The following is a 71,673-nucleotide window of genomic DNA, read 5'->3' as shown; positions in this document are numbered from 1 at the left end:
GTTAATTGGTTATTTATTTTTGTTAGCTTAGCTTAGTTGATTAGCATATAACAAAAAATTTTGTTTTCTGTTTCTGTCACAGAATTCACGACGTGAGTTTTAATAAACTCACAACGTGAAAGCTGAGATTTCAGTTTTTAGTATTTTCTTATTTTAGTTTAGTTTTACGTTTTGTTTTTAGTTTAGCAAGTTGCAGGAGTTCATGACCAGAGGCTTAAACACACCCTTGGTGCCACCACTTGAAGATCCCGAGTCTGCAATTCACAAGAAAAAGACGCCCTTACAAGAATTGAAGTCAGCTTTTTCAAGGAAGTCGGGAAAGAAGATAGGAGAGTCAAGTTCATCCGAGAGGCACAAGAGCAATTTTGAGCACTTGGATCAAACACCAGTCCAAACCGAGTCCGAATACGATACCGAGCCGGAATTTGAAGAACACACGAGCGAACCCGAGAACGAGCCAAGGAACGAGATGCCAGCAATTGAAGAGATGTCCATGGGAGCTTACAAGAAGCGGATCCGAGAAGATATGGGTCCCGGTTTAGTCCAACCCGCGATACCTGCCACTGCCACATTCGAGTTGAAGGGGCACATATTGACTGCACTGAAAGATATCCCATTTTTTGGGAAAGATCATGAGGATGCTTTTAAGCATCTAAATGAAGTCAACGACATTGCGGATTACTTCAATGTTCCAAATGTCAACAGAAACACAGTCTTGCTTAGGATGCTTCCCATCACCTTCAAAGGAGTTGCTAAGGAGTGGTTAAAGTCACTTCCACCGGGTACAATTACCACTTGGGCTCAAATGCGTGAGCAATTCCTGGACCAGTTTTGCCCGCCATCCAAGATAGCCAAACTCAAGAAGGCAATAGCCAACTTTGAGCAACAGCCGGGGGAGTCATTATACGAAGCATGGGAGCGGTACAAGGGCTTGCTCAGAAATTGCCCTCAGCATGACCTAAATGTGCAACAAGAGATGTCGATCTTCTATGATGGGGTCAACGTTATGACGAGACAACTCCTTGATTCTAAAGGACCTTTGACAAAGAAAAATCCAAGGGAGGTTAAGGAGATGATTGAAGAATTCGCGAAGCACTCTCGCGAATACCACAACCCTAGGCAAGATGGAATCAAAAGCAGTGGAGGGTCCCAAACTGAAGAAATAGCAGTTGTGATGGCTATGCTGAATAATTTGGATCGAAGGATAACACAAATGGACCAGTCAATACATGCCATAAGAGTGGGTTGCGAGAGATGTAGTGGTCCACATTTGACCAAAGATTGCAATTTAGATGAGTTTGGGAACAAAAAAGCTCAAGTGTGCTACTCAAGCGGGGATAAGTTTGATGAGGACTGGAGGAAACCGAAGAAGGAGTGGTTGCCATATGAAGAGTATAAAAAGCAAAAAGAAGAGAAGTATAGGCAGACAAGTCGATACTTTTATCAAAAGGAGCAGACACCAGCTGAGAAGAAACCCGATCTAGAGACTATGTTGATGAAGTTTATGGAAGCTTCGGAAAAGAGACATGATGCCACTGATTCTGCTATTAATGAACAACAAAATTTAATTAAGAATCAGCAAGCCTCCATCCATAACCTTGAAGTTCAAGTTGGTCAACTAGCCACTCTAGTTCATGAGAAGTTATCCCCGAAAAATACCGAAACAAAGACCCAATCTCATGTAATGGCCATAGACACCGAAGAAGAAGCCATCTCTGAGTTCCTGGAGGCATTGGAAGAAGAACCACAGCAGCCCGATCCAAAGATGAAGAAGACCAAGCTCGAAAATCATGAAGCTGCTGAGTTCCAAAATTCACGACGTGGGCCCGTCATGAACAGAAAAATTCTGTAGTTGGTTCGGTTTATCAGCCGCCTTTGTCTTTTCCTTCCCAAGCTACCCTTAGTCCACTGGAGAGAGAGCATAGAGAGTTTGTCAAGCATGTGAAGGGGATCCCGATTAATACTCCCTTTGTCGAGTCCTTATCCAAAACTCCCGAGCATCAAAAATTACTGCAAGATTTGATAGACACTCGCAAGCAATTAAAGAAGCAGTCTAAGGTAGTTCTAAGTGAACAAAGCTCAAAAGTTGTGTTGGGAGAGACACCAGAGAAGATGGGGGATCCTGGACGCCTCACTCTTCCATGTGAGTTTGGTAATAAATTGAAGGTTAATGCTTTAGCCGATTCTGGGGCTAGCATTAATTTGATGCCTTTTTCATTTTATAAAAAATTGGAAATTCAGAAGATGAAGGCTACAAAAATGACGATTCACATGGCAAACCGTTCAGTGACACAACCCCGGGGCATAGTGGAGGATATTTTGGTAAAAATTGGAAAATTTGTTTTTCCAATAGATTTTGTAGTAATGGATATGAAGGAAGATCCCGATGTTCCAATTATCCTTGGTCGTCCATTGCTTAACACTGCTGGAGCTCTTGTTGATATCCGCGAGTCTAAGCTCACCTTGAGAGTTGGAGATGAAAAAGAAGTTTTTGGGATACAAGATGACTTCCAAGAGGATCATGTTCAAGAAGAGGTGTTCACAACTAACAAAGACAATGAACTAGAAGAACTGGAAAAGCTTATGGAAGAAGAGATCAAGGCAGTTCATCAAGTCAAAAGAACAAAACCTAGAGCATCTGTTCCATTTTTGGTTGAAGTCATAGCTTACAAGAGTCCACCTTCTTGGGTGAGCAAAGAGGAGGAGGAGATGACAAGTGATGAAGAGGAGGTCACTTCAAGAGTGACAAAGCCGGTGGTGAAAGAGGAGGAGGATGCGATGAAGTGCAAGGAAGAAACTAATGGCACAAAACGCAAGCTTGAAGAAGAGGTGGAAGTTAAAAAAGAAAATTCAAAGAAGGCATACAAAAGACGAGTTCAAGCTTACAAGAGGCGATTCAAGAAACAAAAGATCCTAGTGGTGGATTCTTCTGAGGACTCAACGTAGGAGGCACGGAGTCCAGCTCAAGACTCCAAGAAAAAGAAGCGCTTCTCGGGAGGAAACCCGAGTTTGGTTTGCAAATTTTTTTTCTTTTTCTTTTTGCATTTTGGTTTTAAAAACTTAGATCAAGTCATCCAACTCTATTAGAACATAATGTAGGGACCTTAAAATGGAAGTAGTGATAATTGAGAACTTAGTTTAAAGTCAAAAATTGATTTTTCTCTTCCAGACTTAATTCATGACGTGAATTTTTAGCAATTCACGACATAAATTGTGAATGAACCGGACACATAATCCATGATATGGCTTAGCCCATTAGACTAGCAAGCCCAAGATCAGTCCGTGAGTACATGGCCCAAACTTAAGCCCAGACACTATTCACGACGTGAATTTTCAAAAGTACGGGACCACAGAATAAACCCCTAGAAACCAGTTAACCCTTCAATTGTTTATTCTTCACGAAGTGGAAGCAGAAATTGGTCCCCCCCTTGGTCCCCATTGCTGCGATTTTAGCCGACAACTCCACTAATCTTCCTTGTGCTTACGTAATACTTCCAACAAAGGTAATAATTATTGGTTATTAAGTTTAATTTTTGCCCTAGTAGATGAACTTAGGGTTAGGGTTTGTTAATTGAGTGAAATGACGAAACTAATTCGTTAAAGTTCGTAATAATCTTTGAATGTTCATGCTAAGTGTTTGGAAGTAGTATAGGAGTAAAACCCATAGATATTTTGACTGGAATTTTCCCCGATTGTTACGATTCTGCCTTCTGGGATTGCGAATTCACGACGTGAATCTTACAGGATTCACGACGTGAATTCTGGGGCTGAACATAATTCATTTTCCTCTATGTTTAATTTGTGGACTATTGTTTTGGCTGTGGTTTTTCTTTGTTTTTGCAGGAATGGCTCCAAGAAGAGAGGTTCCAGCTGGGGTTGCGGGTTTGCACCCGTTTTACAATTTTCCAGCGACAATGCCCCGCGATGTTTTGACTCATTGGAACAACAGATTGGGATGACTTTACAACAGGGAAATTGCAGTTGCTCCAACAGTCAATTGGACAAGATTGAGGGAAGTAGGGCTCGTAGACCAGGTGGGCCCGTTTTTGAAAAAGATATTCATTGGAGGTGGGTATTCATTTACCTGTTCTGGTTGGCAGAATCTGTTCCGGGTGCAAGAGCGGGTCTACAAGGAGTTTTGTGTCGAGTTTTTCGCAACGGTGACATTTCAGGAAACGGTTCAAGATCCACATTGGCCACAGGTGTTGGTATTTAGATTGGGGGTGAGTACCGGGAGTGCAGCTTGGTTGAGTTTTCTTGGAGAGTAGGACTGTATGATCGACAGGAGGCTATGACTCCCGAGTTTGGCATGTTTTTGAGTGGGGCTGCTAGAGAATATGCGGAGGGTGTCACGTGGTATTCTTTTTGGCATAACATTGCCTCTGAGATGTTTAATTCCGGAGTATCTCCCGAGAGCAGTATTCGGTCCCCGATCCATCGTTTACTCCACCGGTTCATCACCTTTTCCATTAACCATAAGAGGCATGGAGACAAAGTGACTAAGCAGAACTTATTTTTCTTATGGTGCATCTTATAGCCTGGTGTCTGTTGCAACATCCCGTATTTTCTAGCCCGTTTTCTGGTCGGGTCTGCCGCGAGTTCGCGCCCTGGGAGCCCCATTTGTGGTGGGCATTTTGTTACTCGTTTGTCCCGTTTTTATCATTTGGATGTTCCCGATATTAATAGATCCATGACGTGTGTGGACGAGCATGACTTTGGTATGGGATATTTGGAAACTATGCGGGTGGTCAGAAATTTTGGATCGCATTGGGGCATAGTTCCATCAGATGTTGAGGGTGATGATGAGGATTATCAGCCAGCCGACCAACCTGCGCCAGAGCCGAGACCGAGGCGCAGGAACATGAGAGGAAGGGGAGACCGCGGGCAGCCGATACACCCACCTGCTTCCATGGTTGGTGCGCCTTTTGGGAGTGATATGGCTGGTTACTTTGACCAATTATCGTTGAGTGTGAATTGGATAGGCGGCACTATGGAGAATGTTGTCCAGCATCTTGGGGTGGAGCAGCCGCCTCATTTAGGGTATCATTACCCGATTTGCCCATGATGGTCGGAGTATGGTGGACGCGGAGATGATGGAGCTGGACCCAGTGGAGCACATGACGAAGAGGAGGATGATTGATCGTTATTTATCGTTAATTTGTTTGATTTGTTTTTGGTTTGTTTTTAGTTTGTTTTTATGGGATTGTAAGAACTACTTTGAATATTATGTTACTTTTATTCTCCGTTGTTGGTTGTTTCTCAGAAATTGCTAGGAGCGCCTTGAGAGGATAGCCAGTTATGAATGCGTACGTTTTTATCCGGGAGTGTTTAACGCTGAGAGTCGAGACCCATATTTTCAAAATAAGTGTGGGGTGAGTCAAGGGAGTGGAGAGTCAGCGAAAGAGTCATAACCTGATGAATTTAGAAGAGTCTTAATACATTGAGACATTAGAAGAAGAATTGGCAATGTTTTTCTGACTGCCCGGTTTTCACGACGTGAACTTTTATTATTCACGTCGTGAGTCAGTTATCAGGAGGTTCTCAGAATACGCTTAGTTTCGATCTCACGTCGTGAATTGTTTCACACTCACGTCGTGAATATGAGATTTTTACAATTTCAAGGCCCTTGACATTTTAGTCTTTTATGGGTTGATGCTATTCTTCTTGTCAATATATTCAAGATTATTTTGGCTCATTTTTATCACCATACAATGTGGCGTATGCTTTCCCACATTGGTCATTCTACTTTTGGAGATTTACACCACATTAGAAGACGATTGAAGGCTCGATTTCCTATTTTGCCGGTATACTCCTTATTTCGCGAGTTCAAGATCCAAGTTTCTATTTTTGGAGTCCATATTCAAGATGCACGTTTTCCACACTGTAACGCCTGTGTTTCCGGGCTTGCCATTTTTAGCGATGTAATAGTCTAGGTTAACCTTTGTAACCCGTTTTGAAATAATAAGATTGTATTATTTGAGTATTATGTGTTTTGTGCTTAATTGCTTAATTATGTGGTTTGATTAATTAAGAATAAAAATAAGCGTCAAAATTTAAGTGTAAAATAAACTTGATATCTTTGGTTAATGTTGTAGTAGTTGAAACGAGGTTTCCGAATATATATGGAACGCCCAAATCTGACTTCGTATGAGGAAGTTATGATTTATTGAAGTTTCGACTTAGCGATGTGTAGCCTGTTTTACTCGATTTGAGATCGAGGGGTTTTTAGCCGAAGCAATCTAAACGAGGATCGAAAGTCTCGTTGTTGGTATCGAAGCGATGAAAAGTTAGGCGAGAGCGGACGTCAAACGAAGAAGTTATGAATTTATAACGAAGTTTTTTTGTCCCGTCCTATTAAAAATAAATAATAAAAATAAAGTTAAAATTAGCTGACGGATTCTAAACAAAAGTTGCAGAGCGTAGTCTCACCTTCGCGTGGATATAAAGAATGTCGAAAACGGAGTTCGTATGAAGAAGTTATGAATTTCCGAAGTTTATTAAATATTTTGTATTTAAATTTAATCTTTAATTCGGATGATTATCCGAAGGAGTCACCGATCTGATCCGAAGTACGCCCCGCGTACAGCGAAGCATGACGCACCTCGCACTCGAGTTCTTCGGATGACGAACGCCATGACGTTTCGGAGCAGTACGCCCCGCGTACTTCGAGGCTCCAGCCTCCTATAAATAGGATGCGAGGGCAGCCGAGTTCTTTTGCTATTTTCTCTCTTCTCTCTCCCGTTTTGCATCGATTTGCATGCCAGAATTACCCCGAAGCCCCGGTAATATTCTCGAGCCCCGAGGCAAGTCCCGAGATCCCGAGAAGTGTGGTTCCCGAGCCGAAGCTCTGCCCGCGAGAAGTTCGATTTTTGTGAAGATCTTCCAGATCTGCTGAGGATTACTACTTCTGCAAGTCGTAGTGTTGTCCGATCATCTTCTGATCAAGTGAGTGTATACTACCTTTCATAAACACGATAATAATACAAGTATGGTTTGAGTGTATTAAGTATATTGTTGTTTATATGTGTGAATGTGTAATCACTTTCCTCTATCTCATAGATATGATTTATTCTCTATGAAATACGTGTTATGTGTGTGTGCCTCATCTGTTATGTGGAATATGTATTGATTAAAGCATGCTATACAGGTTTTTAAACTATGTATAAAAATGTATATTTTTATCTACTAATATGTTGGGTAGAACATGGGTAGATAGTTGGTGTGTAATAAACAGATGAGAGGCCTCGTTGTTGTTTGATTTAGTCATCTAGCGGAGTTTAGATGACGACCACGGACTTTTCTAGACAGTCTTGTGGAAACATTAGCAGGTTCGCCACCTGTAGGTGTTAATGAACTTGGGTGTTCATTCGCTGTACTCCATCCCCCTCATGGTTGCCTTATTTGACTTATATTGCTGAGGAACCCCCGAAGCATGTGTTGTCGCCCCGATGAAATATTCTTAGACTAGGTCCCTTATGCTAGTTGTTTTAGGGACATAAAGTGAGAATAACGGGAATGGGTAATTGGGTTATTGTTGGTTGGTGGAAATTAAATATGATTATTTATTGTGGGTTGAAAACCCTATATGCTCACCAGGCTCCCAAGCCTGACCCACTCAGTTTTAATTTGTATTACAGGAAGTGGCGCGAGGGCATAAGATAGATGAACCATCAAGTTGTTTTGTTTACAAGTCTGTATATGTATATATTTGTTGAATGACTTGTAATGTTATCGTTTATGCTTATTGGTCTGTATCGGAACATGACACCCCGAGTTTTGATAATATAATGAAAATACATTTCTTTTATGAAATGCTTTGGTAAACATTGTTTTATCATGTTTTGTTTTGGGGAACAAATTCCGCAACTCTTTCAAATCAAAAGGATTTACTCTGAAATTATTTTAAAAGCATAAATGAAAATCGGTCTTTCCTGGCCGAGATTTTGGGGATGTCACAGTTGGTATCAGAGCATTAGTTTAAGCGAACTAGGAATTTGTATGATTTCTAGACTTAAACTTAGAATGCTAAGTGAAGTTTTGAGATGTGTGTCTGTTATGTTTTAGACACGAGCACTGGTTTATTTTAGGAAAGTTGCCTAAAATGCTTTTATGTGCTAAATGTTATATGTTGCCATATATGATATTATTTGTTCGGATCTATGGTCTGTTGCCGACCGGATCTAGAAACCTTATGTGTGTAGGATTCTAAGCGTACGTCTACGATATTAGAACTAGCATGTAAACGTTTCGGAGTGATAAGGATGATTTGAATATCTATCGTGATTGAGGATCTAATTTCACCTTATTCGGTGTGTAGATCAAAATGGTGAGAACAAGAAGTGGAGTTGGAAATGCTGATGAAAACAGGAATCAACCACCAGTGATTGAACAAATACCTGTCGTAGCAGCAGCACCTGAGCCAATAACCATGGCTGGTGTGCAAATGATGATTCAGACGATGTTGGATCGTCAGATGGATGAAACAAGACGGTTGCTTCGACAAAATCCTGAAGAACTGTCAATTCGTGTGGAGGAGCCTGAATTAAATGAAGGGCACTCGGAAGGTGGAAACTTCAGTGGGTCTGTTGGTCAAGCCAACCCACCGATAGTTAGGCAAAACAACCATGATGGAAGGAATGATGGAATGGGATGCAAGTACAAGGACTTTCTAACTTGCAAACCATCGACCTTCAATGGAAAGGAGGATCCGATTGGAGTTATGGATTGGATCTCCGAAATGGAGTTAGCCTTCATGACTTGTGGCTGCAGAGGCAAGTTGCAGACTATCTATGCAGTGCGTCAATTCCGAGGCGGAGCCGTTCGTTGGTGGAACACTCTAGGGAAGACTTTAAGCCCTAATGAGCCACTGCAATTGACATGGGCAGAATTCTTGGTGCAGTTCAAGCGCTAGTTCTGCTCGGCTCAAAATCTGTTGGAACTAGAGAACAAGTTTCTGACATTGACGAAAGGCAGCATGTCAGTTGATGAATACACCAATAACTTCACCGATAAGATGGAGTTTGCCTTGCGTATCGTCCCAGACGAGTTGACAAAGGTGGACCGGTATGCGAAGGGACTCCCATGGGAGTACGAGGTGCCAGTACGTCAGGCACATACTCTAGAGGCAACTATCTGGGCTGCCAAGTCTGTTGAGAACATGATAAAGGGGAGAACCACCGACAAGGTTGAGGTTGGTGAGAAAAGAAAGTTTGAGGGAACATCTGGTTCCGGCAAGAAAGGCAAATTTTCGAAATCTGATTCGAAAAAGTTTGGTGGAGGAAAAGGAGGAGAAGCGAAGTGGTGTGATAAGTGTAAGAAGAAGCACTTTGGGAAATGTAGCGAGGATGTAACCTGCTACAAGTGTGGAAAGGTTGGACATTTTGCCAATGAGTGTCCGAACAACAAAAGGATGTGTTTTGGTTGTAATGAAGAGGGGCATATTTTGAAAGACTGTCCGAAGAAGAAGGAGGCAGCTAGGCCCAACATTCCACCAAAGTCGAAGGCGAGAGCCTTCCAGATGACACTTGAGGCTGCGAAAGATGAAGTTGATGTCGCTTCAGGTACCTTTCTTGTTAACGAACTACCTACTCAAATTTTGTTTGATTATGGAGCCAACTACTCCTTTATTTCGCATGAGTTTGGTAGAAAGCTAGCTTTGCCTGTTGATAGACTAGATAATGCTTTATTAGTTGAAGTTGTTAGTGGCAAGTTTGTACCTGTTAGCCATCGTATGAAAAACATCTTAATCGACCTTAATGGGAATAAGTTTCACGAGGAATTATTGCCTATCGAACTTAATGGTTTCGACATCATGTTGGGAATGGATTGGCTTAGCACCAATGATGCCGAAATATTGTGCAAGAAGAAGTTAGTTAAAGTAAACCCGCCTGGGAAGGATTCATTTATGGTGTACGGGGACAAATGGCGAGTAAATTATGGAATCATTTCCCTAATGAAAGCCAGAAAGTGTTTGACCAAGGGATGTACATCATATTTAGCATTCGTGATTGATGCTAAGAAGGAAAAGAAGGTGATGCAGAGTATTCCAGTGGTGTGTGATTATCCGAAAGTATTTCCCGAAGATCTTCCTGGATTACCACCTGATAGACAAGTGGAGTTCAGAATAGACTTGTTACCAGGGACCACGCCAATAGCAAAAGCACCTTATCGATTAGCACCGACGGAGATGAAGGAGCTGATGATGCAACTTCAGGAGTTGTTGGACAAAGGTTTCATTAGACCTATTTCATCACCCTGGGGAGCTCCGGTGTTATTTGTGAAGAAGAAAGATGGAAGTATGAGAATGTGCATCGATTACAGAGAGCTGAACAAGGCAACAATAAAGAATAGATATCCGTTGCCGAGGATTGATGACCTATTTGATCAATTGCAAGGTTTGAGCTATTTCTCGAAGATCGATCTTAGGTCAGGATATCATCAGCTAAAAGTAAGAGAGCAAGATATAGAGAAGACTGCATTCAAAACTAGATATGGACACTACGAGTTCTTGGTTATGTCGTTTGGACTAATCAATGCTCCAGCAACGTTCATGGATTTGATGAATAGGGTTTGTAATCCGTTCCTTGATAAATCCGTGATAGTGTTCATAGACGACATTCTGATTTATTCGAAAAGCCAAGAGGAGCATGGCAGACACTTGCGAGAAGTGTTGGAAGTTTTGAAGAAGGAGAAGCTGTATGCGAAGTTCTCCAAATGTGATTTTTGGATTCGTGAAGTCCAATTCTTGGGTCACGTGGTCAACCAAGAAGGGATAATGGTTGATCCAGCGAAGATCGAAGCTGTAATGAAGTGAGAACAACCGAAAAGTCCCACGGAGATTCGAAGCTTTTTAGGATTAGCCGGATATTACCGAAGGTTTATCCAAGGCTTTCTTCGATTGCTACTCCATTGACATCTTTGACCCAAAAAGGAGCTACTTATGCTTGGAGTGATAAGCATAAAGAGGCATTCGAGAAGCTAAAGAAGAAGCTATGCGAGGCACCGATACTTTCTCTACCCGATGGAGTTGAAGGCTTCGCTGTTTATAGCGATGCGTCTGGGGTTGGATTGGGTTGTGTTTTAACCCAAAGAGAAAAGGTGATAGCATATGCGTCTCGACAGCTGAAAGAGCATGAAAAGAATTACCCGACTCATGATTTGGAGTTGGCAGCGGTAGTTTTCGCTCTGAAAATATGGAGGCATTACCTCTATGGCACGAAGTCCAAACTTTTCACTGATCATAAGAGTCTCCAATATCTCTTTAATCAGAAAGAATTGAATATGAGGCAACGACGCTGGCTAGAATTACTTAAAGACTACGACTGCGAGATACTTTACCACCCCGGTAAAGCTAATGTTGTTGCTGATGCTCTCCGTCAGAAAGTCAATCTTGAAAGGAAAAGGCCAAGAGCGTTGAGAATTGAAGTTGTCTCGACTATTTTGGAAAGTATAAAGAAAGCTCAAAGCGAAGCTTCTGAAAAGAATGACCGAAAGGAGGAACGTTTGGGTAAAACGTTTGGGTAAAACGTTAGTGTTCGATATAAACAGTCATGGACTGAAGGTGTTCCAAGATCGGATTTGGATACCTAAGACAGGAGGAATTAGGGATCTTTTGATGAAAGAAGCTCACAAAACCATGTACTCGATTCATCCTGGTAGCACTAAAATGTATAGGGACCTGAAACCCTACTACTGGTGGCCGACGATGAAGCTTGATGTTGCAAAGTATGTGGCTGAGTGTGTGACTTGTGCGAGAGTAAATACACAACATCAGAAACCGTACGGGAGTTTAGAACCATTGCCTGTGCCTATGGGTAAGTGGGAAGACATTGTTATGGATTTTGTCACTAAACTGCCCCGAACAAAGAATGGTCACGACATGATTTGGGTGGTCGTTGATCGATTCACTAAGAGTGCACATTTCATAGAAGCCAAGGAGAAATGGTCTATGGAAAAGCTTGCGAATTCTTACGTGAAGGAAATTGTGAGGCTTCACGGTGTTCCGTTGACGATTGTATCGGATCGTGATAGTCGTTTCACCTCAAGGTTTTGGAAAAGTCTACAAGAGGAAATGGGTACCAAGTTATGTTTAAGCACAGCTTACCATCCGTAGACTGATGGTCAGAGTGAAAGAACAATAAAAACACTTGAAGATATGCTGAGAGCATGTACCCTGGAATTCCTAGGTAACTGGGATGAACATTTACCATTGGTAGAATTTTCCTATAATAATAGTTTTCACACGAGCATTAAGATGGCACCTCATCAAGCTTTGTATGGACAGAAGTGTCGTACGCCGTCTTGTTGGCTTGAGGCTGGGGAAAAGCAGTTTATGGGACCGGAGATGGTTCATCAAACTGCTGAAAAGTTAAAAATAATTAGGGAAAGAATGTTAGCAGCTCAGGATCGTCAAAAGAGCCATGCTGACAAGAAGCGAAGACCGATGACTTTCGAAGTTGGAGATTCGGTTTTGCTTAAAGTCTTGCCGTGGAAGGGACTTATAAGATTTGGTAAAAGGGGAAAGTTGAGTCCAAGGTTTATTGGACCGTTTAAAGTTCTTCAGAGGGTTGGGAACCAAGCTTACAAGCTAGAATTACCCGAAGAACTGAATGGAATTCACAACACTTTTCATGTGTGTTATTTAAGGAAGTTCACGGGAGAAGTTCCCGATATAATTCCAATTTCTGAATTGAGAATTGATGAGAACAAAAGGTTGATTGAAGAACCAGAGGCAATTGTTGACCGAAAGACTAAGAAGTCGCGACGCAAAATGGTTGGGTTAGTGCTTGTCCGATGGAAACACACGAATGGGCCAAATCTCACCTGGGAGACGGAGAGTGACATGTTGAGTCGCTATCCGCATTTGTTTGTTGATGTGTGATTCCGGGGACGGAATCATTCTAAGGTGGAGAGAATTGTAACGCCTGTGTTTCCGGGCTTGCCATTTTTAGCAATGTAATAGTCTAGGTTAACCTTTGTAACCCGTTTTGAAATAATAAGATTGTATTATTTGAGTATTATGTGTTTTGTGCTTAATTGCTTAATTATGTGGTTTGATTAATTAAGAATAAAAATAAGCGTCAAAATTTAAGTGTAAAATAAACTTGATATCTTTGGTTAATGTTGTATTAGTTGAAACGAGGTTTCCGAATATATATGGAACGCCCAAATCTGACTTCGTATGAGGAAGTTATGATTTATTGAAGTTTCGACTTAGCGATGTGTAGCCTGTTTTACTCGATTTGAGATCGAGGGGTTTTTAGCCGAAGCAATCTAAACGAGGATCGAAAGTCTCGTTGTTGGTATCGAAGCGATGAAAAGTTAGGCGAGAGCGGACGTCAAACGAAGAAGTTATGAATTTATAACGAAGTTTTTTTGTCCCGTCCTATTAAAAATAAATAATAAAAATAAAGTTAAAATTAGCCGACGGAGTCTAAACGAAAGTTGTAGAGCGTAGTCTCACCTTCGCGTGGATATAAAGAATGTCGAAAACGGAGTTCGTATGAAGAAGTTATGAATTTCCGAAGTTTATTAAATATTTTGTATTTAAATTTAATCTTTAATTCGAATGATTATCCGAAGGAGTCACCGATCTTATCCGAAGTACGCCCCGCGTACAGCGAAGCATGACGCACCTCACACTCGAGTTCTTCGGATGACGAACACCATGACGTTTCGGAGCAGTACGCCCCGCATACTGCAGTACGCCTCGCGTACTCCGAGGCTCCAGCCTCCTATAAATAGGATGCGAGGGCAGCCGAGTTCTTTTGCTATTTTCTCTCTTCTCTCTCCCGTTTTGCATCGATTTGCATGCCAGAATTACCCCGAAGCCCCAGTAATATTCTCGAGCCCCGAGGCAAGTCCCGAGATCCCGAAGATCCCGAGAAGTGCGGTTCCCGAGCCGAAGCTCTGCCCGCGAGAAGTTCGATTTTTGTGAAGATCTTCCAGATCTGCTGAGGATTACTACTTCTGCAAGTCGTAGTGTTGTCCGATCATCTTCTGATCAAGTGAGTGTATACTACCTTTCATAAACACGATAATAATACAAGTATGGTTTGAGTGTATTAAGTATATTGTTGTTTATATGTGTGAATGTGTAATCACTTTCCTCTATCTCATAGATATGATTTATTCTCTATGAAATACGTGTTATGTGTGTGTGTGCCTCATCTGTTATGTGGAATATGTGTTGATTAAAGCATGCTATACAGGTTTTTAAACTATGTATAAAAATCTATATTTTTATCTACTAATATGTTGGGTAGAACATGGGTAGATAGTTGGTGTGTAATAAACAGATGAGAGGCCTCGTTGTTGTTTGATTTAGTCATCTAGCGGAGTTTAGATGACGACCACGGACTTTTCTAGACAGTCTTATGGAAACATTAGCAGGTTCGCCACCTGTAGGTGTTAATGAACTTGGGTGTTCATTCGTTGTACTCCATACCCCTCATGGTTGCCTTATTTGACTTATATTGCTGAGGAACCCCCGAAGCATGTGTTGTCGCCCGATGAAATATTCTTAGACTAGGTCCCTTATGCTGGTTGTTTTAGGGACATAAAGTGAGAATAACGGGAATGGGTAATTGGGTTATTGTTGGTTGGTGGAAATTAAATATGATTATTTATTGTGGGTTGAAAACCCTATATGCTCACCAGGCTCCCAAGCCTGACCCACTCAGTTTTAATTTGTATTACAGGAAGTGGCGCGAGGGCATAAGATGGATGAACCATCAAGTTGTTTTGTTTACAAGTCTGTATATGTATATATTTGTTGAATGACTTGTAATGTTATCGTTTATGCTTATTGGTCTGTATCGGAACATGACACCCCGAGTTTTGATAATATAATGAAAATACATTTCTTTTATGAAATGCTTTGGTAAACATTGTTTTATCATGTTTTGTTTTTGGGAACAAATTCCGCAACTCTTTCAAATCAAAAGGATTTACTCTGAAATTATTTTAAAAGCATAAATGAAAATCGGTCTTTCCTGGCCGAGATTTTGGGGATGTCACACACACTTTTGGAGATGTTCACGCCACTATCCCAGGGGAATCTGTTCCTTTTTCTCCCTTTTCTTTAATTTTGATGCATACAATGAGGGCATTGTATGAGATAAGTGTGGGGTAGGGGTAGAAAAAGTAAATTTCTAGATAATGATAGAATTTGATAGTAAAATTGAAAATTTTAAAATTGAAATTTTTAATAATTGAATCTAGTAATAATAATTTGAACTGTAGTTGCTAGTGTTATGTGGGATGATCCGATAAAAGTTCAAATGTTTAGTTGAGCCAATATACGTTATAGTGCATTTGTGGCCTCCCTTATTTTAGTGAAATCATGGAACAAAAACATAACCCCGCTTGGTTTGAGGGATGCAATATGTTTAGCAGCCTAAACCTGAAATGTATCTAGGAAAATTATTATCGTTAGCCAATAAAGGTTGAGGTTGAGCGCCTCTGCTTAAGCATGTAGGTTTTGAGTAAAAAAAGTGAGGTACATGTAAAAAAAAAAAGAAAAAAGAAGAGAGAATTGCAAGAAAAGTTTGAAGAATTTTGGGGAAAATAAAGTGAAGATCAAAAGATCAAAATTCCAAAAAGTTGAAGATACCAGAAATCAAAACAACAAAGGTGGTGAATTCAAAGAAATCAAAGATCAAATTATCAAGGAAGTGAAGAATTCCAAAAGAGCTCCATAGTGGTATCATAGATTGTAATTCTAGATTATGTATGCTTAGGTTGCTCAACTAAAAATACCTTGAGGATAAGGAGGTTTTCTGCGGATGGATTCGGAGGGTTGCATAAAATGAGCATTGTTCGGAAAAAGTGGGCGAGTGTTTATGAAGATTGTGAGTATTTAAAGTATGGGGGTACTTTAGGAAAATTTTAGACACAAATGCATGCGTTGAGGTCTTGGCATAATGGCTGAGCTGGAGTCGGATTGTTCTATGTGATGTTAGTAATCAAGGGTTAAGTTTACATTTAATTGAGGGCAAGCAAAGTCTAAGTGTGGGGTATTTTGATATTTCCATATTTATACTTAATTTTAGGCAATATTTAAGTACATTTTTATTAAAAAGTTGGTAATTTGTTTAGAATAATGGTACTTATGAGCTTAAATGTTATTTACAGCCAAAAAGAAGACATTTTGAAGAAAATGGACTAAAAGCGTTAAAGAAAGAAACTTTGGGAATTAAAAGAGTAAAAATGAAGAAAATTTGGAAAAAAGATTATTCACGACGTGAGACTTAAAGGATTCACGACGTGAATAGTTGGTTCTAGAAGATATGTACGCGGGTGAAAGAATCCTTGACGAGCACGGTTATTTACAACTCACGACATGAATTTCTTATTATTCACGACGTGAATTTATGGATATCAGCAATTATATAAATCCTTGACCATTACGAATAGAGGCAACTTTTGGCTGGAGAGAGGAGTTCCAGAAGGCGATTCTAAGGTGAGAAAAGTTCTGGGAAGAGGCTTTCAACACCAAAAAGAGTGAAGGTTCATAATTTAGTTTATTTTAGTTAATTAAGATCATGTTTCCAATTAATTCAACTTGTGTTATTTTGTTAGTTGCTATGATGAGCAGCTGAATCTAGCTACTCTTGTTTAGCTAGATGAAGCTTCCAACTTATGAATAGCTCAATTTTCATGGATTTATTTAGTTGGTAAAATTGCTTGTGTTTGATTTGTATTACCTAGCATGTTTATGTTTATTGCTCTAATTGCTTGATTGCATGTTCTGTGTAGCTTTGTGACCATTAACTGCATGAACTTGTTTACCTAATGATTTAGTGAACATTGAATTGTTAGAGCTAGGATTGACCAATCTTAGTTAGTAATTAGAATAAATAAGCTTAGCTGTGCTAGAGAGAGTGTATTGTGACCATAATTGCGTTTATATAAAATCTTACATAGCATATTTACATTCATAATTAGTTATGTGTTTAATTTTGTGTGAACATACATGGTTTGACATGAATTAGTTAATTATTGGTAAAGTTAGAACTAAATTACTAATATAATTAAAACCAACTAGATGATCCATAAACATTAGCTAGCCATAAGAAATAAGTGGATTCAAACTAAACAAGAGTGTGTTTTACTTATTGAATTTGATTTAAGTTCGTCTGATCTTGTAAAATCAGATAAAACCCCTTTTAAACTTGTTAATAATTAGGTTAATTTAATAGTAAGTAAATTAATTAGTAACACCGTTCCCTGTGATCGACACCCGACTTACCCAAACTATATTGTAATCTGACTAGGTACACTGCCTATAAGTGCATAGTTAGTTTAAGTTTGTTAGGTTATAAATATTAAAATTAGTGGGTACTTTCGTGCACATCAACTCACCAGACGAGAAATGTGCCGTGTAGGATGCTAAGTATCAGTTTAAGGCTTGAACACGCGTGAGGTTCCTATGTAACATAAGGAGATACATAATTGTATCTAATTAGACTTTGAACTACTAATTAAGTACGATAATACTTTATCTCAAGTGTTAGGAATGATCTGGGTTGTATCTAAGGGGGTGTAGGGCCTAGATATGGATTTTTCTCTTCAAGAGTATACTCTTAGAAGAAATTACGGCCCAATGACCATATCCCCATGAGTTTACGGCCGTAAACTCATGGGTGGTGTGTTCTTGGATGATTAAAGGTCTTACAACACTTGTGGAATTAGGCTAGGTTCAATTCTAGGTCATAGGAAGTGGCTAAGTCTTCAAATAGACCATTTACATGAGTTTACGACTGTAAACATAGAGTTTACGGCTGTAAACTCTTACTTGACCCTTCCTTTTGTGTTTTGATGGTTCTAGGTTAAGCACAAATGATTCTTGTCCAATATACAAGCCATGGAAGGAAGTTAGGGCACCATTTGACCTCCTTAGAGGAGTTTACGGCCAAGGGACCATTCCTTGGGGGGTTTACAGCCGTAATCTCCTAATTTCATGGTTTCCTTGATGTTTAGGGTCCCTACTTCAATGGTGGTTGGTTCTAGACATTATTCCAAGCCATAGGAGGTGTTTAAGGGGCAATTTAACACCTTAAATGGTGTTTATGACCTATGAAGGAGGGTTTACTATCCAAGAATGTTCTTGGGCCGTAAACTCATGTTTACTCCCCAAATGATAAGATTTTGGTGTTCTAAGTACATTCATGCAAGCCCCTAAGTCATAGCTAAGCACTAGAAGTGATTTAGGAGGGTTTTGGGGCTCCAAAACCCCATTTAAAGGTGTTTATGGTTTGGAGCTGTTCCTGGGCCGTAAACACTTGATTTCTACACTTTTGGATGATTTAAACACAGATTTGCATGCTAAACAAGCTAAACTATAAGCTAGGATAGATTACTTACCAAATTGGAGCTTGAAAGGGGGTGTTTTTGGATCAAATTTGAGTTATAGAGAGAGGGTGTTATGAGTGGGAAAAAGCTTCAAATGAAGTCCACTCACCCTTATATAGGGTTTGAGTTTGTGGCTTGGTGGAAATCTACCCTATACCGACGTTAAACGGAGCTTATGGTCTTACCCGATTAAGTTGTCGTAACCCGATGTGGTCGTGAATTAGAAACTTTTAAAAAGAAATATTGAGGGTGTTTCACGCGTTTCTAATGCGTTTGGAAACTCACAAAGACATAATAAAAGTCTCAATTTAAATAACCTATTCAAAATGTTAACGGAACAATTCGATAAAGACGAGTTTTATTGACAGAAACGGGTTACAGTGACGAAATAAATTTCAGGTTGTCACATTATCCCCCCGTTAGAGGGAATTTCGTCCCGAAATTTAGAATTAAGATACAAATCATGGATTTGGAAAGAGATGCGGATATTTCTGTTTCATCGAGTCTTTGCGCTCCCAAGTGAATTCGTGCCCCCGCTTGGCATTCCAGCAAACCTTCACTATCGGGATGCGGCTTTGTTTCATACGTTTGATTTCTCGATCCATGATTTCGATTGGTTCTTCCATAAAGTTCAGCCTTTCGTTGATCTCAATCTCATCAAGAGGGATCACAAGGGTTTCATCGGATATACACTTTTTAAGATTAGAGACGTGGAAGACAGGATGGATGTTGCTAAGTTCTTGAGGTAGTCGGAGTTTATAGGCTACGGGACCGATCCTAGTGAGGATCTCGAAAGGTCCTACGTACCTCGGGTTAAGTTTTCCGTGCTTTCCAATGCGTATCATGCCTTTCCAGGGCGAGACCTTCAACAGGACATGATCTCCAACCTGGAATTCCAAGGGTTTTCGTCGTTTATCGGCGTAACTCTTTTGTCTGTCTCGTGAAGCTTTCAATCGATATCGGATTTGAATGATCTTCTCGGTGGTTTCGTGAATGATTTCAGGACCAGTGAGAGCACTGTCGGGGACTCGACTCTTGGCTAGCTGCGTGTCCCCTACCTCGGCCCAGCACAGAGGGGGATCTGCACTTGCGACCGTAGAGGGCTTCGAACGGGGTAGCCTTGATGCTAGTGTGGCAACTGTTGTTATACGAGAACTTGGTCAAGGGTAAATGATTGTCCCACGACTTTCCGAAGTCAATGACACATGCTCTCAGCATGTCTTCCAAGGTCTGAATCGTTCTCTCACTCTGTCCATCAGTTTGAGGATGATAAGTTGTACTCATATCCAGCTTAGTTCCGAGAGTTTTCTGAAGGGACTGCCAAAATCTTGAGGTAAACCTGCTATCTTGATCGAGATAATGGACACAGGTACATCATGCAATCGGACTATCTCTTGAATGTAGATTCGCGTGAGTCTTTCCATCTTGAATGTTTCTTTAATCGGAAGGAAGTGAGCGGATTTTGTCAATCGGTCGACAATTACCCAAATGGTATCGTACCCACTCGGAGATTTGGGTAACTTGGTGATGGAATCCATAGTAATCATCTCCCATTTCCACTTAGGTATCTCAGGCTGCTGGAGCAGACCCGAGGGCTGCTGATATTCGGCCTTCACCTACGCACAAGTCATACACTTGCCCATGAAGGTAGCGATTTCGGCCTTCATGTTTGGCCACCAGTATAGCTTCTTGAGATCCAGGTACATCTTAATAGAACCTGGGTGAACGGAGTATCTGGTCTTGTGAGCTTCATTCATAACAACTTCCCTGAAACCTCCAAACTTTGGGGTCCATATTCGATCCATGAAACAGTAGACTCCGTCACCTCTGATCACAAGATTCTTATCCATTCCTCTCAAGGCTTCATTCAATACATTCTCTGGTTTCAAGGCTTCCAACTGGGCTTCTCGGATTTGTGCGGATAAGTGGGAATGGATGGTCATTGTCAATGTCTTCGCCTTGTTGCTTGAACTTTCCTTTCGGCTAAGGGCATCTGCTACCACATTGGCCTTGCCGGGATGGTAGCGGATTTCGCACTCATAATCACTGAGCAACTCTACCTATCACTGTTGCCTCATGTTTAAGTCTTTCTGATCGAAGATATGTTGTAAGCGTTTATGGTCGGTGAAGATCGTACACTTGGTTCCGTAAAGGTAATGTCTCCAAATCTTCAGTGCGAAGACCACTGCTCCTAACTCCAGGTCGTGAGTCGTGTAGTTAACTTCGTGTGCCTTCAGCTGTCTTGAGGCATAAGGAATAACTTTTCCCATTTGCATAAGCACACAGCCTAAGCCCTGATTGGATGCGTCGCAATAACGAAATCCTCTGTCCCTTCGGGCAGGGACAGGATAGGTGCGCTGCACAAGGCTTGCTTTAACGTTTGGAATGCAGTGTCCTGCTTTTCACTCCAACAAAAGGGTACACCTTTCTGTGTCAGAGTGGTTAGGGGTTTGGCGATTCTAGAAAAATTCTGGATGAATATGCGATAATAGCCGGCGAGACCCAAGAATTGACAAATTTTTGTGGGTGTCTTCGGTGCCGACCAATTCTCTATCGCCTTGATTTTGGACGGGTCCATATGTATACCCTCCTCACTTATCACGTGACCTAGGAAGGTTACCTTCCAAATCCAGAATTCACACTTGAAGAATTTCACGTATAGCTTCTCCGTTCTAAGTGTTTCCAACACTAACCTCAAGTGTTGTTTGTGATCTTCTTCGCTTCTGGAATAGACAAGTATGTCGTCAATGAACATGATGACGAACTTGTCTAGAAAGGGACAAAACACCCGGTTCATCAGGTCCATGAACACTGCCGGTGCTTTGGTTAGACCGAAGGGCATCACTACGAACTCGTAGTGACCATATCGAGTTCCGAATGTTGTCTTGGAAACATCACTCTCATGAACTCACAACTGACGATACCCAAATCTAAGGTCTATTTTCGAGAAGTAACTGGCTCCCTGAAGTTGATCGAAAAGGTCGTCTATTCGCGGAAGAGGATAACGGTTTTTGACGGTCAACTTATTCAGCTCACGGTAGTCTATACACATCCGAAAGGATCCATCTTTCTTCTTCTTAAATAAAACCGGGGCTCCCTAAGGTGAGGAACTCGGTCTGATGAACCCTTTACTAAGTAGCTCATTGAGCTGACTGGACAACTCCTGCATTTCTGCTGGCGCTAAGCGATATGGAGACTTGGCTATAGGATTCGCTCCGGGAATTAGGTCGATGCAAAACTCGACTTGACGTTCGGGAGGAATTCTCGGGAGCTCTTCGGGAAAGACATCAGGAAAGTTGCAGACTTCGGGGATGCTCTCGAGGTCTTTAACTTCCTTTTTCCCATTTATCACATGGGCTAGGAATGCATAACACTCCTTTCGCAGAAGCTTTTGAGCTTTGATGCACGAAATGATGCGAAGGTTGGAACTAATTTTATCGCCGTAGATCATGAGGGTCTGGCCAGAGGGGAGATTGAGACGGATGGCTTTCTCGTAACAAAGGATATCAGCATGATTAGGACTCAACCAATCCATGTCAATGATAACATCAAAGCTCTTTATGGAAACTGGCATTAGGTCAATGGGAAAGGAATGATCATTCAGGGTAAGGGTACAACCTATGAATATATCATTAGCGTTCTCTTTCTCACCGTTAGCCATCTCGACGGTAAACATTTCGGTTAATGGTTGAGGATTAGGTTTAAGAAGATGTTTGAATGAATCGCTAACAAAACTTCTTTCAGCACCAGAATCGAAAAGGATACAAGCGTAAGAGTTGTCGAGAAGGAACGTACCTGTGACGATGATGGCATTGGCGGCTGCCTCCTCCTGCTTTATAGTTAGAACTATCCCAGTGTTGTTGGTTGTTGTTGCTTTTGGGCAGTTTCGCTTGAATTGCCCGACTTCACCGCACCTGTAGCAGGCCTGATCGACACCCGCTCCGGAAGCTTGATTGGTTGGTTGGGCTGGTGTTTTGCAGTTTCGAGCAATGTAGCCCTTTTTGCCACAGTTGTTGCAAATCATCTCACGGCATGGGCCAGGGATACGATGATGGTAACTTCACCTGTTGCACCAAGGGAGGTCACCAGCATACATATTGGTAGGTGCTTGAGCTGTAGGAGCAGCGACAGGAGTAGTAGCAGCTTGGACTGCCACAGTTTTGTGCTTCTTGGAGGGCCCTTGCGAACTCTGAACCTTTTGCTTTTTCCAGAATATCTTCTTACTTTGACTACACTCATTCCGATGCCCCTGATCACCTTGATGATCTTGGGGATGGGTGTTACTTCCTGGTCCGCCAGACCCGCCGGGGTTCAAGTGTGACATTGCAGCCGTCACTACGACAGTAACAACTACCTGAAATATGATAGGGTCAAATTGAGAAGGATGTGGTGGCGGAGGATTGTTGTTTCTTGAGTTGGGTCCTTTTTTTGGAGGCATATTGATATAAAATGATCAGGAAAGAGAGGATGGTAAGTCCTCTGGGTTGAATCAAGAGATATGAAACAAGAGATATCTCATTATGGCGGATAAAGTGTTCTACTAAGCGATAAAACTAGAAAGAGTTACCGAAGCAAGTAGACTATCGTTAAGGAAAGAATGAGTAGCAACACTCGGAATGAATTTCTACAACGTATTCGGCTTTGGCTAAAATACTCCTATAGTATTTTATGGTTGGTTACGACGATGACTTATTGTTTGGATATTTGGTAAGTTTTAGGCCTACTGCACACCACAGTCACTCCCAAGCACATGTTGGCCGTGTCTCGAATGAATATAGTTGATCAGGCTATATTGACCCTAGACACGACTACATAACTGCCAAGGTTTAACCGCAGTACACAACACCCAATTACTTATGTTTTGTTCTACTTGTGGTTACGATTTCTGGCGTTTAGATATTCTTGTATACTTTTGAAAAATACTTATATTTTAAAGTATACTTTTAGTTCAGAGCACTTCGGCCCCTTAGTGTTTATAGTTATATACCATGTAAGGTTCGGTATACTTAGTTCACTATAAACAAGGGCTCTGATACCAATCTGTCACACCCCGAAACCGATGGTGGAAACGTTCCGGGGCGGAGGACGTCATGTAAAGTATCACAACCAATGTACATAGTAAGCATAGTAAACACCACCATTACATTACATAAGAATATTTAGATTTGTTTGAAAGCAAGTAATACATGTTTTATATATACATCAGTACGAACAAAAGTAAAGACGAGACTTCTAAACGCTCCGTCTTCTCCAAAAGAAGACGGGATACCTGTCTAACGGGAACCTAAGAATACAAACAGTTTTAAAAAATATCAGCATAAAGCTAGTGAGTTCATAAGCGGTATGTGTCTGGTAAAAGAATCAATTTTCCTTTGGTTTCATGAAAAAGTTGTTATCCAAGAAAATCCCATATTTTCTTATAAGAGAAGTTTAGTTATCAATTTGTTAAACAGTCTGGTTAAGAGAAGTTAAGTTATCCCAGGAAAAACCCTTATTTTCCTTAAAAGTTGGTAGTTGGTTATCGATTCGGAATGAAGTGTACAAGTATGTACCATACTTGTAGCGTTTAAGTGAAGTATCCTGAAAGCCTGGTTATCCTTGAAAAGTACATTAGTTTTAACACGTATATAAAACTAATAAGTAGGTTGTAAACTAATTTCCTAAGGTATTAATTTACTAAGATCTTGATTACTTAAAGGTAAATCTCCATTATCTAAGTTGCGAGTTCTATAACCATACGATAAACTAGATATGGCAAGAAGGCCAATATCATTTTATGACTTTTTTCACCCGTAGACCTGTCGGTCCCACTGTAGCTAGCAGCAAGGTGCGGGGTAGTCAGCCCCATATAGATCTATACACTCAAGTCACGCTCTCCTTCTAAGAGATTCTGGTTACAGGGGTGGTCCTCCACTCACGTATCTCTGTGGAGTGTTTCAGAGGACGTGTCTCCAATCTTAAGAATAACGAATTTACAAGTAATAATCCGAAAAATCCTATTTTATGAATGACATGAAATCCTTTGTGAAATATAAAATATAACATTTTATAATGAGTTTTGCAATTTGTTTGAAAATTAACTCTGCAAGTTAAACGGTTGGTTAATACGGATTTCTGTGGTAAAAGCATACAGAATATGAAACATTTCATACGAAATAATAAGTTTGAGTACAAGATTTCCTTGTACTTTTGCTTGTATTCCCCCCCTGAAAACATGAAAAACACGGAAAATGGTGTAGGGGTATGAACTCACCAGACGAGAAATGTGTCGGGTAGGATGCTAAGTATCAGTTTAAGGCTTGAACACGTGCGAGGTTCCTATGTAACATAAGGAGATACATAATTGTATCTAATTAGACTTTTAACTACTAATTAAGTAAGATAATACACTCCGAGGCGCGAAAACACTTTATCTCAAGTGTTAGGAATGATCCGGGTTGTATCTAAGGGGGTGTAGGGCCTAGATATGGAGTTTGCTCTTCAAGAGTAAAATCTTAGAAGAAATTACGGCCCAATGACCATATACCCATGAGTTTACGGCCGTAAACTCATGGGTGGTGTGTTCTTGGATGATTAAAGGTCATACAACACTTGTGGAATTAGGCTAGGTTCAATTCTAGGGCATAGGAAGTGGCTAAGTCTTCAAATAGACCATTTACATGAGTTTACGGCCGTAAACTCTTACTTGACCCTTCCTTTTGTGTTTTGATGGTTCTAGGTTAAGCACACATGATTCTAGTCCAATATACAAGCCATGGAAGGAAGTTAGGGCACCATTTGACCTCCTTAGAGGAGTTTATGGCCAAGGGATCATTCCTTGGGGGGTTTACGACTGTAATCTCCTAAGGTCATGGTTTCCTTGATGTTTAGGGTCCCTACTTCGATGGTGGTTGGTTCTAGACATTATTCCAAGCCATAGGAGGTGTTTAAGGGGCAATTTAACACCTTAAATGGTGTTTACGGCCTATGAAGGAGGGTTTACGGTCCAAAAATGTTCTTGGGCCGTAAACTCATGTTTACTCCCCAAATGATAAGATTTTGGTGTTCTAAGTCCATTCATGCAAGCCCCTAAGTCATAGCTAAGCACTAGAAGTGATTTGGGAGGGTTTTGGAGCTCCAAAACCCCATTTAAGGGTGTTTACGGTTTGGGGTTGTTCCTGGGCCGTAAACACTTGATTTCTACACTTTTGGATGATTTAAACACAGATTTGCATGCTAAACAAGCTAAACTATAAGCTAGGATAGATTACTTACCAAATTGGAGCTTGAAAGGGGGTGTTTTTGGATCAAATTTGAGTTGTAGAGAGAGGGTGTTATGAGTTGGAAAAAGCTTCAAATGAAGTCCACTCACCCTTATATAGGGTTTGAGTTTGTGGCTCGGTGGAAATCTACCCGATACCGACGTTAAACGGAGCTTATGATCTTACCCAATTAAGTTGTCGTAACCCGACGTGGTCGTGAATTAGAAACTTTTAAAAAGAAATATAGAGGGTGTTTCACGCGTTTCTAATGCGTTTGGACACTCATAAATACATAATAGAAGTCTCAATTTAAATAACCTAATCAAAATGTTAACAGAACAATTCGATAAAGACGAGTTTTATTGACAGAAACGGGTTACAGTGACGAAATAAATTTCAGGTTGTCACAACAATATCTCTATAGACCTAATTGGAGGTGCATCTTTGCTCTATCTAGGGTATGGTTAGTCAAATAGACAACTTTTTAACTTCAAAATCCACATAATTGATTTTTTTGGAATGGAAAATACAAATATATATTAAACAACTCCTACATTATTCCACATATGTCCACAGTGGGACTTGAACCCTCGACCTCAAGGAAGGAGGGCAACACCAGATATCGCTAGCCCTTTGGTAATTGATTTTTCATTTATCTTAATAATTAGTTTTCACTGCCTTTTAGGATTGTCGATGCTTTTGAAGAACCAATAAGGTCGGAAGTCTCAAAAGAAATTATCAAGAAACTAAAAGCGGGAGTTTTAAAGCTTGGATCTGAAGTGCAATCTCTTCCAAATTAATTTCTGTTGATAATATTGCCTCGTTGCATACGACATTTCTTAACGACCCTTTTTTGATCGACAATTCCTTGGGATTTTGGATAAATGGGTTATTTGTAGACTCTAAAAAAGAACATCATTTATATGGGAAAATGTTGAAAACACCGGTTTATTGTTCAGATCCTCAAAAGATGGTTGGAATTGCATTAGATGAAGTTGTTTTCAACTCGGGATTTTCCTTGTACTACAATGTGACTCAACAAATCCTTTATTTATTCGTATTCTTTAATCCCCATTTGTTACATATGACAAATGAGAACAAGTTGTATTGTGTTTGACATGTATTGGGTTGACAATCGGACTTTTGGGGACAAAAGTTGTAACTTTTTGTCCTATCCAGAAAGATGGAACAAGGTGGGACAACTCGTGTGTGCAAAACATGTAAATATCTTCCGTATCTTTATCATAAAAAATAGACATGTAAAGCTTATCTTGTCATCTCATGTTGCTTTAAGACCCAAAGGCTTTCTAAGACAAAATTTGTAAATTTTGTCTCACCTAAAAAGATGGAACAAGATGGAGCACCTCGTTTGTGCAAAAAGTCATGAATAGTATCCTTATCATTATCGTAAAAAATATCCCTAGAAAACTTGTTTCTTCATGACATGTCATTCCAAGACTTCGACCAATATTTTTTGGGATAAAAATTGTGACTTTTTGTCCCACTCAAAGAAGATGGTACAATTCATGTGTGAAAAGATGTGGATGCCCCCTCATCTTCAGATATAACCCTAAAAGTGTAACACCCGAAAATTAGAAAGACCAAGAAAGGAAAGAAAACCCTAAGCCAAAGGGGTCAACTCGTCGAGTCCAAGGAGGAACTCGACGAGTCCGAGGGGGATCCGGGTCGAGGAGTAAGTGACCGACTCGGCGAGTCGGAGTATGGACTCGGCGAGTCGGATCTAAAGATGGAAACCCTAAATCCGGGACTTTGTGCACTATTTAAGCACCTCATTCTTTTCCTTAGGTTCCTTTACAACTCCTCTCATCCAAAACATCGAACCCTAGCCTCCATATCCATTTTTGAGCAAAGATCTAGCCTTGGAGTTGTGATTTGAAGCTTGGAAGAGAAGGAAGCTCATAGTGGTGCAAGAGGAAGCCTTGGATCCAGAGTTGGTGTGGCTTTTCAAAGCATTTGAAGGTAAGAAGTCATTACCTTCACTCCTTTACTCATAGTTTCCTTTTTGTCATGAGATTTGGGGCTTTTATGCCATGTTCTAGATCCAATTGGAGTTAGAAGTCCAGATCTGAATTTGCTACTTCAGATCTAAGTGTATTCTGGCCTAGAGAGTCATAAAGTATCAATCTTGAGGGTGTGGGTGAAGCATGGTTGTCTTAAACCCAAGTATGGAGTGTTTTGGGCCTAGATCTCCTTAACTACACGTAAAGTTTGCAACTTTACGTGAGGAATAGGCCTTGGAGGAGTGGATCTACAGTTTGGAGTCCATGCATGACTCAAAAAGCTTCTAAATGTATGAAGGACTGAATAGACTCGGCGAGTAGCATGAAGATTAGGAGGAACTCGACGATTTGGATGAGCAACTCGGCAAGTCTGTTGAAGTTTGCCTTGGACTCGAATCAGTGAGTCGGGTGGTGACTCGGTGAGTTGGACAGGATAGGACTCGGAAATCGGTGGACTCGGCGAGTCATGGGCTGACTCGGCGAGTCGAGTCGTGAATGGAAGGACTCAAAGCATATGAACTCAGCGAGTCAGTAGGCAGACTCGGCGTGTAGGGTTGACCTGGAAGGTTGAGTTTGACCAGGACTTTAACTTTGACCAGAGTTGACTTAGTTGACTTCGGGGGACAGTTAGACTAAGTGTTGCATTGATATTGGTAGCTCGGGGAGCTAGTGGAGCAGGAGTTCAGAGAGTTGTCGGGCAACAGCTAGAGGGGTTATCAGCAAGTTCAGCAAGTGCAGGTGAGTTTCCCCTTGTGTGAATGGGTCTACGGCCACAATGCCGTCCCATGTAGTTGTGAGTAGGAAGACCCGGGGGTTAGCCCTAGGCACAATATGCTAGTATGATATTCAGGATGAGGTCCAGTGTAGCGGGCGGGTGCCCAAGGAATGGTTTGCATGATAGTTATACTTGTTGTCTGTGTGATACATGTATGTGCTTGGTAGGAAGGTGAGTGTGGGCGAGGTCCCGTATCTCACCAGCAGCATAGTATGGACGGTGTTCCATATCTCATTAGCAACAGAATAAGGGCGAGGCCCAGGTTAGGGAAAGAGTGAGTGTGGGTCAGGCCCGTATCTCACTATCAATAGGAGCGTGGACGGGGTTCCATGACTCATCAGTTGCAGGACATGGGCGAGGTCCAAGATAGGCGAGGCCTTTAGAATAGGATTCGGTAGTATATGTTTAGTTTATGTGTTGTGATATGTTATGAGTCAGTATATGTTGGCGGCCGAGGCCTAGTGACAGGCGAGGCCTAAGCGAAACTGATCTGTGTCCGAGCAGGGCTCGAAGCCAGGCGGGGCCTGGAGCGGCGGGGCCGTTGTAGCGGGCGAGGCCCGAGGTAGGAGGCGAGGCATAGAATAACGGGTGTGGCCCAGTATCTGCTATATGTGGTTAAGCATGGTATGTGGTAGGTTAGGGAACTCACTAAGCTTCGTGCTTACGGTTTTCAGTTTTGGTTTCAGGTACTTCCGGTAGCGGAGAGAAGAGCTCGGGGTGATCACATGGCACACACCATTGATTAGTCAGCCTGGGATGTTTTACTCTGATAATGAAAATATGTTTTGGAAATGATACTCTGAATCCATGTTATGACTTATGATATGTCTTTATGAATATGGTTTTGGTAATGAATTAAAGAAAATTTTTAGTCTTGAAAATTAGGACATTACAAGTTGGTATTAGAGCCTTGGTTTGAGGGATTCGGACATACTCTCGAGTGTGTCTGAACTCAAACTAAGGGATTGGATAAAATGTTTTCAAAATGAAAAGACAGTTTTGTAAAAAGAGTTTTTAGAAATGAAACAGTTTTTGAAAAGCGAAAAGAATTCAGAAAGAAAAGAATTTTGATAAGAGAAAAGGATGTGGTGCATGCAATTAGCCGATCTCAAGTAAGTACCCCAAAATACCCATACAAGTTATGTGATGATTATCAGTTAGTAGAACAACATGCTTGATTAGGACTAAGGATCTAGGGACGATGCCTTATGTGCCTGTTATATGTGTTTTGAGCTGCATGATAGTGCTGATTAGACAGTAGTAGGATAGCCTGCTTAGGTTATGCCTGAGTTTATGAGCTTATGTCGCATGCTAGTGCAGATTCTTGATATGAGATTATGATTGCTTGCGTATGTTATGGTTAGTTTTTCCCTTGTCTGAATGCTGCTTGCTTTGTGCATTGTGGGATTTTGAGTGATGGGAGTTAGCCATTAGGTGAATACGTCACGTCACATGTGATTAGGGTTGAATAATCTCAAAGTGTTGGATTTGGCCCTATTGCGCAACTCTTGTTTGAGTCCAACCGTTGTAGGGATGAATCTTTTACTCAAAAGATTATCTAAGCCTCGTCACATGTGATGGTATCCGGGTGATGGATAATTGGCATCACAAGGAGGCCTTCAGCGGCTGAGGACTGGTTTGGTTGAGTCAGAGGTTTCCCTAGGGTAAGCCTAGGATGAGGCAGTTCTGGGAGCAGTAGAAGTAGAAAAGGGACCTGGTGGAGTCGAAGCAATTCCCGAGGAAAGTACGGATATATGTGGAAGGTAGTATGGGCTCGTACTACTGAAAGCAGAGGATCCGTACTCGATTCAGGAAAGGCCGAGATGAGACCGGGGAACTTGTAGTGTGAACGTGTATGATCCCTCAGTAGTGATGTGTATTTTGATAGTTGTGTGTTATGTTTGTCAGCATGGGGACATTGCGAGAGAGGCCAGTGGGCGGACGAGGTGCCGGAGAGGGATCAGGCTCGGGTTCGGGAGCCGAGCAGCTTGAGGAGCTGATGAGGGAGTTGATATCAGCTGAGGTTATGCACAACATACTAGACCAGACTCCTGTGATCTTTGGCACGGTCAAGGAGGGTATACTGGAGATCTTGGATGAGAGGCTGGGAGCCTTTCGTACCGAGATGATGGCTTTGATGGGAGCGCATGCTTTGACATTCCGAGAGTTCAGGGCTTGCGGGGCACCAGATTATCATGGGGCTAGGGACCCCATTGCTAGCAATAGATGGTTGGCTGATGTTGCCAACGCTTTTCGTACGAGCCGGTGTCCCGAGGGGGACAAGGTCAGACTCGCCTCCTGTCAACTGAAGGACAGAGCGAGGGATTGGTGGGAAGAGATTGGTCATGCTTTGGGGGATGATGCCGCGTTGGACGCGATGACATGGAGTGATTTTTCAGCCAAGTTTAGGGCTAAGTTTTCACCGATTATTGAGGTGCAATAGTTGACATGGGAGTTTCAGGATTTGACACAGACCACTAAGACTGTGGCGAAGATCACCGCCAAGTTCAAGGAGAGGGCTCTTCTTGTACCGCAGTATGTCGCGGATGAGGAGATGAAGAAGGCCCGATATCACGAGATGTTGAGGGCTGACATCAGGGAGTTCGTGAGCAGGTTCGGCTGTAAGACGCTGGAAGATATGATTTCTTGGGCTAGAGAGAGGGAAATTGATTTGGAGTAGATCCAGAAGAGGAAGCCGGATGAGGTTCAGGTAGCCACAAGTTCGGGCAAAAGGCCCAAGGGATCAGATTCGAGATCGAGGGATTATTAGGACCGTAGCCGGTGCGGGAAGTGTGGTAGGGCGCACGGGGGCGCATGCAGGAGTTGTAGCGGTGGTGAGTCTGGCTGCTTCAAGTGCGGTCGGACTGGTCATTTTAGCAGGGATTGTATTGTTACCACCACACAGGGATTAGACTTGATATGTTTTCACTGCAGTCAGTGGGGCCACAAGAAGGCTCAGTGCCCCAATTTGCTTCCAGCAGGACGGGTGATGGCACCTGCCCCTGCAACTTTGAGGATCACAGACGGCCGTCAGGGCCGTGCAGAGGCGCCTGCGGTAGGAGGCAGGGCTTTTCAGATGACTACCTTAGAGACACGAGCAGCGTCGGACGTTGCATGTATGCGACTTCCACTTTCAGTTTTTATTTGTGCATGATTATATTGTTATGGTTCTGCATCATTATCGGTATGAGTATTTTAATTTTGTGTGGCTTGCTTGTGATTGAGTTATATGCCATCTGCATACCTTGGATATTTGAATGGTAGTTAAGGGACGTGCTCTATTGGAGAAGGTTACTTAGGATGCAGTAACTGTAGCATGCCTGGGAGGGACTTGGTATGTCTCGCTAGTTCGGAGCTGTATAGTTTTAGAGATGGAATGGTTAGATCCCTAGCTAGGGTAAGCTTGGGTTCCTCAGCAGATTGATTATGGAATGGTAGCAAGGATTGGGATTTCTTTTTGAGCATTGAGCAGCGAGGTGTAAGCAGGATCAAAGTGCGGGAGAACCCTCTGAGTGTACAAGGGCAAGAGCACGCAGACCCAGGATGAGTACACGACCTCTGAGAAGGAAAAGAAGTAGCACAATGTTTGATGGATTGAAGAATTCTGGATTGAGAAACTCCCCATCAGTTAGTGCGTGTAATGGTGATGGTTAAAGCCTGGTTGGGAATTTAGGTTGGAGGATCGCCTGTAGGACTCGAGTGATTCGGAATGAAGATCTTGAGGACTGATAGCATGGGATGCTTTCGTATTAGCGGTCAGTGGTGGAAAGTGTTGTAAGACTACGGGGCAGCCGTAGCATTCACTAGCGGTCAGTGGTGGAAGGTGTTGTAAGACTACGGGTAAGCCGTAGCATTCCCTAGTAGCTTCGTTAGTGAAGTTGGGGTGAGGCCCTTATCTCCAAGTGATCAAGGTAGGGATCAGGAGTGGGTAGTGGCTGAGAATAGTAGGGAGCTTGCCTATATAGCCCTAGAGAGGCGAGACCTTGGGAGAGGCCATTTCAGGATGTAGTTAGGTGAGACCCGTGGGCGAGGCCCGTGTGAGAGTAGCAGTATAGGTGAGACCTGAGAGCAGGGTTGCCCATTAGTATAGTCGGGTGAGACCCGTGGGCGAGGCTCGTGAGTTTTAATAGTACAGGTGGGATCTGGTGAGGACCTTAGGGTCAAGTTGGGGGATCGAGGATCCCAGGACTTGTAGCGCCAGAGTGGCAGAGTAGAGGGGGCAGTATTATATAGCCTAAGTTTCTTCGGAAGTTGCTGGGAGCGATAGGAGGTTGTGTTGAGGCTAGCGACTGGTGGGAGCCGGTAATCCAGATATCGATAGATCAGTAGGGACCAGGGTGGTCTCGGTTCATCCAGAAGGCGGATAAGGGACAACAGAGATTTTCAGTCAGTGGCAGTGGAGTTAAGAAGTGCCCAGTGGATACTGGCGGTAATGACACGTACTGGAAGTAGCGGGGGTGATGGAGTTGGTGAAGGATAGAACCTTCACAGTGGCAGAGGAAGTAGTTGGTTATGGAACGTTGCCTTAGAAAGGCTGGAAATCGCACAAGGAAAGAAAGGGGTGAATCCACAGGGTGTTCAGCATGAGTACTTGGGGAGTACCAGAAGGGTTGTTAGTTGAGTAAGTTGTGTTTCCAGGATGACCAGTGTAACGCCCCGTTCCTAAGAGTACCTAATTGTGAGTCCCGGGATTTAAGAGAAATGATATTTTGGTCATCTTGTGGGAAAAGTAGAAAAGGAGGGGCAAGTATGAAATTTGGGGACTCGCCTAGTACGCCCAGCGTAATTGGGTAAGTGACGCAGGTGCAAGGTTGAATACGCCCGGCGTACTAGAGGTACGGCCAGCGTACTCTCAGAGTTCTAAAACCCTAAATTTAGGGTCAGCCACTATATAAGGAACATGTTGGTGCATACCCTAGCCTCTATAAGCTCTCCCTTAACCTCATAAACCCTAGAAACCTGTATTCCCTCCATTGTTGGGTGTGTTTGGCCTTGGAAAGCTCATTTTGGCAAAAGAAAAGCTAGAAGAAGAAAGGAGAAGTTGTCAAAGAAGGAAAGGAACGATTGGAGCTTGTAGATCTGAAGAGATATCATCCTTTGGAGCTTATTTGAGGTATAAAGCTTCTTGCTTGCCATTTATTTTGCATAGATCTAAGTGTTGTGAAGTTGTAGCATCTTTCTTGTCCCAAAGTTCTCATCTTGATTAATGCTTTGTGTTGGCCGAGATTATCTGTCCTTTCAGACCTTTGGAGAGGTCTTGAGTGAGAAAAATGAGGTCCCAAGGGCTGTAGTTGTTCCATGTGTGAGATATATAGGTCTTAATGGATTAAGACCTTAGATTAAGAGCTTTTGGACATCCCAAGTGATAAAGTTTGAGACTTTATGAATCTTAGGCTTATTTAGCCTAGGGATCTGAAGTTTGGGCTTAAGAGCTTAAGCCATTAAGAGGTTATAAGGACTTTATGAGTAGTGAAGTTACGTCCCGCGTAACATGGTTGTACGCCCCATGTAGCGGGTCAGGGCCCCGATCCTCAGCTGCGTTTTAGTGTGTACGCCCCACGTACCAAGGAGGGTACGCCCAGCGTACTCCCCCTGATTGGACCTTAATATTGGGCCTTAGAGTTTGGGTCGTTTGTGTGTAGTTGGTTTATGGGCCAAGTCTGGAAATTATGGATAGAGCGTTTTGGGCCCAATTATTTTTATGGACCTTGGATCTAGGCCCATTTGGTGAGGTGGGCCCAATTTGGTAAATTGGGCCAATATTGGACTTTGTATAAGATTTGGACTTTGGCCTTGGCCCGATAAGTGGATGTATGCTCGGCCTAATGTTTATTTTGTTGATGGCTAGTTCGGGATTTGCGGTGAGTTGGATTCGAGAACCTGCTCTTCAGTTCAGAGTTTCGGCAGTGCGAGGTGAGTTATCCTCACTATATCGACAGGGTCTAAGGCACCAAGGCCGACCCTTTATCGGATTGAGATCCGGGTAATTGTTGTTATGTTATTGCTTTGATATGTTTGCATCCTGGTAGCTAGGATGGTATATGTTAGAGACCTGGTTAAGGTCGGTTCCCTGATATGTAGGGTGATGCTATGCTAGTGATCGGTTAGGTCGGTATCCTGGTTAGGATGATGATATGTTATGTGATCTGTTTGATCGGCTTATTGGCTGTGAATTCTTATATGATTGTATGTTTATGTGCACATGGTTGTTTGGACTGGAGTTGGGTTGAGGCGGGTCCTGCTTTGTGCTGTAGGCCAAGATACCCAGGGCGGACCGGTTGTCCCGAAGGCCCAGCGAGCAGTCCGGATAGGCTGTAGGCCCCAAGAGGGCGGACCAGACGTGCCGAGGCTCGGAGAGTGGACCAGGCCGACTGAAGGCCCGGTGCGGGCGGACCAGTCATAATGTAGACTCAGAGAGTGGACCAGGTGGGTTGTAGGCCCAATGCGGGCGGACCAATCACACTGTAGACTCGATGTATATGGCTAGACTCGGAGGGTGGACCAGGTGGACTGTTGGCCGGTGCGGCGGACCAGTCTCACAGTAGACCCGAAGTGCATGGCTGTTTTGTGTTCTGTTATGATACGTATGCTATGTATGATATGGGCCGGAAGGCATTATGATTTGGACCGGAAGGTCGTATCCTGGAAGGGCGAATGTGTGGTTGGTATTTTGGGGATATCTCACTAAGCTTTCGGGCTTACAGTTGTGGTTTAATGTTTTTCAGGTTCTTCAGGAGACCGTGGCAAGGCGAAGGCGTGATCGTACCGCTCCTCATGTTTATGTTGTAATGTGATTCTAGGAATACTCTAAATGAATTGTATTGAAACCCTTTTTGTAATAATTTAATGAAATCGGGTTGTTTTTTAAAAGTTTAAATTGGTTGAAATTTTTCGGTCGTTACAAACAGGGTTGGGGTGAACCTGAGAATACTAATCGAAAGGATTAAGGGTCGTTAAGATGACCGGGCGAAAGGCCAGTGAAGGTAGGCAGCTGGTGTTAGATTAATAAGTAGAGTATAGAAAGCAGATTGCAAGGCGATTGGCTGTAGAGAAACTTCGAGGATGAAGTTTAGTGTAAGTGGGGGAGAGTTGTAACACCCGAAAATCAGAAAGACCAAGAAAGGAAAGAAAACCCTAAGCCAAGGGGGTCAACTCGTCGATTCCAAGGAGGAACTCGACGAGTCCGAGCGGGATCCGGGTCGAAGAGTAAGTGACCGACTTGGTAAGTCGGAGTATGGACTCGGCGAGTCCGGTCTGAAGAGGGAAACCCTAAATCCGGGACTTTGTGCACTATTTAAGCACCTCATTCTTTTCCTTAGGGTTCCTTTACAACTCCTCTCGTCCAAAACATCGAACCCTAGCCGCCATATCCATTTTTGAGCAAAGATCTAGCCTTGGAGTTGTGATTTGAAGCTTGGAAGAGAAGGAAGTTCATAGTGGTGCAAGAGGAAGCCTTGGATCCAGAGTTGGTGTGGCTTTTCAGAGCATTTGAAGGTAAGAAGTCATTACCTTCACTCCTTTACTCATAGTTTCCTTTTTGTCATGAGATTTGGGGCTTTTATGCCATGTTCTAGAGCCAATTGGAGTTAGAAGTCCAGATTTGAAGTTGCTACTTCATATCTAAGTGTATTTTGGCCTAGAGAGTCATAAAGTATCATTCTTGAGGGTGTGGGTGAAGCATGGTTGTCTTAAACCCGAGTATGGAGTGTTTTGGGCCTAAATCTCCTTAGCTGCACGTAAAGTTTGCAACTTTACGTGAGGAATAGGCCTTGGAGGAGTGGATCTACAATTTGGAGTCCCTGCATGACTCAAAAAGCTTCTGAATGTATGAAGGACTGAATAGACTCGGCGAGTCCTTTGAGTGGACTCGGCGAGTAGCATGAAGATTATAGGAACTCGACGAGTTGGATGAGCAACTCGGCGAGTCTGTTGAAGTTTGCCTTGGACTCGACGAGTTTGTTCTTGGACTCGGCGAGTCAGGTCGCGAAACCCCGAACCCTTCGAGGTAAGACTCGAATCAGTGAGTCGGGTGGTGACTCAGTGAGATGGACAAGACATGACTCGGAAATCGGTGGACTCGGCGAGTCATGGGCTAACTCGGCGAGTCGAGTCACGAATGGAAGGACTCTAAGCATATGAACTCGGCGAGTCTGTAGGCAGACTCGGCGAGTAGGGTTGACCTGGAAGGTTGACTTTGACCAGGACTTTGACTTTGACCAAAGTTGACTTAGTTGAGTTCGGGAGACAGTTAGACTAAGTGTTGCATTGATATTGGTAGCTTGGGGAGCTAGTGGATCAGGAGTTCAGAGAGTTGCCGGACAGCAGCTAAAGGGGTTATCAGCAAGTTCAGCAAGTGCATGTGAGTTTCCCCTTATATGAATGGGTCTACGGCCATAATGCCAGCCCATGTAGTTGTGAGTAGGAAGACCCGGGGGTTAGCCCTAGGCACAATATGCTAGTATGATATTCAGGACGAGGTCTAGTGTAGCGAGTGGGTGACCAAGGAATGGTTTGCATGATAGTTATACTTGTTGTCTGTGTGATACATGTATGTGCCTGATAGGAAGGTGAGTGTGGGCGAGGTCTCGTATCTCACCAACAGCATAGTATGGACGGTGTTCCATATCTCATTAGCAACAGAGTAAGGGCGAGGCCCAGGTTAGGGAAAGAGTGAGTGTGGGTCAGGCTCGTATCTCACTATCAGTAGGAGCGTGGACGGGGTTCCATGACTCATCAGTTGCAGGACATGGGCGAGGTCCAAGATAGGCGAGGCCTTTAGAACAGGATTCAGTAGTATATGTTTAGTTTATGTGTTGTGATATGTTATGTGTTAGTATATGTTGGCGGGCGAGGCCCAGTGACAGGCGAGGCCTAAGCGAAACAGATATGTGTTCGAGCGGGGCTCGAAGCCAGGCGGGGCCTGGAGCGGCGGGGCCGTTGTAGCGAGCGAGGCCCGAGGTAGGGGGCGAGGCCCAGAATAGCGGGCGTGGCCCAGTATGTGCAGTATGTGGTTAAACATGGTATGTGGTAGGTTGGGGAACTCACTAAGCTTCGTGCTTACGGTTTTCAGTTTTGGTTTCAGGTACTTCCGGTAGCGGAGGGAAGAGCTCGTGGTGATCGCATGTCACACACCATAGATTAGTCAGTCTGGGATGTTTTACTCTGATAATGAAAATATGTTTTGGAAATGATACTCTGAATTCATGTTATGACTTATGATATGTCTTTACGAATATGGTTTTGGTAATGAATTAAAGAAAATTTTTAGTCTTGAAAATTATGACGTTACAAAAAGCTTTGTCGTGTTATGAGTAACAAATGGGCCTTAAAGCCTTGCATCTTTCATTTAAATCACATAATTTAATTTGATTTTTCAAGCTATATTTATGCGATGGATTGTGGATAAAGTTCCTGAACAAAATCTTTTAAACACAACCAGTTGGAGATTTGTTGCCCCTCAACTTTATAAAAAAAAATACCCAAATGAATATATGAACTTGGAAATCTCTCTATCTGCCCCTCCAATTATGTGTGTATCAAGCCAGAATACTTTTTGCTTGTATATAATTGGTAACCTTTATCAAATTCCATTTTTATGATTTTTGAATGATTTTTGTTCCCTGATTAACGTTTTGGCACTGCTGCCAAGCAGCTAGCTTGTCGTGTTATTGCATCATGCGAATAGACCCAATACCATCACCATACATAAATTCACACCTTGCAACAAGCTTTCCTTTGCCTGTATTATGTGGGATTAAACTTCAAAATGTTGAGATATTCGGATTCAAGAATAACAATCTGCAGTGAATTCAATTATAAAGAACCCTTTGATCCTAGTCGTACACTTGTTTACACTTCATAGATCATGAAGGGAGATTCATCTTGTACAATGTTGTATAATATATGTATAGTTCTTGAGACTTCATGTATGATTTAACCTTGTTCATGAATTTAACTCTTTTGAATTATGAATACACGATTTTTTTACCAATTGTACATACATGTTTGGCTTCTTTTTCTCGTACGATTTGATTCGGTCAAATGCCTATGATTTGATTCGGTCAGACATGACTGATTGAGGGTTTTTTTCTCGTATGAACTTGAATTTGATTTTGTCTTCTGAAATCGTTTTCTTTCTTATGATCTTGAAACCTTTATGTCCTCTCGACTTGAAATATTGTTGGAATTCCTCCGAAGTTGTGAAATATGATTTTGTTAACTTGAAATGTTGCTAAAATATGATTGTATGCTAAAATCTGATTTCTTATACGCTAAAGTCTGATTTCTTGAACTTGTGTGTTGAAATTATGAACTTGTATGCTAAAACTTATTTCTTAAACTTTTAATGCTGAAATTACGAACTTTTATGCTAAAATTTGATTTTTTTGACCTTGTATGCTGAAGTGTTTTATGTTTTTATCATTGATTTTATCCTAGACATGTCAAAAAAGAGGCCTAACGTTAGTTGGAATCAAGAATGTGTGGACAAAACTTGTCTTGAAGTATGCATACACGAAATACAACTAATGGTCAGGAAGGTTGTAGCTTGAAAGCAAACTCGTGGAAGGTAGCATTGTAGAAACTAAAAGATAACACAGTTTTGTAGTCGATCAAAAGCAAATGAAGAATCCATACAATTATTTAAAATCAAATAATGCGGTTGGGTTGAAAGTGATTGTCAAAAAGTGATGGCCAAAACGTAATTTTATCGTTGATCATTGCTTGTTTCGCAGTTCATAACTTTATAAGAAAACGAAATATTCATGATTAAATATTTATAGGCTTTGCAAAGTGGAGAAAGTGATGGCTAATACATACAAGATATAAAATGAGATTTAGGCAATAAATATATGGCTACTTTACATGACTAGATTACCAATTAATTATTTTCAAAGGGTCCAAGTCAAATTTGTATGCAAATTATTTATATTTAATTTGGATTTTTTTTTTTTATTTTTTCTAAAATTATGTAGCTACTTTTTTCAGATATTTTATCAAAAATATATATTTTATCCAACATAACAATATAACATAATGGTAAAATAGTCATTTTCATTATTCTATACGTCTTATCAAAGATATAATAAAAACATTATGATTTCAATCGGAACATATTCAAAAAAAATTTATTTAGACATTTAACTCAATCAACAAATATCAGATGCGTAAAAACTATCTCATATCACCATGTACTTCAATGGTATTTGAGCATAGTCTTACTTGTATAAGTCACAATTATCTAAACTACTTGATACCCAAAAATCACTAACATTGAATGGGTGTCGTTGGTGGGTTAAACAACATAAGGTGTTCCATGGTTCAAACAGAAACTTTGAAGGACCAAACCTACAAACCTCAAATAGTTTAGGGGGTGAAAGTCCAATTACGACGAATGAGCACAGGATAACATAGGCAAAATTGCAAAGACATCAATTCATTACACGATCCGAAAGAACAAACGGATTACAACAAAAATCCGCCTAAACCTTTCTTAAACCCTTCTTTCAAAGATAACCCACAAGAACAATGCAATTCTCCATGACAATTACAACCCCAAGCTTCCCATCTTCACCCCCATTCCACCATTCCACTTCCCACCCCCCTTCATACAAACACCCTCCTATCACAATTCATCAAAACCCAACAAAACCCCATGATAATTCCATAAAATCCCTAAAAAAATCCGGGTTTTTATCAGCAATTGGAAACGCAATCGAAGAACAAGAGTATCGGAAAGCTAGGGCTGAAGTTATCCGAAAAGGAACAGGGTTAGAAGGTTACACAATTGAGGGTCTTTCAATCGGAGGTCATGAAACTTGTGTAATTGTTCCTGAATTGAAGTGCGCATTTGATATCGGAAGGTGTCCTGCTAGAGCAGTCGCCATGAATTTCTTGTTTATTACTCATGCTCACCTTGATCACATTGTAAGTTCTTCAATTTTTCCAATTTCGATGTTTAATCAACCAAATTTAACAAGTATTGGATTGATTAGGGTGGGCTACCCATGTATGTAGCAACTCGTGGTTTGTACAGCTTGACTCCTCCTACTGTATTTGTTCCTCCTGCCATTAAAGACGATGTTGAAAATTTGATGGAGCTTCATAGGAAGATGGGAATGGTGGAGTTAAATCTTGATTTGGTTGCATTGGATGTAGGTGTGGTTTCTTTTTAAGCCCTTTTTGTATTATGACACATTAGCACTTGATAAATTTTCAAATCTTAACATTTTTTTATTTTATTTGAAGGAGAAACATACGAGTTACGAAATGACCTTGTTGTACGCCCGTTTAAAACTCACCATGTGATACCCAGTCAGGTATAATTTCCTGATCTTATTTATATTGTCCCAAAAACATCATGTGAGATATAAATAAGGTACACAAATCCATATTGGAATTGAATTTCTCATATTGCAAGTTGTTTGAGACTTGAACTTCATTATGTTTATTCGATTATGTGTTGTTGGTTTATGCTCTTTTGGAGTATCACTAACAATTTATGTCATTATATTGATGAATGTATGGGGTTCTAGAGAAAACAATTGAGTAAAAGTGGTTGACTTTTGTGATGATCATTAGGGTTATGTTGTTTACTCGGTTCGCAAGAAACTAAAAAAGCAATACGAACATCTAAAAGGAAGGGAGATTGAGAAAAAGAAAAAATCCGGTGTTGAGGTTTGTAGTTTTGGATTTATATTTTCCATAAACACTATTTATACATATTCACTCTTTCATAATTTCTATTTGTGATTTTAGATCACCGATATCATATTGTCCCCGGAGGTGGCATTCACCGGAGATACAACTTCTGACTTTCTACTTGATCCAAGAAGTTCCGATGCCTTGAGGGCCAAAGTTCTCATAACCGAGGTACCTTTTTTGTTAATATTGTCGAATCTGAGCGACACAGTGCTAAATCACTCAGTGGATTTTGACATTATCTGTTACTTACAATATCCTGTTGCGTATTTTTTAAATTATTGGATAGGCGACTTTTTTGGACGACAAATGCAACATCGAGCATGCACGAGAACATGGTCATATGCATATTGATGAGGTATTCGATACATTCGATATACTCGCATTAAAATTTTAGAAAAAGAAAGATTTATTTTTGTATGCAAGGATTATAATCCAAGATTTAAACTTTTAGATTATGGAGCATGCAAAATGGATCCGAAACAAAGCCATTCTTTTGACTCATTTTTCTTCACGTTACCATATCGAGGTAATCAAATAACACACCGAAGTTTTTGTTCTTTTCGAACAAAACAGAACACGTTGTACTGTGTTTGACATGCATTGGATATTAATGGAACAAAAGACAAAAATGCCCTCCTCATATGTTTTTCTTTGTAGGAAATTCGTCAAGCTGTGGCAAAATTGCAATCGAAGGTTTCGGGGAAAGTTGTTCCTCTTACGGAAGGTTTTAGGTCAATGTACACATCATAAGATATAATTTAAGGTTCTCAAATTTTGTGGGATTTTTTGTTGAATCATTGTGCATATGTAAAATTTTAACTAAGAACCATTGTTAAAAGAAAACATGTTTCATGGAATCAATATCTCAAACCAAAAAGTGTTGATTAAAACTCTTATGAAATTTTTGCAAACAGAAGAGCAGCATTTGTTCCTCCAAATCCAAAAGCATTTGATAAAGCTGCTTTGATTTGCATCTTCTTTGAAGTTTTCAAAGGCATAAAAGCTTCTTCAAAAATGGGATCCGGGTTACTTATATTAAGCGACAAAGGCGCAATACCCTACAAATAAAAATAATCAACAAATTAAATAAATAACAATTGAATTTTATAATAATTAAAAAAAAAAGTTAAAACATAGTTGCAAGATTTTGTATTTTACTTTATGAATGGCAAGAATTGTAAATATTGCCTCAACAGCTCCAGCAGCTCCTAGAAGATGCCCAATAGCACCCTGAAATGTGTGAAAACATATTTTCTTTTTGATGATTAAATTAAAAACTTTATTAAAAATTAAAATAAAATGTTTTTTACAAGTTATACCTTTGTGGATGAAAAAGCTAAGGCACCAGACATTGCATGTTTGGAAAATAACGACTTGATTGCATGGGCTTCCACCATGTCACCTAATGAATAAACAAATTGAATTTTAAATTTACTTTTTTTTTTTGTTATATTTATCGTAAATAAGAAGTGAATATTATATATATTATATTATAAAAGGGTATTACCAAGAGGCGTAGATGTAGCATGTGCATTCACATAGTCCACTTGATCATGGCAAATACCCGACTTTTGTTCACAAGAAAAGATAAATTATCAGTAAATAATAATAATAATAATAATAATAATAATAATAATAATAACATATTTTTAACCTAATACCTGTTTTAAAGCACGTGACATGGCTAAAATGGCGCCTCTTCCATCTGTGTGTGGTTGTGTGATGTGATGTGCATCACCTTATAACAAGAAAGTTCATAATTCATATGTTAAAAGATATAAAACATCAAGTCAAAATATGACAACCAAAAGTCAACAAAAAAGTCAAACCTGACATCCCATAACCACGAAGCTCCGCATAAATCTTTGCTCCTCTCTTTTTCGCATGTTCAAGTTCCTAACACAAAATAATGGAAAGAAAAATAAATGAGGGCAAATTTGTAAAAAGTTCAAACTTTTTTCTATCAAGTCATTCTTTCTGCATTAAGTAAAAAAAAACAGATTACTCACTTCCAAGACAAGAACACCAGCACCTTCTCCTATTCTGCATAAAAAAAAATGTTATTGCTTTTCACATTAAAAGAAATCATATATTTAAGAGTAAATTACTGAAATCGTCCCTATGGTTTTGTCAAAATTGCATGTTTGGTCCCTAATTTTATGTATGTACAGGACGAAAAAACGCAAGAAAATCAAACCATAGGGACGATCCGAGTGCAAAAAAAAATAGGGACCAAACGTGCAATTTTGACCAAACCATAGGGATGATTTCAGTAATTTACTCTATATTTAAAATAATTTACTAACATACACAAATCCATCGCGATCACAATCAAAAGGGCGTGAAGCTTCTTGAGGGGTAGAATTGTATTTTGTAGATAATGCCCTTAACCTACATCAAATCGATCGATCATATTCATATCACATAAAATAAAATCCAATCCTTCTTTTATAATCCAAAATCAAGAAATCTAAATGCTAAATGTTGACCTAATTATTATTATTATTATTATTATTACCTACAAAATCCTGCTATAGATAAAGCATCAATGCTAGCTTCAGTTCCTCCAGCCACCATGACGTCAGCATCTCCAAACTGAATCATTCTTGCTGCGTCACCAATTGAATTTGCCCCTGTGGCACAAGCTGTCACTGCAGCATGATTTGGCCCCTAAATTCAAAGATTTATATTGAAAATGGTAACCTAATTTTCATGAAGAAAACTTTATTTGGAATAATGATTTTATGATTTATTTACACACCTGGAAGCCATACTTCATGCTGACGTGTCCAGCTGCCATGTTGATTAAGATTCTAGGGACAAAAAAGGGACTAAGGCGTCGTAGTTTCTGAGATAAAAAAATCAATTAGTTGATGAAAAAGGGGATAAAAGTCATGGAAAATTGTAGAAGGATAAACCTTTTCGCAGATTAGTTGCGATGCATCTAGTATATCACCAATGCTTCCAATTCCTCCACCTATAGAAACACCCTGATTGATTTACGTTAGAACAAAAAAAGAAAGAAAGAAAGAAAGAAAGAAAGGGGGGAAATGACATTATTAAGGAAATTTACAGTTTTTTCCTTTTCATCCTGCTCAGAGGGTATCCAGTTTGCATCTTTAAGTGCTTCATCTGCAGCGCATAGGGCGTAGCTTATGAACTTTGCCATTGATTTACCATGCTGAAAATGGAAATCCCCCAAAAGAAAAATGGATTTTTGATTGATTATAGTTGGGTAATCATGAAAATGTTACGCTTGAAAGATTGTTGTTGTATAATACCTTGGAATCGAGCCATAATGCTTCGTTGAATTCGCCAGGTTTAGTACCAGAAGGCACGATACCAGCCACTTTGGAAGTCAATTGATCAAATGTATACGATTGAGTGTCTCGATCGAATCCATTCATCTTTAGGTCTTCGAGAGATAAAGCTCTGATACCACTTTCCCCTTTGATTAACCGATTCCATGTAGTTTCTACTCCGCAACCCAATGGTGTAACCATTCCTAATCCTATAACAGTTTGAAAATAGCGCAGATTGAATCAAAAGAGAAAATACAAGAACTCAGATGCAGCTAGGGAGAAGAAATTACCAGTGACAACAACTCTTCTATGAGGGAAAAAAGGAGGAGGTTTGAAGGGTTCAAGAGAGCTGCTAGAAGATGAGAAATTGCGATGAATACAGTGGCATAATTGTGCAGATTTACACCACAAACGCCTCTTCATAGCCATCAGAGGCTTTTCGCTTGGACTTTTTTTTTTCAGGAATTCGACCAAGATGAAGAAATCTCTAAAACCCCTGACTGATTTTGCTGTTCGTGTATTTATCTTGTTGTTTGTGTCCTTGGTGTATAAATGCAATGTCAATTTTTACCCTTAACATTTCAATTGTGATATTGTTCCCCTATAGAACTTAGAAATTTTCGTTGAATGGTTCAAATATGAAAAACAACAAAAAAAAAAAAAAAACTAGCTGAAATAAGATTAAAATGATTAATAGGATAAGGAGTTAAATAAATGGTAGACAATATGGGTTTTTTTTCTTCATATATATGACCTTTGGTAAACAGAAAAAAAATAATAAATAATAAAAAATCAAAACGATGTGTTTACTAACTTTAACTTAGCTAGTCTATTTTTAAGCTAGTTTTCTTTTTTTTTTTTTTAAAACTAAATCATAAACTAATTTAATAGTATCACCAAACACGTAAAACACAACCTTAGTGATATTTTTTGTACCAAAATTATATATTTTACATTGGAATTGGAAATGACAAATAGTTTGAAGCCTTTAATAGGACCAAATTGCCTCTAAAGACTTATTCAATCGATATACAAGAAGCCCTCAAGTTCACATTCACAATACATATACACTAGCCCATTATTATATTTTTGTACAAGAGAAAAATAATGCAAAATCAGCATTTAACAAAAATCTAAAAAGCAACACATGTCTCCAATGAAGATTTAGCCAACCACAACAATCCCGGATCATTCCTTTTCAATACCAAATAAGCTTCCGCTCTTCCAATCTCATCTTGAACAACATCTTCACAAAAACCAATCAAAAACAATATCTCCATTGCACCTACCACATCAAACAATTCAACTCATAAATATAATATTATTATTATATTATATTATTAACAACAAAAACAACAAGAGTAGATATATTAGCAATCAAACAAAAAAGTAAAAAGTGGAGAGAAAAAAAAAAGTTCGTATATAATGTACAAAATCCATCAATTTTCGACAATATTCATCAATCTTAAACCATAAAGTCTGGATAAAGTATTGTTTCTTTTCCGTCTGATCGAGATTAAATGACCATTTTACCCTTTACCGAGCATACCCTAACATCTATACTACTCCACAAATCTAATATAATGACCATTTTACCCTTACATTCCAAATAAACAATTCTCACAAAATCCATCAATTTTGACAACAATCATCAATCTTAACCTATGAAGTCATTATGTCCAGATTAATTCCAACCCTAATTAAGTCATGCTAATAAAAGATTTGAAATCACAAAATCAATCAAGATTCAAGAGAAGATGCTCACCATTGTAATTTGCTATGTTCTTCTGGATCACAGGGTTCGCCTGCAAAAAATCAAATAATTAAATAACCAAAAAATATGAGTCTTTAATCTTTAAAAAACTATGATTCTTGAAAATCTTATGAGAAACCTTGCGTAATTTCTTGAACTTTATTTCATCCGGATGTTCAATAACATTCTTCACTATCTTAACCAAAGTCTGAAACACCATTGAAGCCTCTGAAGGGCTAACTTCAGATTGCAGGGTCTGAATCGACTTTTTCAATCGATTACATGCCACCATTACAGGATCTTGAATTCTTTGAAGCTCTTCATCATCAGGATCTGGCTCAAATTCATTGCTTTCCATCTTCATTTCATTTTCAGAAACAAAATTAAAATTCCCCTCAATTTTTTCACAAGTAATTCTGATTTCAGACTCCATAGGTTCATTTACACTATCATCTGGATCAGGTTCTTGTTTTTGAACCACTTCATTTTCATCAGGGTCAGGTTCGTAATTTTGTTCAATGATAGCAATAGAAGCATCAGGGTCAGGTTCGTAATTTTGTTCAATGATATCAATAGAAGCATCAGGGTCAGGTTCATAATTTTGTTCAATGATATCAATAGAAGCATCAGGGTCAGGTTCGTAATTTTGCTCAATAAGTTCCATAGAATCATCAGGATCTGGTTCTTGATGGGATTCAGATGGATTGATGGATGTGATTACTAAACGATTATAAGCAGCAGCAACTGATGATGCTCGAGCACTTGCTAATGAACTGTTTGATGAGTTTCCTCCAAGTTTATGGGAAAATTTATGATTTTCAACATGGAAATTTGGTTCATATTGTTGATTTGTGTGGGACCCACTTAAGGTGTGACCCGTGGATCTTGTCCAGTCTAGAGAATTGGCCTCAAGGTTGAGCTGTTCATAGTGAAACAAGATTAGCAAAAAGGGTTTTGAATTTTGATTCAAAGTTTGATTTTTTTTGTGTGTTGTTACCTGTTTATCAAGAGCATAGAATTTAGCATCATGTTCAGAGAAAACCATATGAGCCTGAAAGAAAGAAGAGTTTTTTAGTGAAAAAAGAGAGCACCCTTTTATAAAAATGGAAGCTTGAATTGATAAAGATGCTTACAAGTTCATGTAAAAGAGTCTTTTTAATGCTTTGGTATTTTCTGAAGCCCTTCAGGTCATCAGTTCTAAGGCGCAAAGATATCTCCTCACCTTTATTCTGAAGAAAAAAGTAATAAAGATAAAAAAAAGTAAGAAACTGATTTTTATATTTTGTTTTTTTTTATAAAATTGGTGGTGAGTTTTACCTTGTTAAGACCAAGGATGCATACTGGGCTTACACCAACATAACCCTCTGGAGCCATTTCAGTCATAATTCCCACACGCCATTTATGCTTTTTTTTTAATAAACAAATAAGATATAAGATTAGAGATTATAAAAAGTGTTTATAAAAATATAAAACTATACAATACCTTATTCATGACAGCTACAATTCCTCGATCTGCAGCAAGTGTGTGCATTAGTCTGAGTGCTTCTGAAGGTGGAGGATTTAGCTATAAAACATATGTAATAATTGATATAATCATGTCAATTTTGATTAAAACTAGATGAAAGTATATGATGAAATGAATGCATAAATCATTAAATACCTTGATTCCTGGAAGATCAAGTGTTTTAAAATCACCAAAAATATAACTTCCTTGAGGAAGCTTCAATGGGGAATCAAACCCGTTTGACATTCTTTGTCTCATTCGCTTCTCTTCTTCATCAAATCCAGCTATCCTCATGTCTGTTCTAGAACTTTCTAGAACTTGATCGATCTCTTCTTTTGGCACTCCCATCATCCGTATAGGTTTCCCCTAAAAGTATAAAGTAGGTGATTAAGAACAAGGGTATGTACATTTTGTTTTAGTATTAGGAAAATACACAATAGAAAGATTTGGCACCTCAAGAATGGATGTTTCTTGCAAAGTGAGGTGAGAGTGTTGATCGGAAAATGGGGAGAACAGTTTTGATGATTTATGGGATTGAACAATGAGCTTCAAAGTATCTGGTTTCACCGCAGTCAATTTCTGTAATTCGTGCCCTAATTCTTCGAGAGTGGCATCTAAATTCATAGTCGCAACATAATTCTTCCCCCTCCATGTAACCGATATATCATTGGTATTTCTTTCGCTCTCCATTTTTAGTTCCTGAAAGAAGTAGGTGAGTATTACTATTACTAACCAGAAGCTTGAAATCGGAACCCTAAATTACTAACAATAAGTAGGTGCCTATTACTAAGTAGCATCTTCATTGATCTCGATGTTTTATCCATGTCAAAATTATATCTTTAGGGCTCGAAATTGCATTGGAAGAGACTAATATTCAATCTCAACTTCATATATTGATCGACTACAAAATTAAGGCTTCGATCATCGTAAAAGCATCAAACCACACAGTACCCAGAGCATTAATCAACAGGATTATAAAATTCGGAAGCAATTCAAGGGCTAATAAGAAGGAAAAAACCGAATTCGACCATATATAAGACGAAAAACGCGAGGAAAAGAAAAGATTTTGGATAAATTACTTAGAAAGGATACCCATGTATCTAAATTGATCAAAATCTGAAAAGGAGACATATGTATATCTATGGAAGGCGTAAGAATCATGTTTTCTTCAAGACAGATAAATCAAACTGAAAAAAATCGAGCTCAGATTGAAAATTCGAGAGAATTTACCTCTAATGGGTGTACCAATCACGATGAAAACTGCGAATTGTAAGGAAAATCGTAGATTGCTAAATTTACGATGTGTTTTTGTATTTATGTGTGTGAATATGGTGGAAGGAGGAAGAAGTATGTGGCTTGATGAAGGGAGAAGTATGGATACGTAAATGCTGACGTAAGAAAGAGTAGATGGTTCCAGATGAATCGACTTTGACTTTTATTCAAACCTCCACACGGTGGTGAACTCTTGTCTCCGGCATCAGGGTCGACAATTTTCGACACGACACGCGATATGACCTGTGACACGACACGAAATAAATAGGTTTGGGTTGAGTTTTTCAACCCGTCAACCCGCTAACCCGCCAACCCGTTTATTAAACGGGTCATATATGGGTTTCTCAAAAAATAAACAAGTTGACCCGTCAACCCGTTTATATTCTTAGTAAAAAAATTATTTTATTTTTAAATGTATTTATGTATCAAATATTAATATTTAATAAGTATTATATAATATATACCATTTATTCATACACCATTTGACTGTTTTGACATTATAACTCGTGGTGGATGGTCTAAGGTCATAAATCGTAACCTATAAGGCTAAGTCTGTAACATGTATATGTATCTATGAATGTTTTTAATTTTCATTTTGATGTTTAAGACTTAAATATCTAAAATTCGGACCCACGGACCCAAATCTGACCCACGAACCCGCCAACTTGTGAACCCGTATAAATAAATGGGTTGGTGGGTCATATATGGGTTTATATTCCAAACCCGCCAACCCGTGACCTGTATATTTAAATGGGTCGTGTTTGGTTAACATGTTTTGACCCGCCAACTCGCGACACGCCAACCCGAACACGACACGATTGTCAGGCCTATCCGGCATGTGGATTTGTAAATGTTGAATTTTTTTTTTAATTTTTAATAAAATAATAAGAATTACATATTTAAGCTTCATAAATTAGTCTGCAAAATGTAGTGTTTGGATTTTTTTTCTTATATTGCAAAATAATTAAATAGTCAATTATTTTTGTGTTTAATAAGCAAAATATACATTGTTATTTATTTAACTTTAAAATATGGTAAATTATTTTCCTATTTCAAGAAAATAACATATGTAAACTTTACTTTCCAATGATACAAAAAAATATCTGTATCAAGATACCACTAACAAAAAGTATAACAAAGTGTATAGAGTGATGAACTCATGTAAGATTTATAGTTTAAAAGACTAATTGATATGACTCCTACAAGTTTAATTAATGATTGATATGTTTTCTATTAGATCTAATTAGATGTTGGGTCAAATTCAGATCAGATTTAAAGTCAGATTAGACTCATTGATATGTTTTCTATTGGGTTTGATTAGATGTTGGGTCATTTTCGGATCATATTCAGATTGTTTATTGGTTGATATCATAATTTGAAGTTTTTGATCATATTCAGATTATTTGATGTCACAATTTAAAGTTTTTTATTCGGTCTAATAACCAAGATACACTTTTTAATGGGTAGAGGCTTGATCTAACTCAATTAGATATTGATTTTATGAACAACCATGACACAACTTCTAAAAGTTCTAAAAACAACATTGTTCATTGAATAAAAATATAAATAAAACGATTTAAAATAATAATAATAATAATAATAGTAATAACTAGAAAGGTTACTCCCGCTACGCGGGGGCCAAAAGCTTTCAATATTGTTTTCGAATCGATAAATATGACAGACGTAGAAAGTGCAAGGATGACAAGATCGGGTTTTGCCCCGGACCGTTTTGTTCATGTTTTTATGAAAAAATGTAAAAGTTTTGACTGCAAGGACCAGAAGTGTGAAAATGGCTAAACAATTAAAGCGGTAGGAATTAGCAAGTTTTTAGAAAAGGGATCAAAGTTGTCGAACCGTTAAAGTTTTGTGGTCAGACTTTAAATATTAAAAGGTTCCTAAATAGAAAAGGGATCAAAGTTGTCAAACCGTTAAAGTTTTGTGGCCAAACTTTAAATATTAAAAGGTTCATAAAAATGTAAAAATATCGATTATAAGGACCAAAAGTGTCAAAATGGCTAAAAAATGAGGACCAAAGTTGTCAGACCGTTAAAGTTTTGTGGCCAAACTTTAAATATTAAAAGGTTCCTAAATAGAATAGGGATCAAAGTTGTCAAACCGTTAAAGTTTTGTGGCCAAACTTTAAATATTAAAAGGTTCCTAAAAATGTAAAAATATCGATTACGATGACCAAAATGTTAAAATGGCTAAAAAATGAGGAGCAAAGTTGTCAAACCATTAAAGTTTTGTAGCCAAACTTTAAATATTAAAAGGTTCCTAAATAGAAGAGGGATCAAAGTTGTCAAACCGTTAAAGTTTTGTGGCCAAACTTTAAATATCAAAAGGTTCCTAAAAAATGTAAAAATATCGATTACAAGGACCAAAAGTGTCAAAATGGCTAAAAAATGAGGACCAAAGTTGCCAAAGTACATGGACCAATTCTGCCAAAAAAACAACATAAAGTCCAGTGACTAAAATAGACAAAAATTGTGGAAGTTCACTATTCATAACAATAATTATTTAAACGTTTGTTTGCATTTTTATAATTATTTTTTGAAATTCTTGAATATTAATTTCTAGTTATATACATACAAGTATCATCTTTTCTAACGAATGGTTAAAATTGGTTCTCAGTACTTTTGGTTTCGTTACTGTTGAGTTAGGGGAAATTCGATAATGTGTACAATGCTCTCTCTCTCTCTCTCTCTCTCTCACACACACACACACACACATACGAGTTCAGAATGAACTGATTTTTCTATGTATGTTCTCATTTGTGTTGGTTAGACTTTGGAACCATCTTAATTGAATTAGTATTGGTTGAAATAGAATGCCCAAAAAAGAGTTGTTATTGTTATTTTTTCAGCAATTTTAAATTTATGCATATTTTTCGTCATTTTTGAACGGTCAAAGATAGTCATCATTGACAAATTATTTTTTCGTTAACTACATAATTTTTAATCAAACAACGTCTTTCATTTTTTCAATTAAAATTAAGTTTTATTGTAACACCCTGACCCTCATGTATTAATTTTACAACTTTATTTTCATATTGGAAGGTTTACTCGACGAGTTGGATGCCCTGACTCGTCGAGTAGGAACGTTTTCGGCCCTGTGTTTAAGTGGCCAACTCGCCGAGTCGGAGGAGCGACTCGACGAGTTAGAGCTGGAGGATGAAACTCTAATTTTCGGGGTTTTACACCCTATTTAAAGGGTCATTAGCCTCCCTTAGCCCCCCTCACAGCCCCTTGTGAGTCCATAAACCCTAAATCGCCGTTTTTCTCTCTTGTTGTGTGATATTAAGCCTTGTGGTGGATTGTGGAAGGGAGATCTTAAAGTACTCAAGCTTGGAACAAGAGGAAGGATGTAGATCCGAGTTCTTCTTCATCTTAGCATCATTTTTAAGGTAACGAGTTATTACCTTGACCTTATTCTATCTAGATCTATGCATGTATGAGATTAAGGCCACTTTGGCCATGTTGATATGTTATTTTGGGTATTAGGCGTGATCTAAAGTTGCAACTTCAGATCTAGGCTTATCTTGGTCTGCAAGATCATAAAGTTTCAGCCTTTAGTGTGTTAATACCTTCTTCATCCATTAGAACCTTTCTTTAGCTTGATTTGGGCCATTATCACCTTGCATGTACGTAAAGTTTACAACTTTACGTAAGAAGTATGCCTTAGGAGCTTGGATCTGCATTATGGAGCTTTAAAGTGGCTTAAAAATCGTCTGGATGGAGAAAGGACTGAAAGGACTCGACGAGTTGCATGGCCAACTCGTCGAGTCCGATGAAGATTGTCGTGTAAGGATTTCTGCATGGACTTGGCGAGTCAGTAGGAAGACTCGGCGAGTCAGCTAGGGTTTTCCCGACTTTTGAACATGCATGAACTCGGTGAGTTGCAGTGAAGCTCGACGAGTCAACGGGGGATTTCATGACTTCTCGAGTTCAGGAAGGACTCGACAAAGTCGGTGAACTGCACTCGACGAGTCGGGTCAACATGGACTGTTGACCTTGACCATTGATTGGGACTTTGACCAAGGGTTGACCAGTTGACTTCTACGGTATTTTGGTAAATTGGAAATTTATGGAAATGGTCTTATGGTAAATATATGTGGTGGAGTTCGTGGCCGTGGTTCGAGAGTTTGAGTTTATCAGTTCGATTCGACAGTTGAGAGGTGAGTTGTCCTCACTATACTAAGGGGTCTAAGGCACCAAGGCTGGCCCGTTGGATTTGATATCCTAGTAGTTGATGATGTGTTGAGTATGAGATAGTTATACATGCTAGTTTGCTATGCCAGTTAGGTAGATATGTAGGACTACCTGTGTTACTGTTTGATTATCTGTATGTGCAATTAGTTATATATGTAGACATGTTGTTTGGGTAGGGTTGAGGTTGCACTGCTTCGTGCGGTGACCAACAAACCCTGGAGTATACCAGATATGAGCTGAGGGACGAGAAGGCATACCAGACACATACTGAGGAATCATTAGCATACCAGATACGAGCTGAGGACTGAGTGGTAGACTCGTACTGAGGGCTTGAGTGTATCAGAGCATTCCAGTTGCGAGCTGAGGGCCAGGGGAGCATGCCAGACTCGCACTGAGGGCTGATCAATTATATTTTAGTCTTAGGATTGAATGGGGGCAAACCAGTCATAAGTCGTGGGCTCGAAAGCAAACCAGACTTATGCTATGGGCTCGGAGGCAAGCCATATGTGAGTTGTGGGCCCGGAAGGCAAGCCAGACCCACAATGTGGGCCCAGGGGGTAATCCAGTCTGTAGAGTTGTGGACCTATTACATGTTGTTGTTATATGTACTGCTTGTTATGTATCGGTATTTTTGGGGAACTCACTAAGCTTTGGGCTTACAGTTTCAGTTTTGTTTCAGGTTTATCAGATGATCGCGGGAAGGCAAAGGCGTGATCATACAGCTCCTCATGTTTATGACTTTGTTTCTGGGATACTCTGATATTATACTATTTTGAAAACAAGTTTTGTAATGATTAATGGTTTTGAAATGTTTTTAAAAGTTTAAATTTGGCATGATTTGTATGGGTGTTACATTTATCATTTTTAATAAATCTTAATTTATCATTTTGGTATCTATCTATCTATTTCGTCTTTCTTGAGACGAGTCTCAAGCTTTTTTTTGTACGATCTCATGATATTTCAATGAGCCTTTTTCGGCCCAAACAAGATACTAACACCAAATGGATCTCAACTTCAACGTTGTGTGGCCTTCCAACCCATCTACATCCCAAAACTTATTTCTCTTTGTTTCTCTTCAAATAGTAAGGGATTGTTTGGCAGGATTTGAATTTTTAAGATATGAATTTCTAAGAGGGTCTGAAATTTTAAGAGCTAAATGTTTAACATGCTGTTTGGTTGGGCTCTCTGAATTGTTGTGCTGAATTATTAAAATAACCATTTTACCCTTCTGTTTTATTTTTTATTGAATTCAACTGTTTGTTTAGAAAATAACCTAATAAATTTCTTAAATTAGTATAAAAATATAAACACCATGTAAAATCCAAATCTAGCATAAATCAAAATTAAACTCAAATCCAAATCAAACATAAATATTTTTAAATCCACAAAATCATACTAAAATCCAAGTAAAATCCTACAAATTTAATTTGAACCCAATTGATTCACAATCTGGTCACACAAATTATCCATGTATTCATTGCCTTGTGAACCATATTCCATATCTTGTACGTTTTGGCCATCATTCACTCCCCGTTGTGCTTGACCATTGTTCTCCTCGAACGTCATAAATAACTCATCATGAATATTACATTTCCTTATGAAAATTATGGACTGCAAAACAAGCAACGACTATATCTCCTTGCACTGAAAAAGGAAAAGGAGTCATTTACTTTAGGATTGGGAATCTCACCTTCAAAACACTGTAAGCACGTTCAATAACATTTCTGAGTTGTGCTTGTGCATGATTGATTTTTTCTTCTTTAGTTAACGCATGTCACCATCGATAACCGAATAACCAATACCTCGTGTTGCGATAAGGAGTCATAAATCCATGAGTGTTGGTGTATATAGCATTGCAAAGGTAATATTTATCTATACACATGAATGAAGGAAGTATTATATATAGAAATTTAAAATCGTATTTCAGAATAAATTTAAAAATGTAACACCAAAGATCAGAAAGGCCAAGAAAAGGAAAGAAACCCTAAGTCAAGGAGTGGACTCGTCGAGCCCAGGGAGGAACTCGACGAGTCGGAGCGGGATCCGGGGGATCGAGTAAGTGGCCAACTCGGCGAGTCGGCTCGTGAACTCGGCGAGTTGGGTCTGAACGAGGAAAACCCTAAATTTGGGACTTGGAGCCTATTTAAACGTCTCATTCTCCTCCCTAGGGACTTGGAGCCTTTATATGTTATTGTATGGTATGTGGTAGATTAGGGGAGCTCACTAAGCTTCGTGCTTACAGTTTTCAGTTTTGGTTTCAGGTACTCAGTTTTCAAAAGAGGAGCTCGGGAAGATTGCAGTGCACACACCATAGTCAGTTAGCCTGGGAATGTTTTACTCTGATAATGAGATTATGTTTTGAATTAATACTCTAAAAATTATGTTATGACTTACGATACAGTTTTGTAAATATGGTTTTAGTAATGTTTTAAAAGAAATTTTTAGTCGTGATTTTTGGGTCGTTACAAGTTGGTATAAGAGCCTTGGTTTGAGGGATTTGGACATACCCTCGGGTGTGTCTGAACTCAAACTAAGGGATTGGTATAAAGGTTTTCAAAAGGAAGAGACAGTTTTGTAAAAGAGTTTTGAAAAAGAAAACAGTTTTAGTAAAGCAAAAGAATTCAGAAAGAAAGGAGTTTTAGTAAGAGAAAAGGGTGTGGTGCATGCAATCAGCCGAGCTCAAGTAAGTACTCCCAAATTACCCATACAAGTTACATTATGATTATCAGTATCAGTATCAGTTTCAGTTTCAGTTTCAGTTTCAGTTTTAGTTTCAGCTTCAGTTTCAGTAGAACAGCATGCTAGAATAGGACTAAGGATCTAGGATGATGCCTTATGTGCCTGCTTTATGTGTTTCATCTTGATAAGAATTTCATGCTAGTAATGAGTAGACAGTAGTAGCTAGTAATGAGCTTAGCATTGTATGCTAGTACAGTCTCTTGTTATGAGAATAGTTTTGCCTGAGTATGTTTCCTTTATCCGAATGTTGCTTGCTTTGTGCTTTGTGGGACTCTGAGTGATGGGAGTTAGCCATTAGGTGAATACGTCACATCGCATGTGAGCAGGGTTGAATAATCTCAGAGTGCTGGATTTGGCCCTATTGCGCAGCTCTTGTTTGAGTCCAACCATTGTAGAGACGAGTCTTTTACTCGAAGGATTATCCGAGCCTCATTGCATGTGATGGTATTCAGGTGGTGGCTAATTGGCATTACAAGGAGGCCTTCAGCAGCTGAGGACTGGTTGGGTGGAGTCAGAAGTTCCCTAGGGCAAGCCTAGGAAGGTAGTAGCAGAGATCAGTAGTAGTAGAAGTGACTTGGTGTAGTCGAGGCAGTACTTGAGGAAAGTACTGATAGATGTGGAAGGTAGTATGGGCCCGTACTACTGAAAGCAGAGGATCCGTACTCGAATCAAGGAAGGATGAGATGAATCCAGGGAACTTGTAGTGTGTGAGATCCCTCGAGTTTGGACGAGTATTGTGATGTTAGTGATGGCAAGTTGTCGAGTATAGTGACGCTATGTGGTAGACCAGATGGTAGTTCTGGTGTCGACAGGGGATCAGGCTCGGACTCTGGAGCCGGGCAGATTGATGATCAGATGAGAGAGTTCATTTCATTTGAGAATTTTGCGCAATATCACTGACCAGACTCCTTTGATCCTCAGTGTGATCAAGGAGGGCATTATGGAGATTTGTGATGAGAGGTCGGGTGCTTTCTGCACTGAGATAGCAGTCATGATAGAGACCCATACGTTGATGTTTTGGGAATTCACAGTTTGTGAGGCTTCAGATTGTCATGGGGGTTAGGGACCCCATTTTTAGCGGCAGATGGTTGGCAGACGTTGCCAACACTTTTCGTACCAGACGTTGTCTCGAAAGGAGACAAGATCTGACTTACTTCCTGTCTCCTGAGGGATAGAGCACGAGAGTGATAGGAAGAGGTCGGTAGTAAATTGTGTGATGCGGTTAATGCTAGTTCATGGGATGACTTTTAGACCAGATTTTGGGCAGAGTGTGCCCAGGAGATTGAGGCGCAGCAGTTGGCACAATGGTTGTTAGATCTCCACTAGAAGACTGAGACTGTGGCAGAGATCACTGCCAAGTCTCGGGAAAGAGCTTATATGGTACCACAGTATGCAGCAGATGAGGAAATGAAGAAGGTAAGTTATCAGAACATACTGTAGAATGATAGCAGGGAGATTGTGAGTATCTCGGGGTGCAAGACCCTGAATGATATGACTTCTAGAGCTCGAGAGCGGGATATGGACTTGGAGCACATTGGTAAGAGGTAACCAAATCAGTTGCTTATAGTGAGGGGTCTCGGGAGGAGACCGTAGATTTCAGTTTAGCTTTCAAGAGACCAACTGAACCAGATTCGGTGCAGCACTTGCAGGAAACTACATAAGGGATCCTTTCGTTCCAGAGGTTTGAGAAAGTGTAACCCTGAGTTATCCTCAGTTTGTGTCTGAATTGTATTTTTATGAGATGTCATAAGCCAATTGCATACAGAGAAGCATTGGCGAATAGTTATAGACCAATTCCCCAGATTGCGGGATTGGGAGAGTACAACGCCATATTGGTTTATTCCAAGACTGAGGAGCAGCACGAGAAACACATGAGGGAGGTGCTAGAGACTTTGAGGAGGAAGAGAAGTTTCGCAAGGTTCTTTAATCGTGAGTTATGGTTGCGCGGAGTGCAATTTCTTTGGGTACCTCGTCAATCGGAAAGATATTCTAGTCGATCCGGCCAAGTTAGAGGTCGTGATGCAGTGGGAGATTCCGAGGTCTCCAATTAAGATTCGGAGCTTCCTAGGTCTAGCGGGTTATTACCGGAGATTTATTTGGAATTTTTTTAGAAGTTGGGTGATCTTTTGGATTAGCTGGTGTTGAAAACACTAGAAAAGGGTAAGTGTGGTTCTAGCAGGAGCAGTGAACTGTAAGAAGGATCAGGAATCCTTTCGACCAGTGAGCAGTAAGGAGTTAGCCGAATCCAAGTGGGGGAGAACCCTCCGAGTATACAAGGATAAAAGCCACGTAGACCCAGAATGAGTGCGCGGCCTTTGAGAAGAAAAGATAGTAGCACAGTGATTGATGGATTGAGAAGTTCAGAATTGGGAGTTCGAGGACCTTCCCAGTAGTTAGTTCATGTAATCGAGATGGTTAGAAGCTGGTTGGGAATCCAGGATTGGAGGACCACCTGCAGGGCTCAAGTGAGTCGGAATGAGGATCCTGAGAACGGTTAGCAAGAGATGCTTTCGTATTAGTAGCCAGTGACAGAGTCAGCATGCAGAATTGTGTAGATTCAGGAGTTGGGAGTTTGGAAACCTCCCAACAATAGCTTTCTTGTATCCGGATTAGTAGACGGTTGGTTTGGGAACCAAGCCGAAGAATTCCTCGACGAAGCGCTAAGTATATCAATGATATAAGATGTCGAGGTTGATGCAATATTCAAAGACTGAGGGCTGGTTTTGAGAAATCAGGATGAGGAATCCCTAGCAGGACTAGGGATAGTCAGGATGTCCTCAGATAGTAGTAGTAGTGTCGTAAGTCTGCGGGGGTAGCCGTAGCATTCACTAGCAGTCAGATAGTAGTAGTAGTGTTGTAAGTCTGCGGGGGTAGCCGTAGCATTCACTAGCAGTTAGATAGTAGTAGTAGTGTTGTAAGTCTGCGGGGGTAGCCGTAGCATTCACTAGCAGTCAGATAGTAGTAGTAGTGTTGTAAGTCTGCGGGGGTAGCCATAGCATTCACTAGCAGTCAGATAGTAGTAGTAGTGTTGTAAGTCTGTGGGGGTAGCCGTAGCATTCACTAGCAGTCAGATAGTAGTAGTAGTGGTGTTGTAAGTCTACGGGGGTAGCCGTAGCATTCACTAGCAGCCATATAGTAGTAGTAGTGTTGTAAATCTGCGGGGGGTAGCCGCAACATTTACTAGCAGTCAGATAGTAGTATAGTGTTGTAAGTTTGCGGAAGTAGCCGTAGCACTCGCCCAATTAGTAGATAGCATGAGCGCGCTATTGGACGCGGGGGAAATAGTAGTACCCACCAGTTCGGGTGTAGCAGTGAAGATATGGGAATCCCGGGTTAGATTTCGTATTTTCCAAATGGTTCAGTTATGGTTAAGTCAACGATTCGACAGTCGGATCGTCACCACAGTTATGAGATCAGAGTAGCAGTGGACCGTTGGGGTTCGCGTATGTTAAGGGCTACCGCTAGTCTGGGAGCCATCATGTTGTTAGTCGTGGAATTGATGATGTCAGGATGTGACGTTTGGACCTGATCGGTGGATCGGAAGGCTGTTAGAGCCACAGTGACAGGATAACTAGTGGAAACTAGTTCCAGAGAAAGATTTCGTTCAGAAGTCGTGGGAGCGACTAAGTAAGGAGTCCTTTGACTCCACAGTTGAGTTGGAACTCAGTGTTTCAATCAGTTCAGTGTATTAGGCAGTTTAGTGTTTCACGCAGTTCAATGTATCAGGCAGTTCAATGTTTCAGGCAGTTTAGTGTATCAGACAGTTCAGTGTATCAGGCAGTTCAGTGTTTCAGGAAATTCAGTGTCTCAGTCAGTTCAGTGTTTCAGGCAGTTTAGTGTTTCAGGCAGTTCAGTGTTGTAGGCAGTTCAGTGTTGCAGGCAGTTCAGTGTTTCGGATAGTTGCAGTGTGAGGGTCAGTATTAGTGTGTGTGTTGGAATGCAAGTGCTGACAGTATAGTTGGTTGATTTGGAAATGGCAAGTCCCTCTCAGCAGGATCAGTTGAGCTTCTGCCAAGTATAAGTGATATGTAAGGATAGCTAGGCAGGTAGCTTTTCTTTTAGGATGGAAGGCTCGAGTTAGTAAGGAGTTGAGTAATCAGATGGGAGATAAGCAAGCTGGTTCCAGCAGCATCGTTTCAGTATGAGCGGCAGAGTGGATAGAACAATTATATATAATCGAAGTATCTTCAGAAGTCGCTGGAAGCAACTAGTAGGTTGCGATGGGGTGTAGGGACCGATGGGAGTCCGATAACTCAGATATTGGCAGATTAGTTGGACCAGGTGGTCTCAGTGCATCCGGTAGGCGGATGAGGGGTAACAGAATTTTCAGTCAGAGGAAGTAACGTTAAGGAAATTATGGAAAAGAGAAGGATTCAGTACGTACCATGTCACACCCCAAAACCAAGAACGGCGGAAACGTTCTGGGGCGGAGGACGTCATGTATAGTATCAACAACAATGCAAAGTAGTAAACAAGCAACAACATCATCCATTGCATTAATAAAATAATTATTATACAATTGTATTCTGTCAAATTTTGATAAACACTAAAGCATAAATCAAAATGAAAGATAAGTCTTGAATAAGCTTCATCTTCCTTTCTCCTTGCATCGGTACCTGTCTATGATGACCTGAGGATACAAGTAATTTTGAAAGCGAGTATCAGCTATAAAGCTGGTGAGATCATAAGTATTAATGTGTCTTAATTTGTGAAAACTTATAATTTCTAAGACTTGACATTGCTTTGAAAGAAAGCTAGTTTAAGTATGAAAATGTTTGTAACTCAACTGAAAATGTTTGAAAATCCCTAGAAATCCCTATGATTCCTATTAGTAACAAAAAGGAGTCTTCTACCAAGACTTAACTGTTCTGTGTGTAGTCTTCTACCAAGACCTAACTGTTCTGAATGTAGTCTTCTACCAAGACCTAATTGTTCTGAATGTAGTCTTCTACCAAGACCTAACTGTTCTGAATGTAGTCTTCTACCAAGACCTGACTATTCTGAATGTAGTCTTCTACCAAGACCTGACTGTTCTGAATATTACCCTTTTGTACTAGGGTAACTATCATTGTCAACTTTAAGCCATCCGTAGATGTACTCTTACCTCTGTTGCTAACAGCTGGGTATAGGAATAGTCAATCCCTTAATTGCGTACCTGTAATGGTACCAACCGTTTAACATCCGTGGATATACTTTTACCTCTGTAGCTAACAGAGATTCTAGGAATGGTCAATCCCTCAATACGTATCCTTGGGTACTAGGATAATAATCCATTCTATCTCGTCGATTATGTGATTTTATCACAAGGTAAAGATAAGAACACGGATTTGATAACAGAGTCGATACATATAAAATGTAATAGGACTCCTACTGATATATCTATGCACAAGTACTCCTATAAGTATAATAATGTAAATATTATAGTAGAGTACGGTAAGGTTCTACGTGTGCTAGCTAGAATGTGTGTTCTCCCTATCTAGCAAGTATAGTAATGTAAACGTTCTAGTATGGATGTATATGTTCTCGCCCTAGTATAATTGTACATGTAATGTATAGCAATGTTCTAGAAAGTATTGACTCATGAATGAACTGACTCATTGTATGATATCGCGTTCTAGTAATGGTTCTAGTATCTTCCTGAACTACCCCTATGGTAGCTTTCTAGTAATCTAAGTGGTACGTATGGACGTGGATGTATACCCTTACTACCCAAGGGCATAGGATGAACTGGAAAGACCCTTTATGACTATATATGTACACATGATATATAACAAATCTTTAAACGACCTTCGGACGAATACCCAATGTCCCACCAGACAAAATCTCAAGGCGCGAAAAGGAAATAGGGTGGATAGTCTTCCTAAGTCTTTTAAACATTCCTTATATAACTATACATATAGAGGCATGCAATTTATAATAAAATAAAAGCATAAGTAAGTTTTGTAAAACATTTGAAACATGAATATTATTTTAAGAGAAGATCGACTTGATGTCAATCCATAAAGCAATTTGAAGGAATAAGTATAATAAAACAGTTTTGAGTATAAAGAACATTTGTTTGATAAAACAGTATAAGTACAAAGAACACTTGTTTGAAAACACAGTTGTAAATGAGTTTGAAATATGATGACAGAGTAAGAAGTACAGTGTAATAAGTAGTTGAAAACATATAAAATGTTTATAAAAATCTTTTGAAGGAAAACTATTTGGTAAAACGGCTAATGAGTAGCCAAATCTTTTGAATGCTGTATATTAATCACATGTGATTGATGTAATAAGTAATATAATCCAACTTACTAATCACATGTGATTGACATAATAAGTAGCATGATTCTACTTGTATCCCCCCCATAAAACATTTGAAATAGTTTAAAACATTAGTTAAGGGGTATGAACTCACCTGCAGTATGTGACTGGAAATGAACGGGCTGTTATCGTACGGAAGGATCAGACAAGTGCTTGGTGTCAAGTGATGACTTAGACACACACAATGATCCTAATTACATATGAAGACATATGTATATAAATAATTAGTGATTATAACACTAATTATACAAGTAACAACATTTAAGCGCGAGGACAACACTTTTTGGTCAAGTGCTAGGAGGCAAATGGGTTGCAATAAAGGAGTGCAATGCCCCTAATGAGAGATTAAGGTCAAAAGACCATAATCATTAGAGTTTACGGCCCAGGGGAGTAGGCTCCTGGCCGTAAACTCTCAAACAAGCCATGAAATGGAGTTTAGAAGTACTACAACTTTAGAGGGGAATTGTTTCAAGGCTAGGCAAGAGTTTAAGGCACCATATTGACTCCTAAGGGGAGTTTATGGCCCAAAGACCCTTTTCCCTTGGAGTTTACGGCCGTAAACTCCCTTGGGAGGGTTCTTATTGTCCTTTCAAGTGTCTAACAATTCTAGGAACAAGTCTAGGCTTCAATACTTGGATTAAGGGAGGTTTAAGGCACTAAATGGGACCATTTGATGGAGTTTACGACCATAGAACTCTTTGGGCCGTAAACTCCCTCACACATGAGGTCCTAAGAATTTTAACTAGTCCATATCTCCTCTAAGTACTTGCCCTAAAAGTTTCTTGGCCTATGGAAGTGTTTAGGGTGTCCTTTGACCCCATTTAAGGAGTTTACGGCCCAAGAAATACTCTTGGCCGTAAACTCTCAAACACTTGTGCTTTTTATGTGTTTTCTAGGTCCTAAACACATTAAGGTACATGCCAAAAATGAATACTAAGCCTTAGGAAGTGTTTAAAGGCATTTTGGAACCTAAAACTTGGAGTTTACGGCCCAAGGAGTTTCTTGGCCGTAAACTCCCTTATAGAAATGATTTCTAAGGGTTTTGATGGCATAAATCATGAGTGTAAAGCTTCTAGGTGTTTGTTCTAAGGCTAGGGATCACAAGGCACTCATTTGTGCCCTTTACTTGGAGTTTACGGCCCAAGAGGTGGTTCCTTGGCCGTAAACTCCTCAAACTAAGTGATTTTGATTTGTTTCTAGCCTCCAATGATCATTCACTAGGTCCTTAGTTAGTTGCCTAACACGGAAATGGGACTATGTGGCCCTTAGGCTTGATTTTGGAGTTTACTCCCCAAGAACGTTCTTGGGCGGTAAACTCCCGGATCTAGTGTTTTGGACATGTAAACAATGTTATAAAGCATATAACAAGTATTAAAACACATTTAGGGAAGTAGACTCACAATCTGGGATGAAAACCCGAAGATCCGTGAGAGAGTATTTGGCTTTTCTCTAAATGGAAATCAAATAATGAACCAATTTGGTTCAGAATTCTATTTATAGTCCAGAGATTTTTGGCAGAAAATATTTCTATTCTCGGAGTGGATTCTAATGACCTAGAGTAATGGAATTACAGTGTTGCACAAAATCCTAATGCACCCACTCTCCTAATAACTCCTTAGGTGTAAAACCCTAAAACTTCCAAACTTACTCCAAAAGTTTGAATTCTCACTGTAACTGCTCTACTTCTATTGGATTGAAATGGTTTGATTTGAATGGAAGATTTCGGGTTGTCACATCATCCCCCTGTTAAAGGGAATTTCGTCCCGAAATTTGAATTTAGGCAAGGAAGTATGCACGAATGATAGAGACGTGAGGAGGAACTTCTTAATCGATTGGTTCTAGCGCACCTAAGTGAAATCGGCTCTCGGTTGGTATCCTAACGAACCTTCACTAGTTGGCGATGGCGTTGCTTCGTCCACTTGACCTCTCAGTCGAGGGTCACTTCGGTTATGATACGAAGGCACAGATCTTGACGAATGGACTTGTAAGAGTCCTGACGGAAAGGTATGGTTTCACGATCGAGATGCGAAGAGTAGAAAGTATGCTACTGAGTTCGCGGAGTAGGTCTAGTTTGAGCGAGGCACAGGACAGATTCTGATAAGAATCTCGGAGGTCCTGTCAAATTGGGATTTTAGCTTTTCATGCTTTATACAACGTATTAAGCCATTCTCAGAGTGAGTTATCCTAAAGAACTTGCTCACTCACTCGGAAACTCAAAGGTTCCTTTTCTTGCGTAACTCCCCAGTCAAAGGCCATCCCTTGATGGGTCAAAGTCGTACGAGTATCTGAAGCTTGCGAGGAGTTCTGAATGAACTAAGGCGGTAGGTCGGTAAGACCTAACATTTGGCGAAAGCTGTCGGCTTCTCTGGTGTCGATGAATACTCAATGTTTTTGGCAAACTGAAAGAGTACTCAAAATTTCTCACCTTACTAACAGTGTGTCCTAGAATTTGACTCTTCAATTTCAAAACTCAAGCCTATAGAACTTCGCTAAACGTTCCTCTGTAGGAAATGTTTTCATCGGTTTTCTTCTTACTACGAGGGTAGATAAGTAAGTCATTTCATGGAGAAATGACGAATCGATCCTAAGTAAGAAAGACGTAACCCTATTCATTTAGCTCATGAAAACCATGGGCGTGTTGGTCCTATCCGAAAGGTATCACTACGGACTCGAAGCGTCCGCATCGAATTCGGAAGATAGTCTTACAGACATCCTTCCCTAACACATCGAACTGGTGATATTCGGATCTCAAGTCCATTCCTGGAAGTAGTTTCTTTCCTTACGTGTGCTCAACCATTTTGTCTATGTGGGGCAGAGATAACGATTTCTATAAAAATCTTGACGGATCCCTCGATAACTGAGGTACATACGATGCGATCCATCGATCTCTGGAAGAATCTGACCGGGGTTCTCTAGGGTGAGAAACCTAGTCTTCTAATTCTATTTCTGTGTAATTCGCCAAGTTGCTCGTGCTGTTCTTGTATCTCCGGGGGTGTTTAAACTATAGGGTGATCTGTTTGCGGGAGTTGTACTGGGTTCTAAGTTTATTCACATGACGATGTGATTACTCGTATACCTAGGCAGTTTCTCCGTCCTGAAGTCCATTTTAGAATTCATAAATGGATTTACGATCACAATTTCGTGTATACAAGTCGTATATAATTAAGATTGAAAAGGTAGTCGAATAACTGATTCTTCCTTACCCTCATATCCCAAGGAGGAAATGAGTTAAGGCGGAATCATCAATTCTAAACCTGTAGAACCTTGATTATATAACACTCTTATGTATACCTTCCTCAGTGATAGATCATCCGCATGAATCCCTGTATTGAACTTTGACGTACTGCACGAGTGGCACTTTGGGGATTTCTTCAGAAAGAAATTAACTAAGAGGTACTCCGGGAATGAGTACTTCGGTGTTCTGATATGACGGCTTTGCTGGAAAGGTGATCTAGAAGGAAGAGATGTACGCAAGAAACTGTTTTCGTGAGGATCAATTTTAATCGAGTCGTATGATAATGTCGGAATCATACAGAAACTTTAAAGACATTAGAATTAACATAAGACGGTTACAGACAAAACACAACTATGCAACCATGAACCGAGTTACAGTACTTTTAGGTTTACCACAAGACTATTGCTGCGAATAAGATATACTGCAAAAGACAAGTATACGCAACACGAGAATTTCCTATACAGACAGGATCTCGCAAAAGGTAAGACTCTAGTTGCACTAGTTCTAATTAGTTTTTAAGTCTGTTACAACGAAACGCCCTAAATACATTAACGTGGTTCCTGAGTAGGCTCTCCTGCAGCTGTGATCCTGAGAATCTTCCCATCAGCGCCAGAATTATGCGTGATCGGGCAATCCCTCTTGAAGTGCCCTGTCTCACCACATTGGTGACATGACTGGCTAGTACTAGCTTTGGTGACGGGATTTCGGTGCTTAGCTAGTGTTATGTGGACACGAGTGCCTTCCTCGTTACTCCACCTCGAAAATTGCTTCTTGAATCGTTCTGCGCTATAACTCAACTTGTGCGCAGGGTTAGTCTCGATGAAAGGGACTTGAGTGACAGGTCGTTTCGGTGCTCCACAGTCACGAGCATGATGCCCTATATTCAGGCAATTGCAACATTGCATCTCATGGCAAGTCCCATGATGATGGAAACCACACTTCTCACACTTCGGGAGTTTTCCCTCATATGACCTGCGCGGTATGGGAACGGCAGGGGTTTCCACTTGCTGTTGTGGTATAGCCAGCTTTTGGGCTCTCTTGCGTTCCTTCCGGGCTTGACGCTTTCGTTTCTTGTTCTCTGCTTTCTGACTTTGCGAGCCCGAAACTGTTACTGCTGGGTGACTTCCTGGATGGATATCACGATTGGGAACTTCATTCCCGCCAGCAGCATTGACCGTGTTGATAGCGCTACGGTGCGTCATGACCGCGGTTACTACAGCCACTACGGCAGCTGTAAATACCGTTTGAAAGGTAGCGGCGTCCATCGGAAAAGTAGAGGTCTCGTTGCTTGGCTGGTTGTTTCCGGATGACGACATGATTCTGTAACATGAAAGAGTAAAGATTTGTGAGCGATTCTGGTTGACCCTGATGTACTTAGATTGTTCATGAAAAGAGTAAGAGTATGATCTCGAAAGTTTGACCTACATCCCTATGATGCAGTCCTGGTTAAAGAATGAAAGTATGTTCGCGAAGGTTTGACCTACATCCCTATGATGCAGTCCTAGTACGGATTGGAAGCATGTTCGTAGAATGGTCTCAAAACGTTTGTCGTTCGTACTGAGGTATCGTGGGTTGGTGAATAACAAGATCCAACCACTGAAAGAGGCTTGGAAATGCCTCTAGAGATAAATCACCATAGTCCAATGACTTGACTAAAGTTTGATTCAGATAGACTCCAATGAAAGTAAGATAAAAGTACTCGGATGAAGAATGACACAAAAGTTAGCCGGCTGTCAATACCTTTGATATTCACGATGTAAAGATTCAGGAAAATGACCTTGTAAAGGTCTTACATCATATCCACAGAAGATAGTTCCTGACAACATAAAGACCTAACTAAAGTACTTACGGAACAAGATAATTTCATAGAAAATACCACTTCGGGCATAGACAGAAAACGATTCCTATTTATAAGGTAAATAAAGTAAAGTGTCTACTACGGGCGACGGTCATCCCTCTGGTGAACTCTTAGTTCAACCAATTGACGTTCCTTGTCAAGTAGGTGTCTTTCGAACACCATATGACGTACTCGGAGCTCTATGACTTCGGCTTGTGATTCAGCCAGTGCTTGCAGCAGGGTTTCGTGGTTTCTCCCTGATCTCTCGTGAGTATATGCTAGATGAATGGTGTAGAGGGTATGCATTCTAGCATAGGCGACTACTTCTGAAATCTGATGTAGGGTTGTCTTGCCTGGAATCTCATTTTGGGCCCTTCTGCGGACCAAGATTGGCAAGACTCTATCTGCTGAGCCCCCATTGCTCAAGTCGTAAAAGCTTCGGTCGCCATCAACTAGCATAAACTGATCTTGTCCTTGGCTCCCTATTTCCAAGCATTCCACTAACTCAGGGTCGGGCCATGAAAAGCCGGAAGAGGGTTAGGAATTTGGAAAGGAGCTGCTTGGGGTAGGTTCTCAACCTCTGGTTCGAGGTTAGCATCATACGAAGTGTCTTCTTCATGGTGATTATCCAAGAGGATAGGATGATCATTCTCTGGTTCTTCTCCAAACCAACCAGCTATGACTTCATTCGGAAGATACTGGTTGTCAAGGGGATGGAGTCCAGTTATGATTTCTATGCGAGAATTTAGGGTAAGAAGATAATTATTAGACGAACTATCTAGATAATTATTTAGGAAACCTTCATTAGTTACATCGCTATTTGTGAAGTGCATACCATCTATGTGCAATCTAAACAGGATAGACCTTCGAATAAGTGACCTTAATTCCTTATTCACACAGAATAGGGGTAAGGCAAAATTATCACAGATTCTGAGTCTATAATATCCTAATTACATGTAGCCTCAGTGTATCCACTTAACAACTATTCAATCTAGTAATGAAGATCCCATTTTAATTCTCAAGTATAAAGTACTTATAGTAACACCAAATACTCCTATAGTATTTTAAATTTATTGTTATGTTCTATTGTTCTCATTGTGGTAGGGTTGGTAAGATTTTAGCATTGTTGCAACCACACACTTAAACTTAGGCACATGCTAGTCAACCCTCGAATAATATAGGTGATCAGGCTATATCTTCCCAGTTTTGACCATATGTCTCTAAGCCCACTTGTGTTGCCCAACAATCGTAATCCTTTTGTATTGTCCTAATGACACTTATTTTAGTATGAATGCAGCACGTATACTTACTTAAATATTTTACTATTTAAAGTATAAACTCTTGGTCAGAGTATTTTTAATCCCTTATGTATTTATAGTTAGTATATCTTTTATGGGTTGATATACTTAATTCACTATAAACAATGCTCTGATACCAATCTGTCACACCCCAAAACCAAGAACGGCGGAAACGTTCTGGGGCGGAGGACGTCATGTATAGTATCAACAACAATGCAAAGTAGTAAACAAGCAACAACATCATCCATTGCATTAATAAAATAATTATTATACAATTGTATTCTGTCAAATTTTGATAAACACTAAAGCATAAATCAAAATGAAAGATAAGTCTTGAATAAGCTTCATCTTCCTTTCTCCTTGCATCGGTACCTGTCTATGATGACCTGAGGATACAAGTAATTTTGAAAGCGAGTATCAGCTATAAAGCTGGTGAGATCATAAGTATTAATGTGTCTTAATTTGTGAAAACTTATAATTTCTAAGACTTGACATTGCTTTGAAAGAAAGCTAGTTTAAGTATGAAAATGTTTGTAACTCAACTGAAAATGTTTGAAAATCCCTAGAAATCCCTATGATTCCTATTAGTAACAAAAAGGAGTCTTCTACCAAGACTTAACTGTTCTGTGTGTAGTCTTCTACCAAGACCTAACTGTTCTGAATGTAGTCTTCTACCAAGACCTAATTGTTCTGAATGTAGTCTTCTACCAAGACCTCACTGTTCTGAATGTAGTCTTCTACCAAGACCTGACTATTCTGAATGTAGTCTTCTACCAAGACCTGACTGTTCTGAATATTACCCTTTTGTACTAGGGTAACTATCATTGTCAACTTTAAGCCATCCGTAGATGTACTCTTACCTCTGTTGCTAACAGCTGGGTATAGGAATAGTCAATCCCTTAATTGCGTACCTGTAATGGTACCAACCGTTTAACATCCGTGGATGTACTTTTACCTCTGTAGCTAACAGAGATTCTAGGAATGGTCAATCCCTCAATACGTATCCTTGGGTACTAGGATAATAATCCATTCTATCTCGTCGATTATGTGATTTTATCACAAGGTAAAGATAAGAACACGGATTTGATAACAGAGTCGATACATATAAAATGTAATAGGACTCCTACTGATATATCTATGCACAAGTACTCCTATAAGTATAATAATGTAAATATTATAGTAGAGTACGGTAAGGTTCTACGTGTGCTAGCTAGAATGTGTGTTCTCCCTATCTAGCAAGTATAGTAATGTAAACGTTCTAGTATGGATGTATATGTTCTCGCCCTAGTATAATTGTACATGTAATGTATAGCAATGTTCTAGAAAGTATTGACTCATGAATGAACTGACTCATTGTATGATATCGCGTTCTAGTAATGGTTCTAGTATCTTCCTGAACTACCCCTATGGTAGCTTTCTAGTAATCTAAGTGGTACGTATGGACGTGGATGTATACCCTTACTATCCAAGGGAATAGGATGAACTGGAAAGACCCTTTATGACTATATATGTACACATGATATATAACAAATCTTTAAACGACCTTCGGACGAATACCCAATGTCCCACCAGACAAAATCTCAAGGTGCGAAAAGGAAATAGGGTGGATAGTCTTCCTAAGTCTTTTAAACATTCCTTATATAACTATACATATAGAGGCATGCAATTTATAATAAAATAAAAGCATAAGTAAGTTTTGTAAAACATTTGAAACAGGAATATTATTTTAAGAGAAGATCGACTTGATGTCAATCTATAAAGCAATTTGAAGGAATAAGTATAATAAAACAGTTTTGAGTATAAAGAACATTTGTTTGATAAAACAGTATAAGTACAAAGAACACTTGTTTGAAAACACAGTTGTAAATGAGTTTGAAATATGATGACAGAGTAAGAAGTACAGTGTAATAAGTAGTTGAAAACATATAAAATGTTTATAAAAATCTTTTGAAGGAAAACTATTTGGTAAAACGGCTAATGAGTAGCCAAATCTTTTGAATGCTGTATATTAATCACATGTGATTGATGTAATAAGTAATATAATCCAACTTACTAATCACATGTGATTGACATAATAAGTAGCATGATTCTACTTGTATCCCCCCCATAAAACATTTGAAATAGTTTAAAACATTAGTTAAGGGGTATGAACTCACCTGCAGTATGTGACTGGAAATGAACGGGCTGTTATCGTACGGAAGGATCAGACAAGTGCTTGGTGTCAAGTGATGACTTAGACACACACAATGATCCTAATTACATATGAAGACATATGTATATAAATAATTAGTGATTATAACACTAATTATACAAGTAACAACATTTAAGCGCGAGGACAACACTTTTTGGTCAAGTGCTAGGAGGCAAATGGGTTGCAATAAAGGAGTGCAATGCCCCTAATGAGAGATTAAGGTCAAAAGACCATAATCATTAGAGTTTACGGCCCAGGGGAGTAGGCTCCTGGCCGTAAACTCTCAAACAAGCCATGAAATGGAGTTTAGAAGTACTACAACTTTAGAGGGGAATTGTTTCAAGGCTAGGCAAGAGTTTAAGGCACCATATTGACTCCTAAGGGGAGTTTATGGCCCAAAGACCCTTTTCCCTTGGAGTTTACGGCCGTAAACTCCCTTGGGAGGGTTCTTATTGTCCTTTCAAGTGTCTAACAATTCTAGGAACAAGTCTAGGCTTCAATACTTGGATTAAGGGAGGTTTAAGGCACTAAATGGGACCATTTGATGGAGTTTACGGCCATAGAACTCTTTGGGCCGTAAACTCCCTCACACATGAGGTCCTAAGAATTTTAACTAGTCCATATCTCCTCTAAGTACTTGCCCTAAAAGTTTCTTGGCCTATGGAAGTGTTTAGGGTGTCCTTTGACCCCATTTAAGGAGTTTACGGCCCAAGAAATACTCTTGGCCGTAAACTCTCAAACACTTGTGCTTTTTATGTGTTTTCTAGGTCCTAAACACATTAAGGTACATGCCAAAAATGAATACTAAGCCTTAGGAAGTGTTTAAAGGCATTTTGGAACCTAAAACTTGGAGTTTACGGCCCAAGGAGTTTCTTGGCCGTAAACTCCCTTATAGAAATGATTTCTAAGGGTTTTGATGGCATAAATCATGAGTG

General features: G+C 39.9%; 3 protein-coding genes and 1 non-coding gene across 4 annotated transcripts; 1 reads left to right on the top strand and 3 right to left on the bottom strand.

The window, feature by feature from the left end:
• Nucleotides 1–853: 853 nt before the first annotated feature.
• Nucleotides 854–960, bottom strand: LOC145065090 (small nucleolar RNA R71). The gene has a single exon (XR_013688242.1). It is a non-coding gene; the product is annotated as a small nucleolar RNA R71 (small nucleolar RNA).
• Nucleotides 961–39,807: 38,847 nt separating this feature from the next.
• On the top strand, nt 39,808–41,950 carry CPZ (Metallo-hydrolase/oxidoreductase superfamily protein). The gene is made up of 8 exons (XM_079009186.1): nt 39,808–40,316; nt 40,385–40,547; nt 40,638–40,708; nt 40,971–41,066; nt 41,148–41,261; nt 41,380–41,448; nt 41,545–41,619; nt 41,751–41,950. The coding sequence occupies exons 1-8, from the start codon at nt 39,918–39,920 to the stop codon at nt 41,841–41,843; spliced, it is 1,080 nt and encodes a 359-aa protein (XP_078865312.1). The 5' UTR covers nt 39,808–39,917; the 3' UTR covers nt 41,844–41,950.
• Nucleotides 41,788–44,908, bottom strand: LOC145061648 (Beta-ketoacyl synthase). The gene is made up of 14 exons (XM_079009185.1): nt 44,686–44,908; nt 44,375–44,604; nt 44,167–44,274; nt 44,012–44,083; nt 43,855–43,941; nt 43,612–43,763; nt 43,404–43,484; nt 43,103–43,136; nt 42,923–42,989; nt 42,755–42,831; nt 42,601–42,661; nt 42,413–42,495; nt 42,252–42,323; nt 41,788–42,151 (listed from the first exon to the last, which is right to left on the bottom strand). Exons 1-14 carry the CDS (start codon nt 44,822–44,824, stop codon nt 41,987–41,989), a joined length of 1,428 nt encoding a protein of 475 aa, XP_078865311.1. The 5' UTR covers nt 44,825–44,908; the 3' UTR covers nt 41,788–41,986.
• A 392-nt stretch (nt 44,909–45,300) lies between these two features.
• Nucleotides 45,301–49,018, bottom strand: LOC145061849 (zinc metalloproteinase-like protein). Its single transcript, XM_079009426.1, has 10 exons — nt 48,883–49,018; nt 48,106–48,351; nt 47,809–48,018; nt 47,632–47,712; nt 47,466–47,552; nt 47,282–47,377; nt 47,146–47,199; nt 46,288–47,067; nt 46,161–46,200; nt 45,301–45,680 (listed from the first exon to the last, which is right to left on the bottom strand). The coding sequence occupies exons 2-10, from the start codon at nt 48,340–48,342 to the stop codon at nt 45,529–45,531; spliced, it is 1,737 nt and encodes a 578-aa protein (XP_078865552.1). The 5' UTR covers nt 48,343–48,351; nt 48,883–49,018; the 3' UTR covers nt 45,301–45,528.
• Nucleotides 49,019–71,673: the final 22,655 nt, after the last annotated feature.

The sequence above is a fragment of the Lactuca serriola genome, chromosome 7, assembly GCF_051521515.1.
Source record: "Lactuca serriola cultivar US96UC23 chromosome 7, Lser_US96UC23_V15, whole genome shotgun sequence".
In the NCBI taxonomy this organism is placed as follows: domain Eukaryota; kingdom Viridiplantae; phylum Streptophyta; class Magnoliopsida; order Asterales; family Asteraceae; genus Lactuca; species Lactuca serriola.
This window is presented reverse-complemented; position numbering and strand designations above follow the sequence as displayed.

Excerpts from the sequence above, each read along its gene's own strand:
- LOC145061648 (XM_079009185.1), bottom strand. The coding sequence starts at position 44,824 with ATGGCTATGAAGAGGCGTTTGTGGTGTAAATCTGCACAATTATGCCAC. Across the intron at positions 43,485-43,611 it reads TCTATAGCAGGATTTTGTAG|GTTAAGGGCATTATCTACAA; the intron begins GTAATAATAATA and ends GATTTGATGTAG. Across the intron at positions 43,137-43,403 it reads TGTGATCGCGATGGATTTGT|AATAGGAGAAGGTGCTGGTG; the intron begins GTATGTTAGTAA and ends TTTTTTATGCAG.
- CPZ (XM_079009186.1), top strand. The coding sequence starts at position 39,918 with ATGCAATTCTCCATGACAATTACAACCCCAAGCTTCCCATCTTCACCC. Across the intron at positions 41,067-41,147 it reads AGAAAAAATCCGGTGTTGAG|ATCACCGATATCATATTGTC; the intron begins GTTTGTAGTTTT and ends TTGTGATTTTAG. Across the intron at positions 41,449-41,544 it reads GTCATATGCATATTGATGAG|ATTATGGAGCATGCAAAATG; the intron begins GTATTCGATACA and ends TTAAACTTTTAG.
- LOC145061849 (XM_079009426.1), bottom strand. The coding sequence starts at position 48,342 with ATGGAGAGCGAAAGAAATACCAATGATATATCGGTTACATGGAGGGGG. Across the intron at positions 48,019-48,105 it reads AAGAAACATCCATTCTTGAG|GGGAAACCTATACGGATGAT; the intron begins GTGCCAAATCTT and ends TTATACTTTTAG. Across the intron at positions 47,200-47,281 it reads AGACTCTTTTACATGAACTT|GCTCATATGGTTTTCTCTGA; the intron begins GTAAGCATCTTT and ends TCTTTCTTTCAG.